General features: G+C 46.8%; 1 protein-coding gene across 1 annotated transcript; it reads right to left on the reverse strand.

Moving 5' to 3' along the window:
* Positions 1-1,532: 1,532 nt before the first annotated feature.
* Positions 1,533-34,904, reverse strand: RPL36A (ribosomal protein L36a). The gene is made up of 5 exons (XM_088467404.1): positions 34,819-34,904; positions 32,038-32,143; positions 11,036-11,103; positions 2,280-2,402; positions 1,533-1,598 (listed from the first exon to the last, which is right to left on the reverse strand). The coding sequence occupies exons 1-5, from the start codon at positions 34,897-34,899 to the stop codon at positions 1,578-1,580; spliced, it is 399 nt and encodes a 132-aa protein (XP_088323530.1). The 5' UTR covers positions 34,900-34,904; the 3' UTR covers positions 1,533-1,577.
* Between the last annotated feature and the right edge of the window lie 37,185 nt (positions 34,905-72,089).

Consider the following 72,089-nt stretch of genomic DNA (forward strand, 5'->3'; position numbering starts at 1 on the left):
AGGGGATTAGTAGAGTGGAGAATTCTTGTGGCTGAAGGCAGGACCGCAACCCATGCTGCTGCAGGAGGGGGAATGCATTTCCAGAAGCTCCGACCCATCCTTGTCACGCTCCTCAGGAGTACTTCCCATTGAGGGGAAAAACTCCGGGCAAGCCCAGCTCAGATGGGCAGAAAGCTGGACTGTAGCTCATGCTGCTGCAGCAGGAGGGGGGAGTGCAGCTCCAGAAGCTCCGCCCCCTCCATCGCCACACTCATCTGACCTGGAGTACTTCGACGTTGTGGGAAAACACCAGGGGAGCCTGTAAGCGCACGCAACCCCTTGGTAGGGGAGCCGCCACAAAAAACACGCTAAATTGGCGGTCGCCATCCGGGACCGCATACCCCACCATACCTCTAAAAAGGTGACCACATGCATCGGTCCACAGGCCCAGGCGGTCTCTTAGAGACCAGTGTGCACCACGGGGGGTCCCGGCAACACACGCACCCCCAGATGCAGTTGCATGCTGGCAAGCTGTTCCACAGCTCCCACAGCCGCCCGCACTCATCCTGTAAGCAGCGCACAGCTCCTAAATTAGAAAAAAAATATAATAATTTACAAATAAAGTAAAACAAAAAAGGCAACCTACTCCTCAGGCACTTACAGAACACTGATATTGTGGGATTGCAGGAGGGAGCCAGGATTAAAGCTACAGTTTTATTAAGTGCCTGCTCCACCCCCAATCTACAATCCCCATGGTCCAGTTTCCCCCAACCTTGATGAAAGAGGATGTGGATAGTTATTGCTATCAAGCTGTAGCTGCCTATGCTGTTCATTGTGGCATCGCTCCCCGATACCCGGAAATCTCGCAATAGGAGTGGAGAGGGCCTGCTGGACCAAGGAGTGGTTGCTGCATAGAGACTCCATCTCTCACATGCCCTTGCTCATGGGAGATTTGCAAGATCAAGCCTGATGACTACAGGAACTTTATTCAGATGGATGATAACACCTTCCAAGAGTTGCTTGCTCTGGTGACTCTGTACATTGAGAGGCGAGATACTAACTTGCGGGCAGCCCAGCATGTTCATAAGTGTCACCCCTCTTTTCTCGTGGTCACACCTTTTCTTCTAGAGTGCCCTTTCTATGTCAGGCCCCCTGCCAGGCACCAGACCTAGAGTAAACACTAGAGTCACAAAATCCATACCCTACACTTTTTTTTTTTTTGTTTCACTATTACAAGCAGGTCTGTGAATATAAGCCTGCAAATATTTGCCGATTTCATAGCTGGTCTGAGACCGATGCTAAGTTATAATGGTAAAAAACACTGGAGCTATAGTAAACGGGAAGCAGTTGGGAAACCAGCGGTCACAATGCCGCCAGCAGGGGGGTGTTGGGGGAAGAGGTTAGCCTCATCTGGCTAGCAGGGTGCCTAACAGAAAAAAGCTCAGAGGGCCAGACCAAATGGTTCTGGGGGCCTTGTACGGCCCCCCAGCCTGAACTAAAGGTAACACCTCACCACAGATTTATCAGTAATGCACCAGACACGTTTGCAAGGATTGCGTTAACAAGTATTTATTTGAAATCGCAGACTTGGCAAGATCTTAAAACTGGATAACTTGACCCTAAGAGAGGGAAAAATAAAAATAAAAATTAGTGATGTAACTTGAGCTAAACAATACACAAAGATAAACTTGTTTGCTTTTCACACAAGCTATGAATAAAAATAAAAAATAAATAAGAGATCTACCGTGTTTCCCAGATAATAAGACCTACCCTGAAAATAATCCCTACCCTTACTTTTGCAACCCGGTCCAAATTAAGCCATATCCCGAAAATAAGACCTCCCAAAATCTCATTTTGAGCTGGGAATGCTGCAGAGACCAGCGTTCCCAGTCATGCAGTGCGCGGGTGACATCATGACGTCAGCCGCGCGCTGAGGATCATGTGCGGCCACATCCCGGACGGCGGCAAGTCAGGCAAGTACCGTACTGGTGGGTGGGGGATCAATTACAGGGGGGCTTGCACTGCAATAAGGGAGGCTGCATAAGGGACACTGCTACAGGGGGGGGCCTGCATAAGGGGCACTTCTACAAGGGGGCCTGCATAAGGGGCACTGCTGTCAATGTTAATTAAAATAAGACCTACCCCGAAAATAAGCCCTATGGTGTTTTTTTTGAACAACAAAAAAAATAAATAAATAAGACTGTCTTATTATCGGGGAAACACGGTATCCATCTCTCTCTTTTAAACTGGACTGATTAACATATAAATATGTTAAAGTATTTGACAAGTGTGTGTCCCACCTTTCTCTTCTTGTCTCCTCCAAGTTCAAAGTGCTTGCATCTCTTTATTGCCAGCATCCTCTTGGAACGGCAGTTTGAGTCAACACACTCCAATCTTAGAACAATCTTCTTTGTGGTCTTGGCCTAAGGAAAGAATCAAAACAGTATTTTTATTGATGCTGTGTCTAAGGTGCCAATGCACTGTAGCACTGACTATTAAAGAAATGAAAAAAAAATAAAAAAATTATGCGATATGGTAAGAACTTACCTTTGTTATCTCTATTTCTATGAAGTCCATAGGGTTCCACAGGATACCTTGGGGTATAGGTGATGACGGCAGGCATCGGGCACCATAGAGTTAAGTTTTCAGCCTCCCAGGATGCATCAGGGTCCCCTCCTATACCCCGCCCCCGAGCCAAGGCATCTCAGTTACGTACCAAGCCATAAGCCGGAGAAGGAAGAGAGAGAAGAAAGATCTGGACACACACACAAGAATCACATTCTCACCAGAGGGAGACGGAAAAACCTTTGACCAGAACAAAGCCCATCTGCAGCACAGGTGCGACAGGGCGGGAGTTCTGTGGAACCCTATGGACTTCGTAGAAATAGAGATAACAAAGGTAAGTTCTTACCATATCTCATTTTCTACATCAGGGTCCATAGGGTATCCACAGGATACCTTGGGGATGTCCCAAAGCAGTATCCTTTAAAAGGTGGGGATGCTCCTGTGCTGAAAGGAGAATCCGCCGCCCGAAGGAAGCATCCTGAGAGGCAAAGGTGTCAAACGCATAATACCTCACAAAAGGTATGGACAGAGGACCACGTGGCAGCCTTGCAGATCTGGACTGCAGAGGCACCACGTCGAGCTGCCCACAAAGAACCCACATACCTAGTGGAATGAGCCCTCACAGAGGATGGAACCGGAAGGCCTTCATTAAGATAAGCTTCAGAAATTGCCATACGAATCCAACCTGCCAAAGTTTGCTTTGAAGCAGGCCAACCCTTTCTACGGAAGCCATAGAGGACAAACAAGGCATCAGACTTCCTAAACGAAGAAGTGCGGTCAACATAAATCCTTAAGACCCGCACAACGTCCAAAGTGGCCTCATCCACTGAAAGGTCAAGTGAGTTGAAAGCCGGCACAACGATTTCCTCGTAGATGTGGAAACTCGAAACAACTTTGGGAAGGAATCCAGGACGAGTACGCAGCACCGCCCTGTTCCTATGAAAAATCAGAAAAGGGGGTCTACAGGAGAGAGCCCTTAAGTCAGAAACACGTCTGGCCGAAGCAATGGCCAGAAGGAAAATTGTTTTAGCTTTCAGCCATTTAAGGTCCACTGAGCCCAGTGGTTCAAACGGCGGACCCTGGAGAGCCCTCAGGACCACAGCTAAATCCCAAGGCGCCAACGGTGGAACAAAAGGCAGCTGAATTCGAAGAACACCTTGCATAAAAGGTGCGCACATCAGGGATTGCAGCAATCCTACGATGGAACCAGACTGACAGGGCAGACACCTGCTCCTTCAGAGAAGCAAGGCGAAGCCCATGGTCTAGTCCCGCCTGTAGGAAAGCTAACACTCTAGACAGACGGAACTCCCGAGGAGCATAACCGCTCGTTCGACACCACTGGAAGAACGTATGCCACACACGATGGTACATCCTTGCAGAAGATTGTTTCTGAGCTCTTAGCATAGTTTGTACCACAGAGCTGGAAAACCCCCTGGACCTTAACATGGCCGTCTCAACAGCCACACCGTCAAAGGCAGCCGGAGTCAGGTCCGGGTGAAGACAAGGACCCTGTGACAGTAGGTCCGGCTGTAACGGCAACCGCAGAGGAATGTCCATGGACAGCCCCGGAAAGGCCTGAGAACCAGTGCCGCCTGGGCCACGCAGGAGCTATCAACAGGAGCGTCCCTCCTTCCTGTTTGAATTTCCGGATTACCCGTGGAAGAAAGGAAAACGGAGGAAAGAGATAAGCAAACGTCCACTGGACGGACAGAGCATCCACCAGAGACGCCTTTTCGTCTCTTGTGCGAGACCCATACACAGCAACTTGCTATTGTGCAGTGACGCTATGAGGTCGATCTCTGGAAGACCCCACCTGTCCACCAGAATTTGAAAGACGTCCTGGTGCAGAGACCACTCCCCCGGATGAACGTCCTGGCGACTGAGAAAATCCGCCTCCCAGTTGAGGACTCCCGGGATGAATACTGCTGATATGGCCGGGAGATTACGCTCAGCCCAAACCAGGATGCGTGACACCTCTACGAGTGCCATCCGACTTCGGGGTCCTCCTTGCCGATTTATGTAGGCCACGGTGGTGGCGTTGTCTGACTGGACCTGCACGGGGTGACCTTGGAGAACCCGATGTGCCTGCTGGAGAGCATTGAAAACCGCGCGGAGTTCCAAGATGTTTATTGGAAGCTCCGTTTCCGCCTGAGTCCATCTGCCCTGGAACAAGTGTGGACCCGTGACAGCTCCCCAGCTGGAGGCTGGCGTCAGTTGTCAACAGGACCCAATTCGCCACCCAAAATGGACGACCCTTGTTGAGATGGGTCATCTGCAACCACCAGGCTAGGGACAGGCGAACCTCCAGAGTGAACACCATCGTCTGGGATTTAAACTCTGAGGCAGTCCATTCCATTTGGACAGGATCAATTGCTGCAGAGGTCTGGAGTGAAACTGGGCATATTCCACCATGTCGAATACTGACACCATAGAGCCCAGTAACCTCATCGCCGAGTGCAGACACACACGGCGACTCTGCAGACAACTGCGCACCCTCAACTGTAAGGCAGAGATCTTTTCCCCCTGTCACAAAGATACTTTGCTGTCTGGAGTCCAATTAGGCTCCGAGGTGCAGAATCTGAGACGGGATCAGGGTGGACTTCTGCCAGTTTATTAACCAGCCGTGCCGTTGCAGTACCGCAATCGTCAGGTCCAAGTGGCGTAGAAGGAGCTCTGGAGATCCTGCTACCAACAGAAGGTCGTCTAGGTACGGCAACATGCGGACTCCCTGCAGCCGCAGTGAAGCCGCCATGACCGCCATAATCTTGGTGAACACGTGGTGCTGTCGCCAGGCCAAAAAGGTAACGCCCGGAACTGGAAGTGATCGTTGCGGATTGCAAACCTGAGGAACTGTTGATGGCGTGAAAGAATAGGGACATGCAGGTAAGCATCCTGTATGTCCAACGACACCATGTAATCCCCAGGTTCCAGCGCCAGAATGATGGACCATAGGGTCTCCATCCGAAACCTTGGCACCCGCAAGGACTTGTTGAGTGCTTTGAGGTTGAGGAACGGACGGTACGAGCCATTGGGTTTCTGCACCAAAAACAGATTGGAATAGAAACCCTGGCCCCGAATGGAACAGGCACTATAACTCCAGCCTGGAGCATAGTGTGCAAAACCTTCCGCAGTTCCATGGCTTTGTTCCGGTCTGATGGAAGACCCATGGTGAAGAATCGGGATGGGGGCCTGTGCCGAAAGGAGAGGGCATACCCGTGAGAAACCACCTCGTGAACCCAATTGTCTGTCGTGGTTACCGACCAACACTGGGAGAACTGCAGCAGGCGGCCTCCCACTTTGGGATCCCCCAAAGGGAGGCCCGGACAGTCAGGCAGCAGGTTTGTCATCTGACATAGGGGCCGGACGTCTGGTACTCCAGGCCTGTTTCCTGAGCTTGGCCGATTTCTTGGGGCCAGCCTGTCAGGGAAAAGACTGCTTTACGCCTGCCCTGGGCCCTGTAAGGCCGAAAGGACGACGTACACGAACTGGAAGGGACTGCAGCCGACGGGAGACACGCAGACTTGGCTGCCGCCAGCGTGGCTACAATTTTGTCCTTGATCCGGACCAAATAGGACTTCTCCATTAAAAGGCAAAGCTTCTAAGCCCTTTTTAGAATCAGCGTCCGCCTTCCAAGATCGCAGCCATAAGATGCGACGCGCAGAAACAGCTGCCGAAGAAATCAGAGACGTGAGGATACTGATATCCAAGGCCGCTTCATTGATGTAAGTGGCCGAATCCCGGAGATTGCCTACCAACTCGACCTGTTCAGCCGAACAGTCGGGATCCAAAGACGCCTCCAAACTATAAGCCCAGCGCTCCATAGCTCTTGCTACCCAACATACGGCCATAGCCGGTCTGGATGCCCCCCCCGCGAGGGAATAAATGGACTTTAGGCAGATCTCCACCTTGCGGTCCGTAGCATCCTTCATGGAGGGCATGGGCAATGTGGCACTTCGGACTAGGCGTGTCACATAAGAATCCACCTGTGGAGGGGATTCCAACTTAGAAAAATAATTGTCCGCAAATGGATAAGCCACCGCTAAGCGCCTCTGAGGCTGATACAGTTTACCAGAGTGTTTCCACGCCTCCTCTAAATGGTTTACTAACTGACCCAAAAGAGGAAACACTGTGGCGTCACCCTTAATATCCTTAAAAAGGGATATTTGGACTTGGACACCGGATCGTCATCCTCAATAACTAAAGACTTAGCGTCCGACTCTTTAGTACGGAGAGGTTCTTGGTCAGATAGATCCAGAATCTCCCCATCATCGGACGTCACTTAGTCATCCTCATAAGGAGCAGACAGACGTCACCGGCCGCTTATGTAATTCCCTGCACTATCAGCGCCGATTTCAACTACACAGAGTCTGGTAGGACACAGCGCTGCATACACTGACCTGTAATCGGAGGTATGCAGGGGGGACCCAGACCACGATGCCGCACTCAGCTTCCAGCAGCGTTCACCAGCGTAAAAGATGGCCACCAAGGAGCAGATAGGGGGCCGGCCTGGGGGAGGAGCGCTGCCACAAGGGCCAATCGGCAGCTGTGCAGAGAGGACTGTGTGCAGCAGGGGAGACGCCGGCTGTTAACAGGGAAGGCGCGCTCCCCTGGCATGCAATTAACCCCCGGGATGCCGTAGCACTTGCCGCTCAGCCGCGGCCCGCTGTCCCTGGGGTATAGTGGAAGCGCAGGCTGTTTGCCTGGCTCCATGTGCAGCCAGTCCCCAGGGAGCCCCCTGCCTGGGGACTTCTGGACCGTGTGCTCAGCGGGGACCCACCTCGGGACCCCGCTGCTTACCTGTCCCCCTTGGATCCGGCCATGGTCCGAAGCATCTGGGGTCACCGCTAGCCGTGACCCCAGATGCTTACCAGCATACCCGGACCAGTACCGGCGTTCTGGTACCGGCGGGGTGAAGGGGAGACCGCATAGACGTCAGTACTGACTGTCCATGCTGTACTCCCAGATGTGCAGCCACAGCTGCCGAATTTTGAAGAAAACTTCAGGGGCTTTAAGCCCCCCTCTAGACATGTGCTCCGACTCAAGAGTCGGGCAACAACGAAACTGAGATGCCTTGGCTCGGGGGCGGAGTATAGGAGGGGACCCTGATGCATCCTGGGAAGCTGAAAAGTTAACTCTATGGTGCCCGATGCCTGACGTCATCACCTATACCCCAAGGTATCCTGTGGATGCCCTATGGATCCTGATGTAGATAAAAGGACAAAGTAAATACAGACATAATAAAGTGTAGAAAGCCATGATCATTTAAGATTAGAACATAATGGTAAGATAAAAAAAAAAAAAATTAGCAAGTGTAACTTAAAATGGAGTTGAAGCCAGTTGTAAGGGTGTACACCATTGTAAGTAGCATAGATGGATAGCATTCACGCTAGGCTGTTTCAGCGGGGCGCTGCGCCCTACCCAGTTTCTGAAGAGCAGAAAGCACCCTGCCCTCCAGCGCGACACCCCACTGAAACAGCCTGCCAGTTCTATCTCCACCTGCGGGCCGCAGTGTCCCGCTGGTGGGGAAAACTGCATGCAGCTGTCCCCACTGGTGAATGGATGCCAGGCACATGTGCCCAGCATCCATACAGTGCCAGCAGCACTTGGGGCTGCCCGGCATGTCTGTAAGTGCCCTTTCTCTAGGTATGGCACCCTGCATGCTGCAGGATCTATAATGAACACTAAGATCAGATAAGATAAACATACAAGTTATGGTGGAAAAAGGCACTGGTGATAGGAAACGGTTGATGGTGAAGAAGGAGTCCTAACCGTTTTGCTTATATGTCTAGATTATATGTCTGAGTAAAAACAGCACTCAAGTGGTGCACTTATACAGAACAGAACCTGGAATCCTGCTAACAAACAAAACTCAAAAGCGCCGCTATAGAGTTGATCGATATGAAATTTTATTGTGCTACTAAAATTTCATACATCTTGTCAAACAATCTTAAAAAAAAAATCAAAAATCAGCAGCAAGTACCTATTGAATTATCAATAATCTGCTTGATAAAAGGTATTTTGCTAAATATGTGTAAGGACTAGTGTCCAATTGCAGTTTTAATCAAAGTCAGTCCAACTTTACAGCAGCCCAATACTATTAGCTAGTGCTATTAGAAGCAATCAAATAATGTAATAAAAAAAAAAAAAAAAAAGTATATAACATACAGAGTGCTGTGCAAAAGTTCTAAGCAGGTGTGGAAAGATCCTGCAAAGTAAGAATGCTTTGAAAAATGGAAGAGTTTGCATTTTGTTAATTGATAAAAAAAAAAAAAAATAAAGTAAATGAACAGAAGAGAATTCCAAATCAAAAATTTGGTGCGAACACCCCTTTGCCTTCAGAACAGCATCAATTCTTCTTGGTACATTTGCAGTTTTTGAAGGAACTCTGCAGGGAGGTTGTTCCAAACATCTTGGAGAACTAACCCTAGATCTTCTGTGGATGTGGGCTTGTGAATCCTGTGTCATGTAATCCCAAACAGACTTGATTTTGAGATCAGAGCTATGTGGGGGCCATAACATCACTTGCAGGACTCCTCCTTTATGCTGAAGATAGTTCTGAAGGACTAATATTTGTAAGAGTTGTTAGGAGGATGGTCTAGGCACAAGTGTGAATACGTTAAATTTGCATAGCAAATTTAGTTACTGGTGAGAAGTCGTTCGTAATTATATAAATTTCAGAAAACGATTGTTTCTCTGTAATGTTTGCCGGTGGTGCTCCCCTAGAGTCAAAAACGATAATATATAGGAAAGTGGAGAAAAATAAGTTTTTGGGGGCACCCTTACAGTTTAAGTACTACTTCCTGATCCGTGAAGAGATCTTAACAAAAATAGCAAAGGGTTTTTTTTTTTTTTTAATTGGACACTGATCAACAGGAGAGAGACCTTAACATGTTTCATATCCCCCAATAATCAGAGCCAACTTATCAATATAAAAACGGATTACATACAGTTTCCTAGGTGATGGTAATATACAATCTAAGTTTGTATCAATCAAACAAGAATATCCACTATTTCACCATGCCGCTCCCATGATAGGTTTTTCCATATATTTACCTGTTATGGTGAGAGTCTGTATACAGACAGTTCTGAAAAGCGTTGGTATTAATCTGAAGTAGTGATCTACTTCTAACCACTTGTCCGTCGGCTAGTGAGTCACCCATTTCAATACAAACGGTCAGAAAGTGTTCCTGCATCTGCTGTCAGCTCCCAGAGATGGAGCGGATGAGATTACAGATAGCAAAAGGTAGAAAGAGGATACAACACATTACTTGGACTGATAACAAATCATTCATATCCTTTATTATACCATAACCTTTTAAAAATCAATACACATTTAACATTTATATGCATATCACAATTTTGGTGCCCAGGGTGAAAATATGTTTGTATAATAGTACAACAGTTACTGCATATGTGGCAGCTCTCAGCAACAATTATGTACCTATATAAGGTTCAGTTACTAATGTATCATAATTGTTGCTGAGAGCTGCCATATATGCAGTAACTGTTGTACTATTATACAAACATATTTTCACCCTGGACACCAAAATTGTGATATGCATTTACATGTTAAATATGTGTATTGATTTTAAAAAGTTATGGTATACTAAAGGATATGAATGATTTATGTTATCAGTCCAAGTAATAAGTGTTCTATCCTCTCTCTACCTTTACTAACTGTAATGTCACAGGGGTAGAGTGCAAGAAACTGCAAGATACCCTGAGATGAAAAGGGCAGTATGGTGAAGTAACCCCAAGTGAGTTACAACAATGGGGCCCGCCCGGCAATCCACAATTTAGAGGATCCCGAGAAACAAACCGCCCAAGGGTGTCGTGTAAGGGGCCCGGCACCAGAGGACGCCGCATACATAACCCTTTAGGAGTAAAATCCTCCGCACTAACATCTGCAGCACATGACTTGCAGGATAGCAAAAATGGGTGCAGTATCACGCTCTATCTCCTGGTCAGATATATCTGACCAACCCTCTTGGCAGAAATTTCAAGCAGCGCTATACTGGTCCTGGCTGATGCTAAAATTAGCTGCAGGGACCCATTTTCAGCGTATGCAACTGACAGTTCCACCGGGACGCCGGCTCCCAGCGCCGATCTTTAAGTCCCTGGTGGCCTAGTGGACACATGGGGTATGGGGGGGCCCGCCGCTGCCACTGCCTGCGCCTCCGGTCTGTCCCCAGAGACTGGAGGCACAGGACTGCATTTCAAATGCGCGGATCACCGCAAGCGGTACCACGAACTTTGACCAATTATCGGACATTACATTTTTTTTAGTTTTTACTTATGTTCGGCTCTTTATTTGTTAATCAAATTTACTTTTGCTCTGTGCTGAATAAAGATCTAGTTTCTCTAACTTACTGACATACTGTCAGCAGTACAAAATGAGACCTTGAAAGAAAAAAAAAAAAAAAAAAAGAAGAAGAGGATCTGCAGCTTTACATTAATACACCATTCAAAAATCTTAATATGAAGTACTCACTTTCTTCCGAAAGATAGGCTTAGTCTGTCCACCATAGCCGCTCTGTTTACGGTCATAACGCCTCTTCCCTGGAGAGGTAAAGAATTTCAGTAGAGCAAATTAAAAAATACAATGCAATAAAAACATCTAGGATAAATAATGTGGGGACTGTTTCAGTGGTGCGCTGCCATAAGGACACTGCCACTATTAATTGTATACTTGTGTGTCTTATTTCCATGTATTGCTTATCGCACATTGTAACAGATGTGGTGTGCCCAACATGGCCACCTCATCTGGCAATCTATTGTATTGTATAGTATTCTATTGTATAGAATGAACAATGCATGGTTCTGATGATTTTGCAAAGATCTCACCTATTTTTATCTCCCCATTAGGTGTCATCTCTTCATTGGCTATTCTGCCAAGTGTAATCCTATGTAGCGCGCCTGAAATGGCTGCCTCACTTGGATCCTTTGTGGGTAGGATGAATAATACATGAAACTGCTGGCCCAAAAAAGGCAGGCCTTTGTATTATAATGCAGCTTCTATATTTTGTGAAAATGTAATCCTGTATTATGTTCTCACTATCTGTAAAGCACCTCGAGTCCTATTGGAAAAAGTGCCATATAAATAAAATATAATTAAATCGGAGATCTGTGTTTTTGTATATAAAATGTAAAACACAGGAACACACTAGTTTGCTTTAAGAGGCTTTTTGCAAAGCAGTTTTATGGCATTGATAAGAAATTTCACATTGTTCTACATTGGTACTAGCGTTCCAGCTAGGCTGTTTTAGCAGGGTGCGGCACCCTGCCCTCCTTCTGGAGGACAAAAAGCACCCTGCCCTCCAGAAGGAGGGCAAAAAGCACCCTGCCCTCACAGGCTGCGGGTGCAGTCTTCACCCGTGGGACGCAGTGTCCCGCAGGTGGAGAAATGTGCGGTGACCCGGTCACCGCCGGAGAATAGACGCCGGGCGCATGCGCCCGGCATCTATTCTCCCTGTTTGCAGCGCTTGGGGGCACGCCCCCAAGTATGATGAAAAAGGGGACGCGTCTTACAGACACGCCCCATTTTATGGCCACGCCCCCTTTTTGCGCGCACAAAGTTGCCCTCTTTAGCTCCGGCACCCTGCCTGCCGCCGGAGCTAGAGTGAACACTAGGTACTCCTTCTAGAAATGCTAACATTAATGCATGACTTGATTAAATCAGATCTTAAAATTGTCTTTAGGTGCAAAACGCAGTTAAAGGATTAACTAGTGCACAGGTTCTCAAACTCAGTCCTCAGGACCCCAAACCGTGCACGTTTTTCCAGGTCTCCTCAGATTCACAAGTGAAATAAATGGATCCTTTAAAATGTGTCAGTGAGTAATGACTACACCTGTGCACCTCCTGGGTGACCTGGAAAACGTGAACTGTGTGGGGTCCTGAGGACAGAGTTTGAGAACCACTGAACTAGTGCCAACATAGTACATACAAAGGATTGTTATAATTTGAGTGAAATACATTAAAAAAAAAAAAAAAAAAAACACACACCAAACACCTACAATGTTGCTAAATTAATACCCCTTCATGTTAATCCCTTTTACAATCATTTTGACACTTTACATAGTACTATAAAAAGTTAATTACCTATTGCCATAATATATCAAACTCTGGCATATAACCTTTATTCAACTTCTTTAATTTAATTAATTGATTCTCCATTTATTGTTTTAGGAATTAACACAAAAGTGTGATGCCAAGTGGAGAAACACTGAATGGGGATATGTATTTTATTTTGTGATGTAACATTTTGAGAGTACATACTGTTTATTAATTCTAGTAATGGCTATTGCAATGGTTCCCAAACTCAGTTCATGGAACCCAAAGATTTTTTTCGTAGCACTCCTAGGTCAGTGGGTAGAGACTAGATAAAACATCAGAATGTTTGCTTTCTTCCAAAGCAATTGGCAGATTGATAAACACTCTATAATGAAGCCGAACAGGTACCAGACCACTTTCCTAGGCTGGTAATGAAACTTTGCCCACTTGACCCGCTCCATAGTGTGCCACTTACTACCAGGCTGTGCTATAGCAGCACATGATTACTGGCAGCAGCAGTGGGAAGTGTGATGGTCCCAGGGAGCTGGCACACAGCAGCAGGCAGAGAAGCCACTTGCAGTTCTGTGGCAGAGGCACCCCTCTCCCCATGCAGCCAGACGTGAGCACATGTGCGACTGTGCAGAAGCGGGGAAACTGCTGTTCTACTTCGCAGCGCTTTGAGCCCGACAGGGAACTGTCCGTTATGGGGTGGTGTTACGGGGGCCAATCGTCCTGATCGCTCCCCTCCTTCACTCAGGATCCATCCCTGGTGCCTGTGTATAGAGGGTATGACACAAGTGGGCCACACAATGCCAGTGTACACAGAATGGAGTACAGATGAGCTGCACAATGTCAGTGTACACAAGGTGGGGGTACAGGTGGGGCTGCACAGTGCCAATGTAAACATGGTGTAGGCAGTGGTGGGACTGCACAGTTTCAGTATACACAGGGTGGAGGCACAGGTGGGCTGCACAGAGTACTTTTTACCTGCTCTAGTATGCAGACAGCTGCTGCAGTCACTCTATAGGTAACGCTGGCACAGATTCTTTACACAGAGGGTTCCAAATACAATATACCACTGACCCCCAGCAGCTGACTGCTTGTACAAACTCAGGGAGCACGCAGAGCAGCCTCACAGCCAGTGCTGCAAACTGTTCAGCAGGTTTCATTACTCCTCGGAGGGGGAAGACCACGGCAGGCTTAAGCTGGCCACACACTAGACCAACTTTCATCCAACTAGTTGATTGGTTGGAATGAAAATCTGGTAATGTATGGGAGTAACTGAATCAGCAATTGCTCCTAAATGCCAGAAAAAAGATGAATGGTTGATCTAAACAATTTGATTAAACAGTTTTAGTCCATTTTCCGGCATTTGGGAGCAAATTGCTGATTGTCATTTAGTTTCGTCCCTTTCCAGATTTTCATTCCAACCACTCAACTATTTGGATAGTTGGATGTAAGTTGGTCTAGTGTGTGGCCAGCTTCAGCCTAACAGGAGAAGAAGGACATCAGTCTCAGCTGTGCAGGGAGGAGTAGACTGGAGGGGGTGGAGCCAAAGCACGAAGCCCTGAGCCTGTGCAAATGGGACACACGCTGAGGCTGCTATGACTAAAGCAGCATGCGGATAGTCTAATCATGTGCTGGCCCAAATAATCTATTTTGGGACCAGACTGGAGTACCAGTCTGCGGCACACAGTTTGGGGACCACTGGGGTATTATGATTTCTTGCACCTGAAGACACAAAATATAAATTTGGTACTTACTAGGTAAAGCTATTAAGAAAGTCTTAAGTGTTCACCTGGGAGACAGTTCTTGACCATGGGGTTATAGTGAGGGTTGAGGAGCCAGCACTTAATGAGTTAAATGTAGAGAGCTTCTCTCCTCCAACACCTTTCAGTTTGAACTTAACCACTTAAGTGACAAGTTATTTTAGTCAAAACCGAAGAAAAAAAAAAAAAAAAAAAGGGCCATTTAAGAGTTAAAAGTTCTAGATTATTCGAAAAAAAATATACCTAGGGGATGTTTCGAACTCACCTCCCCAACCAGTGTCCATAGGCCCCATTGTTATTTCACTTCACACTCCATCGAAAATAGCCCACCGACTCCCCAATGATCAATAGTTCTGCAGCACTATCAACCCCACCCCCCTGTGGCAGAGTCCCCACCCTCACAGACCATGGCCCCCCACTGTGTTGCCTACCTCATGTGTCTATATATGTATGTGTTTTATAAATACCAACAAAAGAGACACATTAATAAGCAGCATTACCTCCCCCAGCACCAAAAGACACCCCCACCCCCCCTTCCCATGACCTAGCCCCACTCACTCACCTTTGAGTGAGGGGAGAATCAAATCACCCCTGCCGCATCACTGCGGGGAGTCAGGAGAGATGATCTCCTCTGCAGAAGTTGAAAGAGAGCAGGCTGGCGTGATGCAACCTTGTCAAATGAAACTTCTAGCTCTGGTTGCATCACATGCAACCACACCAGTTAAATGGTTAAAGAGACCCAAGGATAGGTTGAAGAACTAAGGACAGGATTGTATCCTGTTGTGGTAATCCCTGCAAGGGAATGACAGGCTTGTGGTACCTGAGGGAATTGCATGTACTGTGAAAACCCCGGTAGGGAGCGATAGTCTGTCACAAGGGAAAACCGCAAGAACTGCGAGATACCCTGAGAGGAAAGGGTAGCATGTAGAAGCAACCCCAAGTGGGTTACAACTATGGGGGCCACCCGGCGATCTGCAATGGAGGCCAGGGTCTTGAGAAAAACAGCCCAAGGAGGTCCTGTAAGGGGTCCGGTGCCTGATTGTACCTTGTACATAACCCTTTGAGTCCAATCCTCCGTACTCATACCTGCAGCACATGACTTGCAGGATAGCAAAAATGGGTGCAGTATTGTGCTCCATTTCCTAGTCAGATGTGTCTGACTACAGGGGCCTATCCACTAGCAGATAAATTGAATAGAACGATACATCGTTCATTCAACATGACAGATATCGTTCAGCACAGCCACCGGGATTTTCAAAGGATATCTTGTCTTCCATCTCTCAAAAAGAAATCTTCTAATGGATAGGCCCCTTAATCATCGTAGAAATATCAAGTAGCGCAATACTGGACCTGACTGACACCAAGATTATCAGCGTATGCAACACAGTTCCATCTAAGATATGGCAACGTGCAGCATGCAACAGTATGTGACAAACCTCACAAATTAATATATATACACACCATATATACACTCGAGTATAAGCCGAGTTTTTCAGCACATTTTTTGTGCTGAAAAAGCACCCCCTCGGCTTATACTTGAGTCATGCCTGCATGGTACGCAGCTGAGTAGCTGTGTGACACAGCTGCAGAGAGATTGTGTTATATATATGTATATATATATATATATATATATATACATATATATATATATATACATATATATATACATACATACACACACATATACATACACATATATATACATACACACACACATACATACACACACACACACACCATAATATACTGCAAGTGGCACTACACACACACACACACACACACCATAATATACTGCAAGTGGCACCACACACACACACCATAATATACTGCAAGTGGCACTACATTCAACTGCCCAGATTCAGTGTCTGGGAAGGCTATAGCACTGTGTACACTGACCAAATTGGCAAGGTATGCAGGGGGACTGGAGCAATTGCCATCCTAGGAGTTCTGTCCTGCACCACATGTTAAAATGGCCGCCGGAGACCTCAGAGGAAGCGTGGCTCAGGGACACCAGACCTTATGCTGGAAAGGAGCGCTGAGCTGAGGAGCCGCTGAACAGGGAAGGCTGCCTCCCCTGGCCGGCTATTAATCCAAGGGACACCGGCTCCTGCTGCTGAACATTAAATCCCTGGTGGTCTAGTGGACATGCGGGGTATGGGGAGGGGGGCACCTCTGGTCTGTCCCCAGAGACAATAAACTGCATTAATGCGCCTTAATTGCTCCCCGTTGATCCGGCAGCAATCCTGGGATCCCGCAGAGCACGGCTAGCAGAGACTCTAGGGTCCCGCCGAGATCCCCAGATCTGTACTGGCGTCACAACACTGGCGGGGTGAAGGAGCGGCAGCTTGGTTGTCCAATGGACAGTCCAACGCTGCCGCGCAGAAAAAAAAAACAAAAAACCTCAACTCAAAATAAAGTGTAGGGGCTACTAATCAGCCCCCCTGCGCAAAGGGTGACCGACTCCGGCCAGGCACCAACTTAAACGGAGGCGCCTCTGGCTTGGGGGCAGGGTTATAGGGAGAGTGGACCCAGTGCATCCTGTGAGCTGAAAGCTTTAACTGCGTGGTGCCTGGATTTGGTTCCCAACCTATACCCCCAAGATCAACCCTGTGGAGCCCCTAGGGACCCTGAAGAAAAAATATGCACTATAGCACGTATTTGCAATCACTGCATTTGTTGATTTATTTTCCGACAAACTATATATTGGAAGCGGATCAGCTGGTGTGCCCATCCAATATGTCATTCAGACATAACAGGTCAGCCCTGCAGTACAGCGTGTGTGCGTGTGTCAAGCCTGCCACCCATACACTGGCTGCAGGGACTGCCAACACCATTTCAATTTGCCAGCCCAGATGTGATGATCACCCAGTTGCGAGGTCTAGCCCAACATATCGAGCGGCCAAATGGCAAGTGTGTATAGTTTACAGAGTCGGCCGCAATGTTTTTTAAATGTGCACCCAGCTTAAAAAAAAAACACCACAGATTTAACTCCTTCATATCTTCATGGGATAGTGTGAGTCAGTACGCACATAAATGTCAGTGATCGCACTGAGCGTAAAAAACAAGAGATATGGTAAGAACTTACCTTTGTTATCTCTGTTTCTACGAAGTCCATAGGGTCCACAGGGTTGACCTTGGGGTATAGCTGGATCTGGATCCACGGGCACCACGCAGTTAAAGCTTTGCTGCTCCCAGGATGCACTTGGGTCCGTCCTCCTCTATACCCCGCCCCGGCCACAGGCACCTCAGTTGGTAAGCAGCTAAGGCCGGAGGAGGAGACTAAACAGAGAGAAGGAAGACTGGAACACACAAGAAACCATACTCACAGAAATGGGAGACGGAAAACCGGTGACCAGCCACACAGCCCATTTGAAGCCAGGTGCGTCAGGGCGGGCGCCCTGTGGACCCTATGGACTTCGTAGAAACAGATAACAAAGGTAAGTTCTTACCACATCTCTTGTTTTCTACTTCAGGGTCCATAGGGGGTCCACAGGGTTGACCTTGGGGATGTCCCAAAGCAGTTCAACTAAGGGCGGGGACGCTCCTGTGCTGAAAGGAGTACCCGGCGCCCAAAGGATGCATCCTGAGAGGCGAAGGTGTCAAACGCATAAAACCTCAAAAACGTCTGAATTGAAGACCAAGTAGCCGCCTTACACAGCTGAAAAGCGGAGGCGCCACGTCTAGCAGCCCAAGAGGGACCCACAGAACGAGTGGAATGAGCCTTAACAGAGGCTGGCACAGGTAAACCCTCCTGCGCATAAGCCTCACAAATAACTGAACGAAGCCAACGGGCTAACGTTTGCTTGTTGGCAGGCCAACCCCTCGTGAAAACCGAAGAGGACAAACAAAGAATCCGACTTCCTAACCGAAGCAGTCCGGTCCACATAGATTCTAAGTGCCCGGACCACATCCAAGTAAGCCTCACCAGCAGAAAGATCAGGTGACTGAAAAGCTGGCACAACAAGTTCCTGATTAATGTGGAACTTTGAAACCACTTTGGGCAAAAACTCAGGACGCGTGCGGAGCACTGCCCTGTCCTGGTGAAAAATCAGAAAAGGAGGGCGACAGGAAAGCGCCCCCAATTCTGAAACCCTCCTGGCCGAAGCAATTGCCAGGAGAAAAATGGTCTTAAACGTCAGCCACTTGAGCTCCACCGACTCAAGCGGCTCAAAAGGAGGACCCTGCAAGACCCTCAGTACCACCGCCAAGTCCCACGGAGCCACCGGAGGCACGAAGGGAGGCTGGATCCTGAGAACACCTTGGAAAAAGGTGTAAACATCTGGCAGTGTAGCAATCCGTCGCTGAAACCACACGGACAAAGCAGACACATGAACCTTCAGAGAGGCCAGGCGTAAGCCGAGGTCCAAACCCGATTGAAGAAATTCCAAGATTCTGGAAACCCGGAACACCTGCGGATCATAGTTTCTGGATTCACACCACTGAAAATAAGTGCGCCACACCCTGTGGTAAATCCGCGCGGAGGCAGGCTTGCGTGCCCTAAGCATGGTACCAATCACTGAACTGGAGAAACCCCTAGACCTTAAGACGGCTGTCTCAAGAGCCACGCCGTCAAAGACAACCGACCCAGATCCGGGTAAAGGCAGGGCCCCTGAGACAACAGGTCCCGACGCTGAGGAAGAAGGTACGGAGCGTCGATGGAGAGGCACCTCAGATCGGAGTACCAAGGACGTCTGGGCCACGCCGGAGCCACCAGCACGAGCGTGCCGCCGTCCTGCTTGAATTTCCGCAGAACCCGAGGAAGTAAGGATATCGGAGGAAACAGATACGCCAGGTGAAACGTCCATTTCACCGACAGAGCGTCTACCAGACAGGCGCCTGCGTCTCTTGTCCTTGACCCGTAAACGGGCAACTTGTGATTGTGACGGGAGGCCATCAAGTCCAGCTCCGGCAGCCCCCACCTGTCCACGAGTAGCTGAAACACCTCTGGGTGAAGCGACCATTCCACGGGATGCACATCGTGACGGCTGAGGAAGTCCGCCTCCCAATTGAGGACTCCGGGAATGAAGACTGCCGAGATCGCTGGAACGTGACACTCCGCCCAAGCAAGAATGCGAGACACCTCCGACATTGCTGCCCGACTGCGAGTTCCCCCTTGGTGGTTGATGTACGCCACCGTGGTGGCGTTGTCGGACTGCACCTGAACCGCCCTTCCGTGAAGAGCGGGGCCGGACGACTGCAGGGCCCTGTACACAGCCCGCAGTTCCAGGATGTTGATGGGGAGAAGTGCTTCTTCCGCAGACCAACGACCCTGAAGCGATAATGAGCCGGTCACTGCCCCCCAACCCCGAAGACTGGCATCCGTCGTGAGCAGGACCCAGTCCGGGATCCAAAAGGGGCGCCCCTCGACCAGATGCACCGTCTGAAGCCACCAAGCCAAAGACTGCCGAACCTCCGCGGACAACACCAGCATCTGAGAGCGGATCCGGTGAGGTAACCCGTTCCATTCCGATAGAATCAGCCCCTGCAGGGGCCAGGAATGGAACTGGGCAAATTCCACCATGTCGAATGTCGACACCATGGACCCCAGAACTCTCATAGCTGAATGGACCGACAGGCTGCCACTGCTCAGGCAACTGTGTATCCGCAGCTGCAGGGAGGAGACCTTCTCTGGAGTCAGGAAAATCCGCTGCTGACGAGAATCCAGCAGGGCTCCCAAATGAACCATCCGCTGTGATGGAATCAGGGAGGACTTCTTCCAGTTTATCAACCACCCGGGTGCTTGAAGACAAGCAATGGTCAGGTGGAGATGTCGAAGAAGCACCTCCGGGGAGCTCGCCAGCAGCAGAAGATCGTCCAGGTACGGCAACAGACATAGACCCTGACCCCGAAGGTGGGCAGCCATAACCGCCATCACCTTGGTGAACACCCTCGGAGCCGTGGAAAGGCCAAAAGGCAACGCCCGAAATTGGTAGTGATGGTTCAGGATAGCAAACCTCAGATACCGCTGATGTGCCGGTGCTATGGGCACATGGAGATAGGCGTCCTGGATATCGAGGGAGACCATATAATCCCCGGGTTCCATCGCCAGAATGATGGAACGTAACGTTTCCATCCTGAACCTGGGAACTCCGAGGTATCTGTTCAGAGACTTCAAATTCAGGATAGGGCGATGAGAACCATTGGGTTTCTGTACCAGAAACAGAGTAGAATAGTACCCCGTCCCGCGCTGAGACTGCGGAACGGGAACAATGACCCCTGCTTGTAGCAAGGATTCTATAGCTACCTGAATCTGACCCGCTTTGGTCTTGTCCAGAGAAGGACTCGTACAGAAAAACTGGTGGGGCGGCCTGAACCGAAAAGACAGGGCGTACCCCTGAGAGACTACTTCTCGAACCCAGGCATCCGTGGTGGTATTGTGCCAACACTGGGCGAATTGGAGAAGTCGGCCTCCCACTCTGGGGTCCCCCAGAGAGAGGCCCGTCCCATCAGGCAGCAGGCTTATCCTCCTGCTTGGAAGAAGGGCGCCGAGCACTCCATGCCTGCTTCTTGGGCTTGGGTGCGGCCTTGGTCGCCGAATGTCTCGGGAAGGACTGGCCCTTGGCCTTACCCTGAACCCGAAAGGACCGAAAGGCAGAGCTCCTCACTTTAGCCGGCGCAGAGGCCGAAGGGAGAAAAGCCGACTTGGACTTAGCCAAAGTATCCACTATTCTGTCCAAATCCGGACCAAATAGTAAATCACCATTAAAAGGCAAGGCCTCCAGACCCTTTTTTGAATCTGCATCAGCCCTCCAGGACCTCAGCCACAGGGAGCGCCGAGCAGATACCGCTGCAGCAGACACCCGAGAAGTGAGCAGGCTGGCATCCAAAGACGCTTCCCCAATATAGGAAGCTGCATCCCGCATCTGTCCCACTAACGCTCTCTGGATATCCGGAGCCTCATCAGGAAAGGTATCCTCCAAGGCATTGGCCCATGCCTCAATGGCTTTAGCCACCCAGGAGATAGCCATGGACGGGCGAGCCACCGCCCCGGAAAGAGAATAAATGGACTTTAAACAAGTCTCCACCTTCCTGTCCGTGGGATCCTTCAAAGAGGAGATAGACGGCAATGGCAACGTCGCGCTTTTGATCAAGCGGGTAACGTGGGAATCCACCGCCGGCGGAGTTTCCCATTTCCTACAATGAGCTTCAGGAAAAGGATAGTTCGCCGCCAACCTCTTCTGTGGATGGAACCTCTTACTAGGTAATTGCCAGGCCGCCGCCATATGATCCGATAATTGATCAGACAGGGGGAACACAGTTGAGGTCACCTTGGCCTTTTTAAAGGTAGGAAACTTCGACCTAGGAGCCGGCGCATCATCCTCAACATGTAGGATAGCCCGCACCGCCCTAACTAAGGCTGGAACATTAATGGAGGACTTAGCTTCCACCTCCTGCCCCATGACATCAGAGTCAGAGTCCTCATGGATTTCTCCATCATCTGAGGACACTTCCGAGTCCGACAACTGCGCAGCTAGTGAACTCACAACCGGACGTTTAGACGCCCTTGGTGGCACATCACCTTGCAACATGGACTGAAACGCCGAGGATGAAGCCGCCAGACTCTGTACGGAGCTGGATAGAACATCCACCCAAGGCGGAGGAGCCGTCGGAGCAAAACTCTGCAAAGGCACTACAGACTGACACGTCCCTGGGGAAGACTGCACATACACAGGCAGTCCCGAGTAAGGACCCACAGTCTGGGCCCCGGGGGAAGACCGCAACATTTGTGGAACCCTCGGGGAATGGGGGATGGTGGGCTGCGGTAACGCCCTAGAAGGGACCGCTGATGGGACCGATAACCGGTCCGCAATAGACGCCAGCACCTGTGAAAACATCGCCCAAGGAGGGTCCTGTGATACAGGGGGGTTGGAGGGGCCCGGTACCAGCTGGCACCGCCCGCACAGACCATCCTGAGATAAGTCCTCCCCATCAACTCCAGCAGCACAGCGTCTGCAGGAAAATAGCACAGGAGCCACAGAGCGCTCAGTCTCCTCATCAGACATGATACCATAAATCACAAGAAACAGGTATCACCAGAGGAATTACGGTTTTAACACCCGCGCACTCACCAGTATGCGACACAACAGCCCAGATATGGTACTGTGTAGCACACAACAGTATGTGACTGACCCCACAAATACGTGTTTTATATAAGTGAGGGTCTCAGAAAAACGCCCTTCCCCCACACACCTGCCGGGCCGTAGGAGAAGGAAAAGGATAGGTATAAGCTGACAGTAAAGGAGAATAAGTCACAGACAGGCAGCACTAGCAATAGTCACATACAATGCAGAAAAGTTATACTCACTGCACCTTCCGCTACAATCAACCGCCCAGATTCAGTGTCTGGGAGGGCTATAGCGCTGTGTACACTGTCCTTTAGCAGGGGAGAGGTACACAGGGGGACCGGTCCACTTGATACCGCCTGGGAGTCTGCGATGTGCCAGTAAAGATGGCCGCCGGAGACCTCAGAGGAGGAGTGGCCGAGAGATAAGAGCAGCTCAGCGACGCCAGACTCCTAGTTGAAAGGCGCGCTGAGCTGAGGGGAGGAGCCGCTAGACAGGGAAGGCTGCCTCCCCTGGCTAGCAATTAACCCCCGGGTTGCCGGTCCCGCTACCAGCCTGATACCCTGGTGGTCTAGCGGACACGCGGGGTATTCCTCAATTGAGGGGGAGCCCGCCGCCGCCGCTAGCGCCTCCGGTTCTGTCCCCAGAGACCGGAGGCTCCTGACTGCATTGAAGTATCCGCGGGCCGCCGCACGCGGCGACCCGCGGCTTACCTGATCCCCGTCGCGTCCGGCAGCAGTCAAGGGAGTCCCCAGAGCCCGGCTAGTACAGGCTCTGGGGTCCCGCCGCGATCCCCAGAGCTGTACTGGCGTCGCGGCGCCAGCGGGGAGAAGGAGCGGCAGCGTGGACGTCCTAAAGGACAGTCTGATGCTGCCGCTCTAACAGTGTAAAAAAAGTAGAAAAAAATAAAAAATTTCTCTTTTAAAATAAAGCTTAGGGGCTGCTCCTGCAGCCCCACTGCGACAGGGTGACCCGACTCCGGCCGGGCACCAACTAAAACTGAGGTGCCTGTGGCCGGGGCGGGGTATAGAGGAGGACGGACCCAAGTGCATCCTGGGAGCAGCAAAGCTTTAACTGCGTGGTGTCCGTGGATCCAGATCCAGCTATACCCCAAGGTCAACCCTGTGGACCCCCTATGGACCCTGAAGTAGAAATTGTGGGTCCCAGGGACCCCTCACTTTAGAAAATTGGGGTCCTAAGCCACCTTTTTGTGGGTCCCATCACATATTATGGGGTGGTGAGGGCAGGCAGCAGTTGCGACAGTGCTGGGGGCAAGTAGCAGTTGGAGTAGAGCTGGGGGGGGGATAAGGCAGGGAGAAGACGGGGTAGCGCTGAGGGGAGTAAGGGCAAGTAATGCTAGAGGTAGGGAGGGCGTAGGTGCAGACAGCAGTTGCGACAGTGCTTGGGGGGGGGCAAGGAGGAGACAAGGGGCAGGCATGGCTGGGAGTAGGGTTTGGGCAAGGGTAAATGGCAGCTGGTGCAGCACTGGGGGACAAGGAGGGGGTTACTGCATTTCACTACCATTAGACAGAAGTGTCCCACCACACACTGGCAGCACCCTGGAACTGCACAAACATGTTTCAGCAAAAACTGGAACTACACAATAGGATGCCAGCAAACACTGGCAGCACCCTGGCACCACACACTGGCACCAAATCGAAGAGTCCCAAAACACAATGGCACCACTATGGCACTGCACAGAAGGGTCGGCTCCCACCACACACTGGTACTACACAGAAGGGTCCCAAAACACAAATGGGACAACCCTGGCACTGCACAGAAGGGTTCCACCACACACTGGTACTGCACTGGCAGCACCTAGTTTCCAAACAGTAGGGTCCCAACACATAGTGGCATCGCAAAGAAGGCTCCCACTACACAGAAAGTTCCCACCACACACACACACACTTGCAGCTCGGGGGAAGACTTCAAGCTCATAAGCACCCGGCAGCGGCTACTCATTGTTCAGGACCCTGTTCTTGGGGCCCATGATCTCGCCAGAATATATTGGGCACAGCTGGCGTCTGAGGAACGGCACAGGAGGAGAAGGGGGAGCCGGCGTCACCTAGCCAGTAGCCGCAGTGTCACTTGCGAGCCAGTGTCACATGTCAATGCTGCCCGCCGTACGCGTGTCAGGGAACAGGAGGCAGTCCTCATTGTAGAGATCTTGAGTAGAGAAAGCCCAGCAGCATCACGTGACCGGGAGGCGGAGACTCAGATGCAGATTGGAGGAGAAGACACTGCCGCCCATGATGATTGGTGGGGTAGCTGCTTAGGATGTAATTGGCCTGGCTGCTGCGGCGGGCATGCAGCGAGTCCCTACAGGACCCGGTCATTTTTAAAAACAAGAGTCCTTCATCGTATTACGCGCTATATCGCGTATTTTGCGAATACTGAATGTAGCAGTTAAATGCTGTTTATCTGCAAAAGTACGTACAGCAATCATATAGGCAAGATAATCATTCAAGTATCAATTTGTATGTGTCTTTATAGTATACACGGATCACACAGGGAAAGTTGGTTTGTGATAAATATATAATAGGCTACAGTACCTATGTCTCATTGTTTGATATATACAAGTGATTAACACAACTCAAACATAGGTAGGCACAATAAAGGTAATTAAAGCAGACGTCTGTGTAATAGTATATAGATTCCATTTACCTCATTGCACATGTTTTTAATGGTAAGTGTCCAGTGCTTTACCACTAAAAGTCCTGCAATGTTCCAGGAAGAGGCAGATGAGTGAACATAAACTGTAGTACTTTACTGAAAGAAAACTTATGGGGACATGTAGGTATGCATCCTGAATGTCCAGCGATACCATGTAATCCCCAGGTTCCATAGCCAGTATGATGGATCGTAAAGTTTCCATCCTGAACCTGGGCACCCTGAGGAATTTGTTCAGAGATTTGAGGCAGAGAATAGGCCAATGAGACGCATTCGGCTTTTCAGCCAGAAACTGCAGAATAGTAACCAGTCCCACGCCGAGATAGTGGAACTGGAACAATAACCCCTGCTTTCAGCAAGGACTATGGCTTCCTAAATCTGCAAGGCCTTGGTCTTGTCTAGAGGAGAGCTCGTGCAGAAAAACTGGTGGGGAGGTCTTCCACAAAATGAGAGGGCGTACCAGAGAGCACTTCTTTTACCCAAGCATCCCTGGTGGTGTGACACCACTACTGGACGAACTGAAGAGGTCAACCTCCCACCCTAGGATCCCCCAGAGGGAGGCCTGTATCATCAGGCTGAGGGTTTATCCTCTGACTTGGAAGAATGGTGTCTGGTGCTCCAGGCCAGTTTCTTAGGCTTAGAGGTCGATTTAGCCGCTGATGGTCTAGGAAGAGACTGTCCTTTGGGCTTTCCTTGAGAATGAAAGGAAGATGTTCTAGCCTTTGAAAGCGCAGATGCGGATGGCAGAAAAGCTGACGTAGATTGAGCCAGAGTGTACACAATTTTGTCCAGGTGTGGGCTAAACAATATTTCTCCTTTGAATGACCAGGCCTCCAGGCCATATTTGGAATCAGCATCTGCCCTCCAGGAGCAGCGAACAAACGCGGCTGCGGTCGGGACTCTGGAGGTCAGTAAGCTGGCATCCAAAGCAGCCTCACCAATATAGGCAGCTGTATCCCTCATGTGGCCCACTAGAGACCTTGGAGTCTCAGGGTCCTCCAGCACATTAGCCCAACTCTCAATGGCCTTAGCCACTGAAGAGATAGCCATGGATGGACGGGCCACAGCTCCCGAAAGAGGAAATAGATTTCAGGCATGTCTCCACCATCCTGCCCATATAGAATCCTTCAGGGAAGAAATGGAAGGCATAGGCAGAGTAGCGCTCTTAAATCAGGCGAGAAACATGATAATCACTACAGGAGGAGTTTCCCACTTCTTGCAATGACGCTCAGGGAACAGATAACATGAGGCCAAACGCTTATGCGGTTGATACCTCTTACCAGGTGATTGCCAGGCCTCTGCCATGTGGTCTGCCAGCTGGTCAGAGGGGGGGAAACTGCCGAAGTCACCTTTGCCTGTTTAAACTCCGGGAGATTTGGAATTAGGGGGAGGAACGTAATCCAGTATGGATCAGACCGCCCTTACCAACGCTGGAACATTAATAGCCGATTTAGGCTCCACCTCCTGTGCAGGGGAAGCCAAATCAGACCCCTTAGCCACTTCCCCATCATCTGGACACGTCTGTCAGATAGTTGGGTAGACTGGGATGACAACACAGGATGTTTAGATGCCCTCTGAGGCTTTTCATATCGCAAAATGGTCTGAAATGCCGTAGATGAAGCTGCCAAACTCTGTACTGAACTAGATTAAATCCACCCAGGGTGGTTGTACAGCTTGCGGAAGGCCCCGGAAGAGAATGACAGACTGTTGTGGTACCGGTGGGAATCGCATATAGAGCGGTAACCCCTGATAGGGAGTAACAGTCAGGCCCAGGAGTAGACTGCAATAATTGCAGGATACCCTGAGAGGGAAGGATGGCTGTTTGAGGTAACTCAATATGGGGCAAAACACCGGGACCACCAGGTAATCCGCAATGGAGGCCAGCACCTGAGAGAAAAAAACAAACAAACAAAACACACACCCAAGGGGGATCCTGTCCCAATGTTGGGAGGTTTGAGGGACCAGGCAACTGATAGCACCTTACCTTGCCCATCCTGAGATAAATCAGGATTTTGGTACTTACCGATAAATCCCTTTCTCCGATTCCACAGGGAACACTGGAGTCTCAGAACAGTGGGTATAGATGTGGGTTAACCAGGAGCTGGCACTTTAATAAATTCTAATGGTAGCTAGCTCCTCCCCCTCTATACCCCCCTACAGTTTAGTCTTAAAAAACTGTGCCCAAGGAGAGCTGGAATAAGGAGAAAGGACAAGAGAAGCTAGAACATACAAGAAAAGTTTCAATCAAGAAAACAAAACTCCAAGCATACAATGGAGAACAACAGTCTGTACCTGGATAAACAACAACTTACGCAGGTGAAACAGCACAGGGTGGGCTTCCAGTGTCCCCTGTGGAATCGGAGAAAGGGATTTATTGTTAAGTACCAAAATCCTGATTTATCATTCATCCACTAGGGGACACTGGAATCTCAGAGCTCCCATCCCAGGCGGGAGAGCGCTAAGAACCCTGCAAAACAGCACAGCCATACTGCGAAGCAGAGGTCGCAAAAGTGTCAAAACTTCACAAAAGTATGCCTGCCTGACCAAGTGGCTGTTCGACAAAGGTGAGCCAAGGAAACACCCCTGGCATCCACCCACGAAGTACCTACCGAGGGCGTTGAATGTGCTGTAATAGAAACTGTCAGCTGTTTAGAAGCGGCAGTCCAGAAATCTTTCCCATATAAGCGGCCAGATAGGCCTGTCTGATTGTCAGACGAATCCAACGAGAAATACTTGGTTAATAAGCCGGCCAACCTGGACGTGCCAGATCATAACAAACAAAAAGCAAATCCGATTTCCGGTTTAACTGCAGGCTTCTCCTGTTGGGAAGAGGATCCAGTGGCTCTACCTCGGCCTCTGGAACCACGGGAGATAGCAGGAGCTCCCCTGGAACAACCCCCGAATCTCCCTGGAACACGAAGGGACGGTCCTGCAAAAGGTTTCCTAGGAGGAGCAGCAGCAGATGGGAGAGAAGTGGACTTACCACCTGTGGCCTGTGAAATCCACTTATCTAGTTTAGATCCAAACAGAACGTCCCCTGTGTAAGGGAGAGCCTCCACTGCTCTTAGATTCCGCATCAGCCTGCCATTGTCACAGCCAAAGAGAAAAGGTTACAAATGTACTTTGAAGCTTCCCGGAGGAAAGTAGCGGATTCTGCAATCTGTTCTGCTAATTGAATCAGCTCGTCCACCAGGACTCCAGTCTTAAGGCCCTCCGAAAGCCGTGTATAGCCCATGCTTCTACAGCCTTGTTGACCCAGCAGCTGACTAGCACGGGACGAACGGACACTGCAACTGTTCTGGTAACCTAACAGTCTCTGCGAGAAGCTTCCAGCTCTGCAGACAGATGAAATATGACCGATGTAATTTGATCAGTCCTAGTAGGTTGTTGTGTTGAAACAGGAGTCAGACTCTGAAGCACATTTTTCACACAACAGGGAAGTAGATGACTGTCCGTGTAAATTTCTCTGCACAATTTTTGCAGGAGAAAAGACTTTCGTGCAGCTTTAGACCCCTTAGAAGTCATGCTAGTAACCCACTGGCCACACTCACACAAAGAGAAAGGACAGTGAGACACGCAGAGACTGTATAGAAAGAAGAGAAGGGCATTGAGAGAGATTTTACCCTCACTAGTGCTGATGCAATGACCAGCGCTGTTAAACAATATCAATGTGCAAATAATAGCTGTGCAACACAAGCTAATATAACTCCTCACTAGCCTGACCCCACTGTGCACTTAGATTCGGTAGGCAGGACAGTCTCTCCGCGTTCAGCAGTAGCCTGTATCTATAAAATGGCCGCCAGCCTCTTACTGGGAGCGCTGGGAGGCAGGAGCAGAACTGATTAGGCTCTGGCCCCCGCTATGGCACACGTTTACAGCGCTGAGCGGACTGCTGATAACAATGCCCGCCAATATTCCTGGCCACCCTGCTACTCAGGGTGCCAGGAGACACTAACCTGTAGCTACAGAGTGCTGCCGGTGGCAGTTGCTGCTAGTGGGGGACCATGACGTGCGCAGCACGTCTAGGTACCCCCAGAGACTGGTCTCTGTAGCTGAAGACCCCATCGCACACCACAAGCAACTGTGGTGGGGTCTCCCCGGCAGCTCCAACGAAGCAGACAGGTAGGGGCAGTGAGCTGCCTGTCTGATCCTCAGTGATGTTGATCGAGGATCTTTTTTGTCACAGAGAGCCCTGAAGGAGTGTACCAGCTTCCTGGGCACAAAATTAAGACTGACCTGTAGGGGGGTATGGAGGGGGAAGGTGCTAGCTACCATTCAAATGTATTAAAGTGCCAGCTCCCGGGTTACCCACTGTTCTGAAACTCCAGTGTCCCCTAGTGGATGAAGGAGAAAACCTCCTTTCCTAATCCTGCAGTGCAGCGCCTGCAGAAGAGCAGAGTGGGTGCAGCAGTGTGCTCGACCTCCTTGTCAGACATGCATAAGGAAAAATCAGGAAGCGCAAAACTGGGTACCCACCAGGTACGCAAAACACTGGCCCAACAATATGGCATCATGCAGCACACAACCATATGTGAAAGACCACAAATACTCAAGTCTATATATGAGAGATCAAGGAAACCTACCCACACACCTGTTAGGGCTGTAGGAAAAGGAAAGGAATAGATATAGACTGACAGAATCGGAAAAAAAAAAACAGTCAGCACAAGTATAAGTCACATACAATGCAGATAGAGAGATTACCTACTGCAACTTGGCACTACATTCAAATGCCCAGATTCAGTGTCTGGGAAGGCTATAATGCTGTATACACTAACCCCAGGGGAGAGGTATACAGGGGAACTGGTCCGCGCGCCTCCAGAGAGATCTGTGATGTACCAGTAGTAAATGGCCGCCAGAGACCTCAGAGGGTGCATGGCCGCAGGAGGAGAACAGCTGAGCGATGGCATACCTTAGCGGAAAGGCACGCTGAGCTGAGGAGCCGCTAAACAGAGAAGGCTGCCTCCCCTGGCCGGCAATTAACCCCTGGGACGCAGTTTCCTACTTCCAAGTCCCTGGTGGTCTAGTGGACATGCAGGGTATGGGGGGGTGGAGAGACCGGAGGTAAAGACTGCATAACACGTGGATCACAGAAAGCGGTGATCTGCTCTTACCTGCCCCGTAAATCCAGCAGCAGTCCAGGGAGTACCGCGGAGTCTGGCTAGCACAGACTCCGGGGGTCCCACCAAGATCCCCAGATTTGTACGAGCATCGCGACACCAGAGGGGGGGGGGGGGGTTGACAGTGGCAGCGCAGGTGTCTTATGGAGTAGTAAAAGTAAATAAAACTATTTAATCATAAAAGAAAAAACAGCTTTGGGGCTGCTAATCAGCCCCCCTGCGCAAAACTGACCCAACTACGGCCGGGCACCAACTAGAACCGAGGTGCCTGTGGCTCCTGGGCGGGGTATGGAGGAGGATGTTTGAAGTGCATCCTGGGAGCAAAGCTTTTAACTGCTTGGTGCCCAGGATCAAGAGCCAGCTGGAGCCCAAGGTCTTCCTATGGACCCTGAAGAAATATAAATTTTCTACAGCAACTACTTAATCACTTGTGTAGCATACCAAATGCTTGCATTATAGCAGCATTTTTCCAAACAGCCTATTTTTCAAGCTATGTAGAAACTGCAGTTGCTATTTAATAACACAATGCAGGAGATTTCACAGAAACCTGGCAGAGTGCTAATTAGCACTGCAGATCGCAGTCCCCATTATTATCAATGGGAGCTACAATCTCAGCCCTATGTCCCAAACTCCAAAAAAGTGAAGCTTTTCAGAGTTCGGTCCAATTAGTTTAGACCATCTTCAGATGGTGAAAACTACAGTTATGCGATTAATACATAGGTCCATAACAAACTGAACATCTGTGTTCGGGATTAATTTTTATCATAGCTTTCTATTTGTATCTTTATTGGTTCATTTTCTTTGAGCGGGAACTAAAATCACATCCAGAGGATTTCTGGTTCCTTTTATAGATATGTATAGTTCTATATAAGTTATTTTTTAATATTCATATATACACAAATTACTTACACAAGCATGCTTCAAACGTTTCTTTCCTTTTCTTAGAAAAGGAATCAAGCCGCTTAGTTTCTATATGAAGGCAATAGACTGGTGTGTAATGGTGCCTTTTGGGGGCACAGGGTTTTTATATTCATCTCTAGTGTAAAAAGTTCCCATCACGAACAGGTTTGACATGCCTCATGTTTTTACAATATTGTTGACTGTGGATAAACTGCTCAAACCAGATTGCTGTATTGGGAACATTTACCTATTCTGCAGTGCGAATGAGGCACGGAAGGAGGAATCAGAACAAGCATTATAGTTGCAGCTCAATTAACAGCTACAATTCTCAGTCCTAGATGCACTTAATCTGGGTGGCACTTACAAGGGAACCATTCTATCTTACAACCATTGGTTCCTGTGTAATGATCACTCATGAACATGATCAATAAAGAACACTAAGCTGGGACATTAATACACCCACCTCTGCATTTTTAATATACAGGAGTTTTCATAGAGGATGGACACTGCCTGGCATTAGTAATTAAAATTAGTAAGTAAATTTGAACCAAGTAGTAAAAAATGTGCCAGCATGCACAAACATTAAATTAGATTTAACGGACATTATAACACTAGAGTAAACTATTAGTTAGCAGAAGCCATAGAATAAGTGGAGAGCTTAAAAAAAAAAAAAAAAAAAAAAAACAAGTTTGTTATATGGGACTATTTTATAAGGCTACAAATGAGATTACTACATGTAAAACCATGAACCCGAAATGACTTACATTTCATGATTTAGTCAGATTTAAAAAAAAAAAAAAAAAAAAAAAAAAAGTGTCCTTACCATAGTTTACCGAATAACCTTTAAATGCATGATGTGCAATTTATTTGCACATCAATAAGACCACTACATCTTTTACACATGAAACTCAAAAGATCCTTACCTTGGGCATAGAGCGAATCTTTACCCTTTTTGTACTGTGTGACCTTATGGGGTTGATGTCGTCCACATTTCTTACAATAGGTCCGACGGGTTTTAGGAACATTAACCTAGAGATAAGAAAGTAAGGAGAAAGACTAAAAACATTGCAAGCAACATTCTACGCCAGAAGTCATAGTTCCACCAAATGAGCCGCCATTGGAATTAAAATGGCATTGATTATTCACATGCTGCTTCAGATCAAAAGAAAACATTCCAAAATAGGCTCCAGTATAAATCGACCACATTATAATAAAATCTCTCTCTCTTGAGATACACGCACAGTGGGCCTGATTCAGAGCCGGGCGCTCTGACAAAGCGCTCACTCTGAATCAGGGCCGGCCCTGTTTTTTTTTTTTTGTCACTCAACATCGACAGCACACCCCCTTTGGTACGAGACCCGGAGCGACTGTTTGCCCGTCGCTATCCGGGTCTCGCGCATGACGGAGCCGGCTCCGTCGTGCGCATGTGCACTGTGCCACCATCTACCCGCTTGCGAGCGGATCTGACTCAGGCCCAGTGTTCCTTACTAGAGCAGGCTGTCAGTTCGGAGCGCTTTGCTGCGCATGTGTCCAAAAAGGGGTGTGACCACTAGAAAAGAGGCATGTCCTTGAGACACACCCTTTTCAGCATTGCAGGGGGAATGCCCAGCAGTGTCAGAGATGCTGGGCTGCCACCAAACTCTCCCGCAGTGTTAATAGATTTAGTACGGCATCTATTCACTCGCTGCGAAAGCTATACAACTGAGATAGCTCTGCCAGTGCGGCGATCTCAGCAAGGTGCATTTTGCCTTCTAAAAACGGACAGAGTACGGCATCCCGCATAAGAACCTTAGCAGCAACACTATATACACACACACACACACATTATATATACACACGTGATAGAGTCAGGCTCCAGAATTCCGACCGCCGGCATTCCTAAGGTAAGTATCGGGGGTTTAGGCACCAAAAAGGGAGGGTTAGCATACCGACCAAGGAATCGGTATGATATCCCGGCTGCCGCATGGCCGGGAGTTCGAATCCCGTCAGCGGCAGCCCAACAAAACAGGAGAGCCCGGCAGCGGAAGCCCGACAGCGCTGGAAACCCTGATCGTGGTAAGGTAAGTATCTATTAATCTAACCTAACCCTCCTTAGGGGTGCCTAACCCTAACCTCCCCCCTGTGCCTAACCCTAATCCCCCCTCTATGTGCCTAACCCCCCTCCCCCCCGCTGCCTAAACCTAACCTCCCCCTAGCCTAACCCTAAGTCGTCGTCGTCCCTGGTGCCCTAAACCTAATGCGTCCTGAGTGCCGTCCAAATTTGCTGTGAAAAAAAAAAAAAAAAAAAAAAACAAACTACCCCAGCTCTACCTCCACTGACATTCTTCCTTGTAATCCCAGTGACAATACACACATTACGCCAGCTCTACTCCTCTTCTGCTGCCCAGTGACCAGTATTACCCACACGGATATTGTACATGTAATGCCCCAGCTCTAGCCCACTCCACACTATCCTCAAAAGATATGTATTAACCCCATTAACACAACATATAATGCACCAGGTCTACCCCTCTGCTGCTTCCCCCTGACCTGTATTAGCCCCAGTGACATATACACAATACCCCAGCTCCGGCCTGCTGAAATTACACTGTCCCGTGCATGTTGTTCTCCGCTTACCCCATTGTGTGTACAGACTACACTGTGCCTGCTCACTCACTGCCCACATTGAGTAATGTATTCATGTGTGCGTATTAATTTCCTATTCCTGACCCATATACTGTCTATGTCCTTCTTGCCCTCACCTTCTGTGTGTATACTTTGGCAGCCTCATCCTGTACAAACCCCAGCCCTTCCTGTTCTGTCATCTTCCGCAGACATGAATCACGCATATGCTTCCGCCGCAGTCACAAGTCACCGGCCTCATCCCTTGCCCAGCGGCAACGGCCCCCGGACACACTCAGCAGGCTGGATGACCCCACCGATAGGGAACCGCAGCTTTCCCCAGTACTATCACGGGCCTCATCCCCTGCTCAGTAGAAACAGCCCCCCGCCACACTTAGGTGGCACATACACGGTGTGTTTTTCAATTGGTAAGATGTGTAGTACGATTGCCCTTGAAATTCTCCAATGTGGTCAAAGGGTGCACGATTGTTACGATCATATGCCAAGATGTATACATGTGTATCACATTGTACATGATAGATCGTAATCTTACACTTTTGCAGTAAACTCTACTATCCAACCATATGACTGCGGGGAAGCGCATCAGCATCGTAAATGACCAAAAACTACACACAACGTGTACGATCATTACAATCGATCTAAATCGTCCACATAGTGTAAAAAAAAATAAAAATAATGATTTGCACCATGTATGGGAAGCTTTAGGAGTCTGGATAATCCGGATCCTACACGGAGCAATGGGTGAGGGGAAGGTGCGAGATAACACTATCCATGGTCTCCTCCCCTTTCTCTGAAGCATGAAACTATTATTACAGAACAGCGCATCCTAAGCGACCCAGCAGTTTTTTTATTTTGAGTCTCCATCCTCAATTTTAGGGTAAAATATGCGATATACATATATATATATATATATATATAAATGTGTGACACACACACAGCTGCCCCTGGATGACAAAATTATGAAACATCAGACGCCTTTGTAAAGACGGAGTGAGACATGATCACTAAAGACCAAGATCATATCCAGATACCGAGGATGCCGACAGATTATGACAGACCGAGACGCACACAAGAATACTCACCATCTTCGCCTGTTGCCGTCTGCAGAAGAAAGAACGGAAATAGCACAGGAAGTAAAGTATACGTGTACAGCGGGACACCATAGAGATCAAATGGAAGAAAGTACAGCATAGGGCGTGGCATTTATGCTGCTAGATGGCGGCGGCGATCTATACTCCTTGGAGGACCGTCTTTGCATGCAGTGCAGTGAAGTCAAATAGTGTGAAGCTAACTTGATAAATTCTGTGTGGGTGTTTTCGTGTATACTGTATAGTCTTCAATTCTAATATTCATTTTTAGACTACTGTACTGTCTATCGCATCTTTCTTGTCTTTCTCCATGCCCTGCTGGACCAGACATCTACACTAGTTGATGCACCCTTGTTCTAATGCCAGGGCTGGATTAAGGTTTGTAGGGGCTCCTATGAATAGAATTGTGTTACATTAAATTAAATATGTATAGTGTACAGATTTTCATTCCAACCAATCAACTAGTTGGATGATTGGACAGAAAATCTTTACATGTGTACCCAGCCTAATGGTGCATACACACGTAAAGATTTTCTGCCCAACCATCCAGCTAGTTGATTGGTTTTAATGAAAATCTGGTAACGTATGAGCTATTTCACACATGCCGGTAGCCGGACGGCTTTTTTCAGGCACTCAGTGCCTTTCATAAGCAGCGGCTTTGAGCCGCTTTTTATGTCAGGTGTTTTTTTTTCCCTATTGGGCATGCGCAGCAGCAGCGCTGCTGCACAAGCCCGGCCGGCAGAAGCCAGTGTGTGTGAAAGGAAACATTGTTTCCTTCACACTACTTGCGTGCAGGGAAGGCAGGGCCACGGCACAACACCGTCCTGCATAGTAGTTTTTTCTGGCTATATCACGGCGACCGTGTCGTGTGAAAGGAGCCTTTCCTTTGCCTGCAGTACTATATTTCACAGCCGGTTAAATACCGGGCGGCTTTTTGCCGTCAGGTCAAAACCGGCATGTGTGAAATAGCTCTTTTGGAGTAAATGATGATCAGCAATTTGCTCCTGAATGCCAGAAAACAGATGAAAATTGTTGTCAAACAAGTTTGTTAAATGTTTGATCTAAACAGTTTGTTCAAACAACAGTGTTTGTCCATTTTCCAGCATTTGGGAGCAAATTGCTGATTGTTATTTGCTTTCATACCTTACCAGATTTTCATTCCAATCAATCAACAAATTGGATGGTTGGACAGAAAATCTTTACGTGTGTATGCAGCTTTAGACTTGTATTCCTAGTGGCTGCCATGTGTTTTCCTTGGAAACTGTTGTGGTGTGGTGTTCCAGATGATGATGGATACTAAAGCTGCCCATCCACTACATGACATAGAAACGACAGCACGATTACGACATTGTAATCGTGCTGTCGTTTCTATGTCTGATGTGCCTACACTGAACAAGCAGTCATTCAGTGCAGGCTCATCAATCATCTGGCACCATGCTGAACCTGACGTTATCGTCAGGTTAACCAGCTTGTTTGCCTGATGATCGATGTCCAATACAACCAGCGTGCACGCGCATCGCTGGTCGTATTCGATATTAAACTGCACAATTTCCAGGCGATTACCAAGCGATTGAGCGATAACGATGGTCGTTATCGCTCACTTGCTAGGCTTAATTACCTAGTGGATGAGCAGCTTAAGAAAGGGTGAAACTCAAGCGATTTTGCTAATTTTTTCGCCTGCCCTAGGCTTGCGATAAAATTAGCAAAATCCCTATTTTTGGGAAAAATTGTGGTGATTCTTACAGAACCCTTTGGACAGCCCCCCTAATGATACTTTAGCGAAATAAAAATTGTAAGTTGCATACTTTGGCGAAAAAACGGCCACTGAAATTTCGGTCACATTTTGTTTTTCCTGTGCAAATTGCTTTTAACGTATTGGGTCTGGTATTTTGGAGGGCCATAAGGATGCGGCCAGTGTTTTAAACATCGCACATGGTTGGCGCAGGTGTTTTTTTTAAACCGCTAAAAAAACACCTGCGCCAGCCACGTGCGATGTTTAAAACACTTGGCGCATCTTTATGTCCCTCCAAAATACCAGCCCCAATACATTAAATGCATTTTTCACGAAAAAAAAAAAATTGATGAAATTTCAGCTGTCGTTTTTCGCCAAAGTACACAATTTACAAAAAACTTTTTTGTTAATGTATCATTAGGGGGGCTGTCCCAAAGGGTTCTGTAAGAAATCCCCACATTTTTACACAAAAATAGGGATTTTACACATTTTCCCCCTTTTTTAAAATGGAGAAAAGTTTCCTCAATTTTGACATGAAAAATCGTCGATAAATTATTGCCAACGCGATAATATAGCTAACAAATCGGGGATATTATCGCGGGTCCGATAATATCGCCGCTAATTGAATACGGCCCTTAGAGCAGATTTCCCATTTGGATATAAACAATATGCCCTCCTATAGTGTATTAATTCACTAGGAGTTTATTTACACATATCACATACAGAATAATTTTTTTTTTAAATAGAATCTTACATTCAGGTGAATGATTGGAGAGAATAGTGTTCCTGAATTCTCCAATCAGTCACTTTAATGTAAGATTCTATTGTATTTTGAGGATGCCTTGTGTACAGAGCTCAGGTGAAACTAACGCGACAGAATGGTCAGGCTACATCTGGAATCAGTCTAAGGCCCGTATTCAATTAGTTTAGCACCCGCAATACTTTTTCACATGCCGTACTTTTCGCCTACATCATGTGTTTCGGCCGTGAAAACTTTTTGGTGAATATGAACCAGGCGTGGTTGTCGGAATTGGGGAAATCAGGCTGACACCCTCCAAAAGATGCACTAACATTGGGGATCAATGTAGATGCCCCCGAATAGCCCTAATAAAGCTATTTGTGTTACTTAAGTAGTGTCAATTGCCTCTAATTAGCGCCTTTACACAAGTGGTGAGGAATAGCATTTAGCAGTTTTTTGGGGTGAAAATAGTCCTGTCAAATTTGGGGTAGTTGAAAATGGGTGCAAGCAAGTTTAAAAAAACGCACCTTAAGCAAACACCTGCAATCAAAAAAACACCTCCCCATACTTGCAGACACCCTAAAAGTCTATTTCGCTAGTTTAAAACTTTGGACTTTGCACTCCCCCCCCCCCTACCCCCCCATTTTCAAAGTGCTTTTTTGGGGTGTTCTTCACTTTTTTTTTTGGATTTTTTTGACACAGTTATACTTTGGTGGGCTGTCCCAAGGGTGCTGAGTTGTTTCCCCAGCTTTGCACCCCAAAATAGCGATTTTGCACTTCTTTTCTCCACCTATTCAGAGGTAAATTTTTTTCGCCTATAAAGGCCCCCATACACGGGGCGATAAAGCAGGCAATCCAACTGATTGGTGCGATTTGCCTTCTACATCGCACCGTGTATGGCCCTGATATCTGCCCGAGCGTGCTCCTGTGGGGTCGTACATCGCACCCTCTGATCTTTCTGCAGGGCCCTAAGATCAGGGGATGCGATGTGTTTTCCCATCGATTGCTATGCGGAGTGAGACGGGGGAGCCGGCATATCGGGCGGTCGGCCACCCGATCGCACTGTGTGTGTGGACCGCCCGATATGTCGGACGATGGATCTCCTGTCGCCTCGCACGGTGCCATTGCATTGCGTTTTTTCGTGTATGTGAAAACTATTTGGAATTGAATACGGCAGAAAGTTTCCGTCTGGCAAAATGACGTCATCCGCAATACTTTTTCACGGATTCCGACTTTTCGAGGGATAATTGAATACGGGCCTAAGGAGGACTGAGACAGCTATATAGCCCAGGAGTGATCAGAATCGGGAGTTTTTTTTAAAGAAATTTGGGAATTTATCAAGCTCATGTGTTTGTCAGGATCGTGTTTTCCGATGGTGTATGTGATCAATCTTACCCGTGTTTAATCCCTTTGTTTCCCTCCCGTACAAACAGCCTGCACATATCAGTGCGATACGTACAGGTTGCTTATGTGTGTGTATGTGTAACTAACTGTTTAATTATATTTTTTTAAATGATGGGGGGCCCCAGCATAGCGAGCTACCCCAGAGCCAGTCCTGGTTTTAAAAATAGGGAGAAAAAAATGCGTGGGGTTCCCCCTATTTTTAGTCTCAGATCTAGCCGGGGTGTAATGCCACAGCCAGGGGACCCATTCACTGGGTCTCCCTGGCCAAAGCATTAACACCCCAAGCTAGTCGGCACAAGCCGTGATCTCAGGGGAGGTGGGGGTCACCTCTCTCCTGAGCACCCCAAGCTTACGGTTAAGTCCCTCTTCCCTGCACCCCTGGCGATGGGTGCAGGGGTAAGAGTGTGACAATTAGAATTATACTATTGTTTTCTTTACAGTGGAAATACATATGCCAGCGTGCCTGCCCTTTGGCACTTGTGGAACTACAAGTGCCAGCAGGAGGCCGGCACCCGTACCCCCACTGTAAAAAGAATTGTCAAAAAAAGACAGTACACACACATCAAAGAATTTCAAAGTTTATTACATAGCTAACACACTCACACATACTTACCTTCTACCAGATGTTCACATCCCCTAACAGTCCCACGGGTTTACCTATGAAAAAAAAAATACAATACTCGCCTACCTCCTGGCGTAGCTTCAATCGAGGGGACTTGGCAAAACAAAACCAGCGCACCCGATCCATATCGGACATGTAGAGATGTATGTGTTAACACATGCATCTCTACTGCGGTGAATGACAGAGATGCATGGTTTCTGTCATTCTCCAGGCCTGCCAGCCAATCTGAGGCCACTCTACAGTTAGCGGCAGCTGATTGGCTGTGACCCACGTGGCTGACAGTCAACAGCAATAATCGTGTCCTGCCCGTGTCTGTCCGTATTTAAACATGGGTAGGAACGATCAGAATCTGGAGGCTTTTTTAAAAAATAAATTGGGGAATTTACCAAGCTCCTGTGTTTGTCAGGATCGTGTTTCCCTATGGTGTATGTGATTGTTTCTACCCACGTTTAATCCCCGTGCCAGCACATATCAGTGAGACACGTGCAGGCTGCTTGTGTGTGTAACTAAATGTTTTTTTTTTTTTTTAAATGATGAGCCCCCCTCCACCAAAGCATAACCAGCCCCAGGCTCCTGAGCCAGTACTGGTTCTAAGAATATGGGGAAAAAAACGTGTAGGGTTCCACCCATGTTTTAGGAACCAGCACTGAGCTCCCAGAGCTAGTCCTGGTTTTAAAAATAGGGGAAACATATGCGTAGGGTACCCCCTATTTTTAAAACCAGCACCGGACTCAAATCTAGCCTCACGTAATTTTTTTTTTTTTTGTAACATTAACCATTTATTGAACACCAAAAGGCAGAAACGTACACATACATTATACACACACACACACACACACACACACACACACACACACACACACACACACACACACACACACACACACACACACACACATATATACCCACTGCTGCGTGCCTCATGAACTTTTAATCTTTTGAAATTCAGATAAGCACACCCCTTTTTTAAATAAGCTATTTATTTTACTTTATCTCTACCATTATTGTATATATGTGATCTAACAGTCTATGAAATTGGTTTTAAATGTTTTTTATTCACCTTGTGTTCACTTATAATACATTGTTATTACTTTTTACATATTTATTAACATTTTTAATTGTCACATATGGCTGGTTGCCATATATCATTTACTAATCGCATATATATATATATATTTATATATATATATATATATAGATATATATAGATATATATATACACACACACACCACAGAGCAGGCGGCACTACGAGACTGTTCAATAGGTGCGAAATGTATTCGGTCATCGATGTTTCGGGGCAACACACCCTTTCAATGATGCATCTTGAGGAAAGGGTATGTTGCCCCGAAACGTCAATGACCGAATAAATTTAGCACCTATTGAAAAGTCTCTTGAGTGCCGCCTGCTGTGTGGTGTGTATGGCGGGGACTTGGAATTGTTTATACAGTGAGTGCCGGATCATTACTGGTTGGTATATAAATATATATATATATAATATATATATATTGTGACACAGTCAGATTAGGAGGTCCCTCTCCTGGGTAGGGGACTCCTTCCTTACACACACACAGCAGCAGGGAAGCAGCACACCAGTCTAGATGCGAGTACAAGCTGGTCGGCGCCAGTCTTTATTGTACAATGTCAGAAATAACATAAAGAAAACATAAACCTGTCGGGGCACTAACTTCACAGGAGGTTCCCTCACTACCAGAACCTGGCAGGGCCTAATGCCCTCACCAGCAACAAAGGCACAGCACAACACTCACAGTTAGGTTTTCAAGTGTCTCTGAGCAAACTCCCTGTCTGCTCTCCCAGGTGAGACACTCAGCCCTAAACACACTAGGCTTATATTGGCCACTCTCAGGTGGAAACCCTAACAAGCCTGTTACCAGGCTAAGAGAACCAAAACCTGGAGTGGCCGTGGGTGGAGCCCTCCCTCTCCTCTCACCCACAACCCCCAGGTCCCAAACCGGCTTTTCAAAAAGCCGAGACTCAAGCCTGCTACACTGCAGACTTTCTCCTGGGGGTTTAGAACACATAAGACAGGAATCTGGGACAAATGTACCTGCCACAGACCACTTTACCAGTGATCCTATCACATATCCCCCCCCTTTGTTTCGACCTGTGGGGCGGAACAACTGAAGCCCCCAAACAATGAACGCGTGACAACGCGTCAGCATTGGCCAGCTGGCTTCCTGGCCTGTGTTCCACTGAAAATTTTAAAGTTTGTAACGCCAAGAACCATCTTGTAATTCTCGCATTACTGTCCTTATTTTCGGACATCCACTTCAGAGGGGCATGGTCAGTGATCAATTTAAACTTTCTTCCAACCAAGTAGTACCTGAGAGCCTCTAACGCCCACTTTATGGCCAACGCCTCCTTCTCCACTGTGGCATAGTTTCTCTCATGTACATTCAACTTTATACTTAGATAGAAAATAGGGTGTTCCTCACCCTCCTTGTTCTGGGACAGGACCGCTCCTATACCTACTTCTGATGCATCGGTTTGTACTATGAATTAGGAGTCATCAGGACTGGTTGGGAACACAACGCTACTTTCAACTCCTGAAAAGCTTTCTCTGCCTCAGGACTCCATTCTACCATGACTTTTTGTTTGCCTTTGGTCAGGTCAGTCAGTGGGACTGCCATGGTGGCAAAGTTGGGTATAAACCTCCTGTAGTACCCCGTAATTCCCAAGAAGGCTCTCACCTGCTTCTTATTCAGAGGCCGTGGCCAGTTTTGTATGGCATCAACCTTATTGAGCTGAGGCTTTATCAGGCCTCTGCCAATGGTGTATTCCAGATATTTCAGTTCCTCCATGCCTAGACAACACTTTTTTGGGTTGGCTGTCAAACCTGCCTTATAGATGGAGTCCAACACTGCTTGTACCCTGGGTAAGTGAGACTGCCAATCAGGACTATGAATGACCACGTCATCCAGATAAGCAGCCGCATACCGTCTATGGGGCCTTAGAATCCTGTCCATCATTCTTTGGAAGGTAGCAGGTGCCCCATGTAGCCCGAAGGGCAACATCTTGTACTGAAACAAGCCCTCTGGCGCTGAAAAAGCTGTCTTTTGTTTGGCGCTCTCGGTTAACGGTACTTGCCAAAACCCTTTGGTTAGGTCAAGAGTGGTTAAATACCTTGCCGTCCCTAGTCTCTCAATCAGTTCATCCACTCTTGGCATCGGGTAGGCATCGAATTTTGAAACACTGTTCAACTTTTGGAAGTCACTGCAGAAACGCACACTCCCGTCGGGCTTTGGAATCAACACAATGGGACTTGACCATTCACTATGTGATTCTTCAATAACCCCTAACTCTAGCATATTTTTTATTTCTTTCGACACCAATTCTCTTTGTGCTTCTGGTAACCTATAGGGCTTTAGATTAACTTTAACCCTTGGGTCAGTGATGATGTCATGTTTAATGACCGAGGTTTTCCCAGGTACGTCAGAGAACAGCACCCTATTTCTGATCAGAAACTCCTTGACCTCTTGTTGTTGAATTGCCGACAGGGTTTTTGCCACTGTCACTTCGGGAACTAAGGGCCCTGGATTTACTAAAGTAGGGTCATTCAACTGCTCCACGGCAAAGACCTCTCTTCTGACCTCTAAATCAGGCAGACGATCAACTGGCCCAACAACACTTCCCACCTCAATGGGAGGCACATCAGTTGGCGGGCCACCGTCACGCTCCGCATTCTCTAGTTCGCCAATCATAGTAGAAAAAGGGAATAACTCTGACTCAGAAGAAACTCCCTCCACTGCATCGACAACCTTCTCAAATGGATCGGGGTTGTTCACTTCTGGAACAAAACGGCTTTCCCACAACTTCCAGAAGTGAGCAAAGTCTCTCCCCAATATTGCATCGTACATCAGACCATGCACCAAACCCACAGAAACTATAGCAGAACCACATGGTGTCTCGATGTTCACCTCGGCAGTAACATAATATCGAGTATCCCCATGTATGCAGGTCACACCAACAGTTTTCCCCTTACGCCTCAAGGGGTTCACCAGCTCAGCTTTTATAAGTGTCACCAAGCTACCAGAGTCTAACAGTGCCTCTACTCGGTTGCCATCTACAATGAGTACACACATGTGCTTATCAGTCTCAGCCTACTGGTCAGCCGTACAGGCTGTCTGTGCAAAGAAAGACCCCCTGCGGTAGACATGAGCAGTATCACATTGCATAGGTTCAGTTGTAAGTGAACAATTAGCGGCAATATGGCCGAAGTCACCACATCGGAAACACTGAGTCATATTAATGACTATTCGTTTACGGGGCAAGAACCTTCCTGGCCTGGCAGGCCTGTCTCCAGGTTCTACACCCTCAGTCTTAGGTACATTCCACCCCCCAGCACCCTTCTCCCCTGGAACAGTCGTACCAGTGTCTGTGGGAGCTCGCCGGTGCGCCATCGGGCCTCGGTGAGGCATACTCATCAGCTCCTCAGCCGCCACGTACCTCTCCACCAGCTCGACCAACTGGTCCGCGGACTTAGGGTCTGCATCGCTCACCCACTTGCGCAGAGTCGCAGGTAACGATCGCAGGTACCGGTCCATCACGACCCTTTCCACGATCTGTGGTCCCGTCAGTGTCTCGGGCTGTAGCCATTTTGAGGACAGATGGACGAGGTCATGCATCTGCGAACGTGGAGGCTTGTCCATATGGAACTCCCAGCGGTGGACCCGTTGGGCACGAACAAAGATGGTGACTCCCAAGCGAGTTAGGATCTCCTGTTTTAGTTTTTTATAGTCCTTGGCATCAGCCAGGCATAAGTCGAAATAGGCCTTTTGTGGCTCCCCAGACAAAAAAGGTGCCACCAGACTTGCCCACTGCTCCTTGGGCCAACTCTCCCTTTCGGACGTTCTTTCAAATGCGGTGAGGTAGGCCTCCACATCATCGCTCGAAGTCATCTTTTGGAGGAAGTGACTGGCTCGTACGGAGTGAGTGGTGGTGGGAGGACCCGTATTAACATCTCTGGTCCGGGCGACCAGGTGCTGTACCACCTCTTTTATGGCCTGGCTGTTTTCCGCTAAGGCCTGGCGGGTTTCCTCGATGGCGACCTGTTGTTGCCTCTGGGCTGTCTCCAAGGCCAACAGTTGTACACTGGTGGATTCCTGCAGAGCCCTGGTAGATTCCTGCTGAGCTGCTGTAGCTTGGAGCAAGGCCTTAATAATGTCCTCCATTTTGTCCTGGGGTGTAGGTTGGAAGCTGAACCTTGCCTCTCTGAGCATTGGCTGACGCCTCCTCTATGGGACTCCAAGGACACAGCGTTATTTCCACACTCACAAATTGGGTGTCTGTCCCTTTAATTTTTAAACGGAAAGTTTTCCTCTCGCTGCAACTTCAGTGTGTGTGGGTGCCCGCATTCTCCACCATATTGTGACACAGTCAGATTAGGAGGTCCCTCTCCTGGGTAGGGGACTCCTTCCTTACACACACACAGCAGCAGGGAAGCAGCACACCAGTCTAGATGCGAGTACAAGCTGGTCGGCGCCAGTCTTTATTGTACAATGTCAGAAATAACATAAAGAAAACATAAACATAAATCCTAGCCCTGTCGGGGCACTAACTGCACAGGAGGTTCCCTCACTACCAAAACCTGGCAGGGCCTAATGCTCTCACCAGCAACAAAGGCACAGCACAACACTCACAGTTAGGTTTTCAAGTGTCTCTGAGCAAACTCCCTGTCTACTCTCCCAGGTGAGACACTCAGCCCTAAACACACTAGGCTTATATTGGCCACTCTCAGGTGGAAACCCTAACAAGCCTGTTACCAGGCTAAGAGAACCAAAACCTGGAGTGGCCGTGGGTGGAGCCCTCCCTCTCCTCTCACCCACAACCCCCAGGTCCCAATCCGTCTTTTCAAAAAGCCGAGACTCAAGCCTGCTACACTGCAGACTTTCTCCTGGGGGTTTAGAACACATAAGACAGGAATCTGGGACAAATGTACCTGCCACAGACCACTTTACCAGTGATCCTATCACAATACATACACACCCACGCGGCCCAAAGACCCACCCACACGATACAGGGACACCGCTGTCCCCGGATGACAAAATTTTGAGACATCAGACGCCCTTGTAAAGGCAGAGTGACACATGATCACTAAGTGCCAAGATCATATCCAGATATTGAGGATACCGCAGATTAGGACAGAACGAGACGCACACAAGAATACTCACCATTTTTAACTGTTGCCGTCTGCAGAAGAAAGAATTGAAATAGTATTTTGCTCAGGATGGGATCTATTTTTAAGTTCTATTTTTGCACCATGTTTGGTTTTATTACACCCGTGATTCTAATCACGATTTTTGGTAAATTCCTGTGTTGTAATCCTGTCTAGGGAAAGTACTGCCATGTTCAGACCATGGTGTATTCATTTCTAGTTGTATTTTCTGGTTCATTTTAATTCAAAATATAGCAGTGATCAGCTCTAAAGATACAGAAAATACCCACATTTTCTTCTTCAGGGTCCATAGGGATCCACAGGGATACCATGGGGATAATGTGGTTGTAGAGATCCAGGCAGGAAACCGTTAAAGCTTTCAGCTCCCAGGATGCCTCGGGTCCTCCTCCTTATATACCTCGCCCCTAGCCACAGGCCTTCAGTTGTTCGTTTAATGCGGCAGGTATAAGACGCACCTTTGTAACGTTTTATTTTTATGTTTTTGTGTTGTCAGTACTAAGCATCTGATTTAAAACGCATGTACTGCGACTCCATCTACCTCTGTCGCAACACCAGTAACAGGACTGGTGATTCCGGCGGGTCACGGCTAAATTTGCTAGCAGCGATAGTGTGGGATCCAGACTGCAACCGGACGCATGGAGATGAAAGGTAAGGCTATTCCTCCCTTACGGGGAATCGCCTCTGCAGTAAGGCCTTATCGTCTGACGCTGGGGATCAATGCTTCTGCTGCCATGACTTAGTGTACCCGGTCGGTAGATGCAGCTTAGGGGAGGTCAGCGGTCCCCCGGCAGCAACTCCCCCAACTCAGACGCAGAACCATCAAAGGTTTTTGCGCACCTGGGTTGCTCCGCCTATCCTCCACGTGTATATGACAATCAATGTCCACAATCAGTGCGCTGCTCTAGCTGTTGGCCTCAGGAGGGCTTGGGTCAGGCTCCCTGTATACCTTTACCTTGGATAATGTATATAGGGCCTGATTCAGAGCCGGACGCTCTGAATCAGGGCGTTTTGTTGTTTTTTTGGAGCGGCCTCCTGGCCGCTTGCATAGCTGTGGGTGAGCACCCACAGCTATAGCGAGCGGCCAGGTTGATGGTCGCGATGGTCAAGACCATCGCGACCATCGGGCTTGCGACGAGACTCTTGTGGTAGGGTCTCGTGGCCGCAAGCCCCAGAGAGCTTCTGGCTCTAATAGAGCCGGAAGCTCTCCCACTGACATCACTGGTGATGTCAGTGGGGCCGCCCACAAACGGCAGGCGTTCGCTTGGGAACGCCTCTGTTTGTGAAGCCACTCCCCGGCCACGCCTACCAAACGGGACGAGCTGTCAATCACCATCGACAGCTCACCCCCTTTGGTGCGAGACCCGGAGCGACGGAGCACCCGGAGCTAGCCGGGTCTCGCGCATGCGCATGAGCCAGCTCCGTCGTGCGCATGCCCAGTGGGCAAACATCGACCCGGTTGCGAGCGCTCAGCGCTTGCGACCGGGTCTGAATCAGGCCCATAGTGCTCTGTATCCTACCATTCCTTGTGTTTGTGTAGTTGATTTAGAGCAGGAATGGGGAATCTCAGGCCCGGGGGCCGTATAAGGCCCACGGAATCAATTTGTCTGGCCCTCTGAGCTTTTTTCTGCTAGCCTCATCTGGTTAGCGGGGTGTCATTCTAGGAATGACACCCTGCATCCAGAATCTGTGCAGCAGTGCTGCCTGGAGCATCCTTAGGGCGCTTCAGGCGGTCACACCGCTGCGCTTGCAGCTCCCGGAGTATCTGGGACATCACACAGAGGGGGCGTGGCCTGCACCAGACCCACGAATGACGGTATATATATCCAAATGGCCCTCGGCAGAAAAAATGTCCCCACCCTTGATTTAGAGTCTATTGTAATTATATTACATATGCATTGCATGTGACTGTTTGCTAGCTGCTGTAATGATTCTGTCTTTTATTTCTGTCTGTCAATTATAACTATCACTGTTTTTTCTCTACATCCCTGTGGGGTGGAGGTTTTTCTTTGGGTACTTCATATTCACTAAGGATTAGTGAAGGCTGTCACATTACATTGCATTTATTGCCTTTATTTTGAATATGTGAAAAGAAACAGGAGGGGGAGGCCCCTGTGCTGGTTTCATGCAAATCATGTATGGCCTATGTGTCCTCTCAGGATGTAAAGGATGGTTTGTGTGTGTCACAACCTGGGTCTGTTTCCCCTGTCGCCGTGTCACTTGCCGATTCTGCCAACGGTCTCTATCACATTCCAGACGCACAGGCTTCAGTGTTTCTCGGCCTGCTAGACCCCAAGCAAGATCTAAGCCTACTACAGAGTACTGCATTGACAAGTCCTGATCACCTGACTGTAGCGGCCTCGCTGTACCACCTGTCTCTACTCAGCCTACCCCAGGTAACCCTGGGGTATATATCCCAGCTGCTGACTCTACCTAATTGCCAGTACAATGTCTAACCTCAGTTCCTACTGAGTGAGCTATACTGAGCTCCTGTTGCTTACTTGTATACAGTTTGTGCAGTTTTGCTTCCTTCTGCTATACGGATTCCTGCAAGTGATTTACACCTGGGGAAGCTATCCCACTGGCTGCACAGAGACTCTCCACCTGTTCCTGATATCTGAACCTGCAATTTGCCTGTGTATATCATTCTCATTGCATGGTGAGCGTTCTTGGTTCCTGCACCATTGATGCCGTTCCTGGTATCATCATCCACTATCCATACCGGTGTCCGGTCTGAATCCGGGTTCTGTCTATGCCTGAGGCAGCTATCCCACTAGTTGCACAGAGAATACCTACCTGTTCCTGTTATCCGAACCTACAACTCGCCTGTGTATACCATTCCCACTACATGGTCAGTGTTCCTAGTTCCTACTCCATTTGATGCCGTTCCTGGTATCACCTACTACCCATTCTGGTGATTTGTCTGCATCCGGTCCTTCTACCATCTGAGTGCTCCTGGATCCTGGACTACAGCGCCAACCCAGTTTCAGCCTGGTGAATACGTTGCCAAGATCTACCACTCCAGCATTCCGGTTACAGTAAGAAGAGTGTTTTTATTATATATCTACAGTATTAATCCAGTATCAGCCTGGTAAATCTACTGCCACACTCTCCTCTGATTGCACATAACAACTTGTCTTCAACACCGACGTCCCTGTTGGTCTAGTGGGTATCTCTCCGCCGAGACCCAGGTTCGTTTCCCAGTTAGGGAAGTGTTCTTCATTACATGCCAGGATGTCTCCTTAGGCCGGCCAGCTTTCATTACACACCTCCAGACACCAACACAGACGAATATCAGACCAGTGTCGCAAACAAATTCTAGTCTGACAATGTTTTGTTAGTTATAAAGAGCCACGTCCCCAGTCCAGTTTACCTGTCCCTGAACAAGAGCCATCTTGGGTGTCCTCTTTGTCCCAGTTAATGAAGCAGTTTGTGGATCGTATGGCTGGTCCCACACTGCCTCATTGGATGGGTGTCCACAGCATGCCATGTTTGCACCTCCTATGCATCCCTTCTGGAAGGATGTTTATGGCCATTCTACTCAGAGTATGGCACCATCTAATGTTAAAAGCAGACCAGTAGTTATTAAGGCGCCTAAGTGCAAGTTATCTTTTTTATCAGTCTGCTCAACATATGGATTCAGACGCTCGGGGGAGGAGGACCATCAGTCCACAATGAATGTTCCTTCTTTGTTGAGGGCGGTTAAATCAATCCTAGATATTCAGGATGATGAACGTAAGGTGGCCAAAACTGAGCTTCCTTTATCTGAACAGCTCACTGAGCTTATGGAAGAGGCAGGGGGTAACCTGGACAAATGGTTTTATGTGAATAAAAGAAAAACATAGTTGTATCCTTTCCCAGCTTATGAATGACCTAAGTGGGAGGTACCTCCTACTGTGGATGCTCATGTGACGCATTTAGTCAGAAATGCTACATTGCCTATTCCGTCAGCATCTTCTCTAAAGAATTTAACAGATAGAACAATTTAAGCATGTCTTAAGGCAATATTTTCATCATCTGGAGCTGTTACTTGTCCAGCTATGGCTAGAGCCTGGGTAGCCAAAGCTGTTGAAGAATGGATGGGGGCATTGGAAGACTCTCTACCAGATGCTACCAGAGAACAGATGATGTATATCTCCCACATACGGGAAGCGGCTTCCTATCTGGGAAGAACTGCCGTAGATGCTGGAATTTTTGCTTCTAAGGCCTCAGCAGCTTCACCAGTGGCACGCAGGGCCCTTTGGTTAAGATCCTGGAAACCTGATACAGGATCAAAGAAGGCACTGGAAGTCTTGCCTTTCTATGGAAAGGTACTTTTTGGAGCAGAGTTAGATAAGATAATGGCTACTCTGGCAGCTTCAAAGTCAGCAGGTCTGCCATCTACGGCTACAATAAAGTCTAGTCAGGTTTCTTTTTGCTCCTTTCGTCCTCATTGACGAGCAGGGAACAAATGGTTGATAGCAAAGACGCTTATTCTCCTCACAATCTTTTCTGCCAGCAGTCTCTCTGATTTTGCAGCGCTATCTTGTTGCTCCCCATTTTTTATTTTTCACCAGGATAGAGCTGTTTTTCGTACAAGGGAGGGTTACCTTCCTAAGGTAATGTCCTGTTTTCATGTAAATGAAGAAATTGTAGGTCCATATTTTCAGGCTCTAGATCTTTCTGTAGGGGAAGCCTCCCTGGATGTAGTTTGCTCTCTGTATCTATGTAGAGCGTACAGACTCCGAAAATCAGATGCTCTTTTTGTAATATATGCTTTTCACAAACGAGGATGGCCAGCTAACAAGCAGACTCTGGCGAGATAGCTACGCATGACTATCTCTCATTTGCACACACAGGCTGATCTCCCTGTCCCAAGCATCAAAGAAGTGACAAGGGTTCTGATTTGGGCAGAACCTCATCTTCCAGCAATCTCTGCAATATACATACCGGTACTACTCATTTGGGAAGCAGACTTCCTAAGACGCCAGGACATACACACCGGGGAGTGGTCTCTCCGTCCGGGAGTATTTCAGCTTCTGATAAACAAATGGGATCTACCAGAAATAGATCTCATTGCATCACGTCACAACCACAAGATCCCCCTGTCCCAAGCACGGTGACAGCACATTGTACTCGGTCTGTAAGGCCATCATGGGCGTTTAGTCGTGGTGGCTCTGCTGAACAGTTGTGTAGGGCAGCCGTGTGGTCTTCTGTCCACACTTTTCTTTGGCTCAATGCCTTTGATACTTTTGCCTCTCAGGATGCCTCCTTTGGGCAACAAGTTCTCCTTTCTGCTCATGAGAGTCCCCCAGCTTAGGGGAACTGCTTTAGGACATCTCCATGGTATCCCTGTGGTAGACTTACCTTGATAACTCATTTTCTTCAAGGTTCACACAGGGCTCCCACCCTGACGCACCTGGCTGCATGGGTAATTTTTTCTTTAGGTTACGGACTCCCTTATTGTGTGTAAGAGTGTTTCTGGTGTACGATTGCTCTTCGTTCTCTTTCCTTCTCCTGCCACGAGGCTTGTTAATAAAACTGAAGGCCTGTGGCTAGTTACGGGGTATGTATGGAGGAGGACCCGAGGCATCATGGGAGCTGAAAGCTTTAACTGTGCTGCCTGGAACTCTTCAACCACATTATCCCCATGGTATCCCTGTGGACCCTATGGACCTCGAAGAAAAGGAGTTATTAAGGAAAGTTTACCATAACTCTTAATTTTTTCATAGTGAATTTCCGTGTTTGTAAAAATTGCAATTTACCCCCGTGATTGCAATCTCGCATCAACAAGATTGTTAAAAATTTACCCCTAAGACTGTTTGTGTGAAGCTGTAGCAGTCAAGCTGCAGGCCAGTTACATATTTGCAGGAGGCAGGGAGGACTACTGTGTGACTTTGTGGAAGTCAGGCCAGGGGGCCATGACTATACCTGTGAGACAGGACTACAAGAGACTGTGGCCCTCATTCAGAGCCGCTCGCAAAAAGCGAGCGCTCGGTCTGAATGAGGGTGGCCGCTTTGCATTTCAAAGCCAGCCTCCTAGCCGCTCGCTAAGCTGTGGGTGACCACCCACATCTTTAGCGAGTGACCAGGTGATGGTCACGATGGTCAAGACCATCGGAGCTTGCGACGAGACCCTTGGGGTAGGGTCTCGTCTACCTCAAGCCCCATGTAGCTTCTTGCTCTAACAGAGCAGGAAGCTATCTACTGACATCACTGATGATGTCAGTAGGGCCGCCTACAAATGCCAGGCATTCCTTCAAGAATGCCTCCGTTTGTCCGGCCACCCCGCCTATAAAACGGTGGTGATCGGGTGCTGAAAATGCTAACTGCATAAAATGCTAACTGCATAAAAATTAAAACATCGAGTGTCAGAATAGTGCCTCACCACCACATCGCCCCTGAATGGGGAAATGAGTGAATAAAAGACCAAAAACCAAGAAGAATGTAAAAGTATAAGAAATAAACAGCAGATGAACATATGACATGAAAACTAACTGAATATGCAAATATATGGGTAATTGCAAGGACAGCTTAGAGAAAAAACACAGGGCAATATCAATGATATCGTATGGAGCAAACTGTCATCAAGGAAGAATGAAATTAAAAATAAACAATCACTTAATAATCATGGAATCTGAAGTGTGTCAATGTATGACCGAATGTGTCAAATATGTAAAGTACAGTATGTGAAAAAGTGTGACCGTGTGTGTCTGAAACCTAATGGTGGTGTAATGAAAATGTGAAAGAGTGATGAAGAATGTGACCGTGTCAATGTGTGTATAGTGTGTGAATCAGGGTATTGTAGGAAAGTAAGGTAACTGAAAAAAACGACTGTTATGTGCCTGGAAAACTTAAAGACATGGGGCCAAATGTAATAGGGTGTCAGTTTTAGTAACAGTACAAACTCGCACTTTTAAACAGTGCGAGTTTGTACTGAAACTCGCAAATTCAATAGCCTGCGAACTTTTCAGCTCGAGGCTACTGCTTTTGCGAGTTTAGGACTATGTAAACTGACACCTTTTAATGCGAGTAGCATTAAAAGGTGCGAGTTTTAGAGAAGCCATCACAGATCAGTGAGATCCGTGATGGCTTCTGTGTGTGTTAAAAAAAAAAAAAAAACATGCACCCCCTCCCCAAAAGCATAACCAGCCCTGGGCTTTATAAAGCCTGTTTTGGTTCAAAAAATACAGGGGCCAAAATGCGTAGGGGGCCCCTGTATATTAAGAACCAGCACAGGGCTTTGTTGAGCTGGTTCTGGAAAATCAGGGGACAAAACGAGCAGGGGTCCCCTGAAAATTCCAGAACCAGCACCGAACTCTGTCTAGCGGGGGGATAATGCCACAGCCAAGGAAAACCTTTCACCGGTTTCCCTGGCCAAAGCATTATCCCTGACCGTTAGTCAGTCCAGGCCGGGGATCCCTGGGGAGTTGAGGACCCCCCCCAATAAAGGGGTCCCCCTCTCCAGGGCACCCCAGGCCTAGACTGATAGCCCGGGGCTATCCCCGGCACCCTAGGGCTTTGGGTGCCAGGTTGATAGTGTTAGTGTAAAGTCAAGTGTAAAATTAAAGTTTCCATATTGTCTTTAGTTGTAGAACCACAAGTACCAGCAAGCCTCCCCTGCATGCTGGTATTTGGAGAACCACAAATACCAGCATGCGGGGCATTACGGGCCCGCTGGCACTTGTAGTTCCACAACTAAATACGTAAATAAACAAACATACACCGTGAAAGTAAAATTTTAATAAAACATACATGCACACTCACACTCACACTTACTCACCTAGTATCCGAAGTAATCCATAGGGGTGTACCTGAAAAAAAAATCCATACTCCCCTCTCCTATGCGTCGATCACGTCCTCTTCTCCAAGTAGGCAATCCAGGGGTTAAAATAAAAAAAACGCAGAAAAACCCGATCCATACGGACTGAGCAAAGGTATGTGTGTACACATACCTTTGCTCCGCGTAAATGACCGGGGCACACGTGTGCCCCGTCAGTGAAGGGGCCGCCAGCCAATCAGGGAGCATCTCCGTCGGAGCAGCTCCCTGATTAGCTGAATGCGGCCAGCCTGTGTGTCCCATAGACTTCTATGGTGAGAAATCCCCATTGAAGTCTATGGTGGGAACCGCTACATCGTAGCCGCAAGTTTAATTGAGGTTAATCTTGTGGTTACATCAATGATACAATGTCGCGACATCAGATCAGATCAGACTTCAGATACTAGGTGAGTATGTGTGAGTGTGCATGTATGTTTTATTAAAATGTTACTTTCACGGTGTATGTTTGTTTATTTACGTATTTAGTTGTGGAACTACAAGTGCCAGCGGGCCCGTAATGCCCTGCATGCTGGTATTTGTGGTTCTCCAAATACCAGCATGCAGGAAGGCTTGCTGGTACTTGTGGTTCTACAACTAAAGACAATATGGAAAATGTATTTTTACACTAACACTATCAACCCGGCACCCACAGGAATAGGGTGCCGGGGATAGCCCCGGGCTATCAGCCTAGGCCTGGGGTGCCCTGGAGAGGGGTACCCCTTTATTGGGGGGGTACCCAACTCCCCAGGGATCCCCGGCCTGGACTGACTAGCGGTCAGGGATAATGCTTTGGCCGGGGAAACAGGTGAAAGGTTTTCCCTGGCTGTGGCATTATCCCCCCGCTAGAAAGAGTTCGGTGCTGGTTCTGGAATTTTCAGGGGACCCCTACTCGTTTTGTCCCCTGATTTTCCAGAACCAGGACAGCTCAACAAAGCATTTTGGCCCCTGTATTTTTAGAACCAGACCAGGCTTTATAAAGCCCAGGGCTGGTTATGCTTTTGGGGAGGGGGTGCACGTCATTTTATTTTTAATTTAAAAACATTTAACATAAGTACACACAGAAACATGTACATATCTCATGGATATGTGCATGTTTCTGTGTTAATCTGACCTGCTCACGATGTACTCGCTAGCCTACTCGCTAGCCTGAAGCAGGTCTATTATTTGGGGACTTTTGGTAATCCTTTTTTTTGCGAGTCTGAAACAGACACCCTATTACATTGGGCGAGTTGATTGTTTTCAATGTGAAAACATCTGGATGCGAGTTTGAGAATGGGGAGTTTTAGTAACTCTGAAAAATGCGAGTTTTAGTGAACAGACACCCTATTACATTGGAGAGTTGTGAAAAATTGCGAGTTTAGCACCAAACTCGCAATTTACCAAAACAGACTACCTATTACATTTGGCCCATGGAGTGAAACATAGGGCCTGCTTCAGAGCCGCTCGTAAGCGGTCGCTCGTTCGTTCCGAGCGATGTTTGCCCAACCGCACATGCGTACGGATCGTAATACGCATGCGCGAACCAGTCAGTGCGACTGAAAATTGTTTGTTTGCTAAATTGCGAATGCCTGCTATTTTGAGTGACAGGAGGAGGCGTATGTGGGTGGTAACAGGGGAAGGTGCTTGAAAACGGGGAGTGGAGATCCGAACGCAGGCGTGCTTAAAGGTCAAAACGGGCGTTTTATGGGTGTGCATAATTAATACAGCAGCGTCATTGACCACGTCACTGGGTTATTTTATAGTCAGAACTGCTCACAAGATTGGGGTAGGAAAAACCAACCCCAAGAATAGCGAGCAGTTCATACGCTGGTCGATGTACTCGATTAATCTAATAAATAGGGGACATGACGTAGGATGCGAGCGGCCAGGGGGCGTAGTTATTCAAAAAACGACCGCAAGTTTTGTTCGCTCGTTCAGACATAGAGGCGTGAACAGACCGTAAAGAGCGAACGGTTCATTTGAATACAAAAAAGAAAAAAAACCACACCAAAGCGCAACCGTGCTGGCAGCAAAGAAATATCATAAAAACAAGTCACCCAAACTTGCAGAATACATGTAAAAACAAAACAATATGATAAACAATCCTTGCGCCGACACTCTTCCAATGAACTGTTCAAATGATTTCCAATGAAGGACAGAAACTTTGGAGTAACCAAACCAAAAAGAAGAAACTACATATGGTGCAGTAGGTCCATGTAAAAGTAGTTTAATAATAAATGACACAATAAAAAAAGTGGGGGTTAGCCCTCGTACCAGATGAATGATAGACAGCGTTCACATCATTAATGATAGACAGCGTTCACATCATTTTCCATGTGGGCATCCTTCAAAGTTGAAAAAGGAGAAAGAAACCTTTATAGGTTTATTATACATCTGCTTCAAGTAAGCTTTTACGTAAGCACCTTTGCTGATCCCATTCATATATATGGGTCAAAGAAACCTTGAAGGGATTCACTTATATTTCTTTTAGGTAATACTAATGTGAGCATTCATATCTATATATTCTCACATTGCATGAGGTGTAAATCTTTCCATCTGACACCTGAGGAGCACCCTCCGTCGTGCGCATGCGCAAGTCGGCACCATCGACCCTCTTGCGAGCGGGTCTGAATCGTCCCCTAAGTTCAAAAATCCAGCGTGCTTCAACTTGTAGCAGTTTGCCTGCTCTGCCCCCCCTCTTAGGGTTTTGGGGACATGGTCAATCACAAAATGCTTCAGTTGATTTAGTGTGTGACCTATTTCGTCAAAATGCCTGGTGACAGGCTGTTCAGATGTATTGCCCGAAATGGCCGCCCTGATGGCTGACCTGTGCAAAGCCATTCGTTCCTTCATCATTCTTACAGATTTGCCAACATATAGGAGGCCACAGGGACATACGATAACATAGATGATATGATTAGAGGTACATGTCACCACATGTCTGAGTCTGTATGATTTTCCTGAAGAGGGATGTTGAAAAGAGGAACCAGTGATCATGTTATGACAAGTGGTGCATCCGAGACATTTGTAACATCCTGGTGGTTTACTCAGAAACCCTGTTTGTCTGTTCGAATCTTTACTGAATGTAAATCCATTTTACAACAGGAATCCAACCTTCAATGGGTCCGTAAATTGAACATGCAGTGTGACAATTATCGGAGAGAACTCACCTTGTTCAAACGGAACAAACATAGGACTGTATGCGAGGATTATGAAACCAATAAGGTATATAGAGGGCTACACGGAGGTGAACCTGGTAATCATAAACCATATAATCCGAAATCTAAACATCATTGGCGCAAACAGAGGGAAGGGCAAACCAAGGACAACATGACATCTAACGGCGACAGCGAGTTCATGTGTCCTGACTCAGAGGGTTCATTAGATCAAGTTGGTGTCCCTTTAGGGGTGGAGGCACCCAGGGATTTAAGGACAGGAGGACGCTCACCCTTAGGGGGGGCCAGAACGCCAGGAATAAGGTCCGGGGAGAAGGAGACGGTAGTTTACAATCTATCACAACATGCTCTCAGCAATATAGAAATGAGAGTATTGGAGAAAGGCCTGTCCTTCGTCCCTACTAATCCTTTTAAATAGCTCACCTGGCAGATTGATTTGCACAGATTTGCCCGTAAATTAAGACTCAAAGAACATTTCCAGAATCAGACTCCTGCTCATATACAATCTCCATCCCGGGACTTTCTTATGTCCAGATAGATTTCTACATTTGACCCGGTTTCATCTAATCCCTCCATCAAATCTTTTGTGCCCCTCCTTGACGAATCAGTGGTTAAGTATTCTTCGGCAACAGTCAATCGAAATTACAATTTAACTACATCGGAATGGAAAGCACTCATGAGCCTGGGATCATACAGGGATATAGTCATCCGTCCGGCGGATAAGGGGGGTGGAGTCGTTGTACTCGACCTGATGGATTACAAAAAATGAAATATACAAACGACTATCAGACAGAAGCACGTACAAACCCTTAACTACAGACCGCACCACCGGCTACAAACTTGAAGTAGATTCTATTCTTGATGCAGCCATGCACAATGGCCTCATTCCCATTAAAGTATGCGAGGCTCTGAAGTAAGAGCACCCTGTGATGCCCATACTATTTACCGTGCCAAAGATTCACAAGGACGTCACGCATCCTCCGGGCAGACCAATAATCTCGGCACACAATTCATTATTTCAACCCATCTCTGTGTTCCTTGATACTACCGATCTCCTCAAAGGACTAATGGATATTGGAACGGTGCCGGCAGGCATGATTGTTTGTACAGTGGACATATGTAGTCTGTACACCAGCATTCCCCATGCACAGGGCCTAACGGCCATGAGGAACTTTTTGATACAAGAAAACATGGACATTGTTGATTTGGAATTTTTCCTTAGCCTGCTACAGCTTACGCTCACTAGAAACTTTTTATTTGACGGGACCTTTTTTCAACAAACATGCGGATGTGCCATGGGGAGCAATGTCTCCCCATCATTTGCCAATATCTTCATGTTTTACGAGGAGAAAGAAATGTTTTTTTCGGACTCTGAAGCTTCTAGGCACATTTACAAATACTTCAGATACATAGACGATGTGTTTATTCTATGGACTGGAGGGATCCAAGCTTTTGAACAGCTGATGAGACATATTAATAACAGAGTGTCCCCCATCAAAGTTACCTATCAGGTTAACATTAACTCGCTCAACTATTTGGATGTGCTCATTTCTATTCACAATGGTAGCCTACATACTGAAGTCTACTACAAACCCACTGATAGGAATACACTCCTCAGGACAAACAGTCACCATCCAAGGGCTCTTAAAAGAGGATTACCATGATCGCAGATGATCAGAGTTGCTAGGACTACGAGCGAATATGCTAAATTGGAAGCAGCTCTTGATGGAGTGGTCAGAAGATTCCATACCAGAGGCTATGAGCTAAACCTTCTACTTAGACATAAAAATGAAGTGTTATGCATGCCCCGGTCTAGCCTCCTTAGTAGTAGGCCTTGTAAGCAAGATGCTTTTATCCAGTTTGTTAGTGAATACAACACTTCAAGTCCTGTCATCCCAAAGGTCATTAGAGCCCTGTGGCCTATATTGTCCACGGATGGTAATTTAAAGTGCTTTAGAAACAAGAGGAATATTCCTGTTAGACCAGGGGTAAAAATATCAAAGACATTATAGTCCACCCTGAAATCACTTGCTTTGATAATAATCAAGATTCGAACAGACAAACAGGGTTTCTGTTCGTAACCAGGATGTTACAAATGTCTCGGATGCACCACTTGCCATAACATGATCACTGGTTCCTCTTTTCAACATCCCTCTTCAGGAAAATCATACAGACTCAGACATGTGGTGACGTGTACCTCTAATCATATCATCTATGTTATCGTATATTCCTGTGGCCTCCTATATGTAGGCAAATCTGTAAGAATGTTGAAGGAACGAATGGCTTTGTACAGGTCAGCTATCAGAGTGGCCATTTCGTGCAAGACATCTGAACAACATGTCGCCAGGCATTTTTCCGAAAAAAGTCACACTAAGTCAACTGAAGCATTTTGTTACTGACCATGTCCCCAAAACCCTAAGAGGGGAGGACAGAGCAGGCAAACTGCTACAAGTTGAAAAAGAACAGAATACAAAACAGCGCTAATTGACAATAGATATTACACTTTATTGACTAAAAAAACTTAAAACACTATTAAATATAAAACCATGTCATCGGCATATAAACCCTGGAGCACTATTTTTGGATATAGTCCTCAAGCATGGATATTAATAGGCAGTTGATATTGTCCTGGAATAATATTTGGTCAAGGCAATCCAATTTAACAGCACACCAGTGCTGTATATTTACCCACTGTATGTAGAGATCCACATTGTCCTGAATTAGCGATGGTCCCACACTGAGGTTTGTCCAACGCAGATGACTGGACTGGATGGTTAGAAGTGGGTGGTGTAGACAATAAATCCAAAGTCCCGGGTGGCGGCCACCACATGTGATGCCAAATAATGCCAATAATCCAGATGATGTAGATAGTAAATCCAAGTGTCCAGGGGCAGCTGATAATCACCTACGCGTTTCACTGCTCTAGGCAGCTTTTTCAAGGTGTCCAAATGATGCTAAGGCTAGCTTTAAATAGTGCTCCATATTAGCATTAATCACTCTCAGCTGTTGGCAATCAATTGATTGTCCATAATAGTTTTTCTAGTCATATATATTAAAAAGCAGACATTTTAACATCAGGAGGCAAAACCTTTGGTAATCTATATGAATAAATAAATGGAGGAATACTTACTATTTCTATTATCTATTCGTTATAAACAAATCCCGATCATGATATCTCCATTACTGCGGAAGTTATTTACTTCCGCCGTGGTGACCTCACGCGTCGGGTCCAGTCATGTTATTGGTACGCAGCGTACACGCTGCGTCTCACCAGGATACACCACGGAAGTTGTAAGCCGTGGCGATGTCACATGTCTAGCCTAAGGTGCAGTGTTGGTGCGCAGCGTTAATCCCGCAGCGTCCCTTCACCATAGCAACCAAGGTGCCACATCTATACTACTGATCCCCGATCTTACCCCACGAATTGAAATATTGATCAACACGTACATTGAATACAAACAGTTGGAATATATATCACAAATCAGATTCAATAGGTACCTCAATTAACAGCGGGGGATATTAAATTATAAAAAATAATAACAAAAATATAATAAAAAATATATTGATATATATACAAAAATATAAATATAAATAAAAAGATGATAATGAATAATAAATAAAAAATAAATAAAAATAAAAATGAATATAGCAATGGATTAGAATACAATATAACTATTCATAAGATTATACATATATATGTAGGTTTTCAGTATATGAGTATTGAGTAGATGATAATAAAATATAACAATTAAAGTATAAATATAACACTACAGCCTCAATCAATAACTATCACCATTAGGATCTAGAATTGATTTGTCTCCCTAGATAATAGAATATTTTATATGTACATATCTATATACAATAGGACTAGATAGCACTAAGCACATTCTTATCCATTTAAAAAAACCTATAGTTTTTTGTGGCAACCATGTCTTCATAGGGTTAATTTCAGTGTCGATTTTAATTGATTTGAAAAAACTGGGAGCCAACAAAGTTTTGAGTGATTTGTTCTTCCTAAAAATAAATTTTGGATTAGGTGGAAGGCACTCTCGAAGAATAGTATCGTTTTTAAGAATACCATAGTTTGATTTCACAATTTTCTTTATAGCATTCGAAGCCGTATTATATTTAGAAATAAAAGCTAGATCACTTATCTCTTTTTGTTTTTGTTGTTGTTGGAGTTCACCAACCTTTAGGGTTAGTAGTGATTCTCTATCAATCTCCAAAGTCTCTCGATATGCCTTATCTAGAAAAGAAAGATTTGTCGAACAAGCAAAAACCATGCTTGAAACCTTTTCAACAAGAGGTTATCCCAAATACATACTAGATAAGGCATATCGAGAGACTTTGGAGATTGATAGAGAATCACTACTAACCCTAAAGGTTGGTGAACTCCAACAACAACAAAAACATAAAGAGATAAGTGATCTAGCTTTTATTTCTAAATATAATACGGCTTTGAATGCTATAAAGAAAATTGTGAAATCAAACTATGATATTCTTAAAAACGATACTATTCTTCGAGAGTGCCTTCCACCTAATTGAAAATTTATTTTTAGGAAGAACAAATCACTCAAAACTTTGTTGGCTCCCAGTTTTTTTAAATCAATTACAATCGACACTGAAATTAACCCTATGAAGACATGGTTGCCACAAAAAACTATAGATTTTTTTAAATGCGGAGGAGGAAGATGTACCACATGCAAGCATGTGAATAATAAAACTTTTGCGGTGACCAACTTAAGGGGGGAGGAAAAAAGAATTCTGGATTTTATTAATTGCAACACCGATTGGGTGATTTATTGTTTGCAATGTGGGTGCCATCTTAGATATGTAGGACATACCACTAGCACACTTAAAGTGCGTTTTATGGAACATCGAAGAAATATAATAAAGAAATTAATAAACCACAGTATTCCTAAGCATTTTTTGGAACATCATGGGGGCAATCCAGAGTCTCTGAGAGTAACAGGATTGGAATTTATTCCCCCCACGGTGCGTGGGGGTGATAGATTCAGAAAATTGTGCCAACAAGAAATTTACTGGACCTTTCATTTGAATACACTCTTTCCGAGTGGTTTGAATGAGGCTCTGGAACTTAATGTGGTCATGTAACAACTGGATAAGAATGTGCTTAGTGCTATCTAGTCCTATTGTATATAGATATGTACATATAAAATATTCTATTATCTAGGGAGACAAATCAATTCTAGATCCTAATGGTGATAGTTATTGATTGAGGATGTAGTGTTATATTTATACTTTAATTGTTATATTTTATTATCATCTACTCAATACTCATATACTGAAAACCTACATATATATGTATAATCTTATGAATAGTTATATTGTATTCTAATCCATTGCTATATTCATTTTTATTTTTATTTATTTTTTATTTATTATTCATTATCATCTTTTTATTTATATTTATATTTTTGTATATATATCAATATATTTTTTATTATATTTTTGTTATTATTTTTTATAATTTAATATCCCCCGCTGTTAATTGAGGTACCTATTGAATCTGATTTGTGATATATATTCCAACTGTTTGTATTCAATGTACGTGTTGATCAATATTTCAATTCGTGGGGTAAGATCGGGGATCAGTAGTATAGATGTGGCACCTTGGTTGCTATGGTGAAGGGACGCTGCGGGATTAACGCTGCGCACCAACACTGCACCTTAGCCTAGACATGTGACATCGCCACGGCTTACAACTTCCGTGGTGTATCCTAGTGAGACGCAGCGTGATACACGCTGCGTACCAAAAACATGACTGGACCCGAGGCGTGAGGTCACCACGGCGGAAGTAAATAACTTCCGCAGTAATGGAGATATCACGATCGGGATTTGTTTATAACGAATAGATAATAGAAATAGTAAGTATTCCTCCATTTATTTATTTATTCATATAGATTACCAAAGGTTTTGCCTCCTGATGTTAAAATGTCTGCTTTTTAATATATATGACTAGAAAAACTATTATGGACAATCAATTGATTGTCAACAGCTGAGAGTGATTAATGCTAATATGGAGCACTATTTAAAGCTAGCCTTAGCATCATTTGGACACCTTGAAAAAGCTGCCTAGAGCATTGAAACGCGTAGGTGATTATCAGCTGCCCCTGGACACTTGGATTTACTATCTACATCATCTGGATTATTGGCATTATTTGGCATCACATGTGGTGGCCGCCACCCGGGACTTTGGATTTATTGTCTACACCACCCACTTCTAACCATCCAGTCCAGTCATCTGCGTTGGACAAACCTCAGTGTGGGACCATCGCTAATTCAGGACAATGTGGATCTCTACATACAGTGGGTAAATATACAGCACTGGTGTGCTGTTAAATTGGATTGCCTTGACCAAATATTATTCCAGGACAATATCAACTGCCTATTAATATCCATGCTTGAGGACTATATCCAAAAATAGTGCTCCAGGGTTTATATGCCGATGACATGGTTTTATATTTAATAGTGTTTTAAGTTTTTTAGTCAATAAAGTGTAATATCTATTGTCAATTAGCGCTGTTTTGTATTCTGTTCTTTTTTATCTATTGGAGATTAACTATCTCCTTGTTACAGCTGCTGTGAGAAATACCTCTTGTCAGCGCCCTCTATAATTATTTATAGACCGCTTGCCTTGCTACAAGTTGAAGCCTGCTGGATTTTTTAACTTAAATCCATCAGCCCGCATGGTCTCAATGAGAAGTTATCATGGAATGTATTTAAATGATTTCTCATATTTTTAGATTATTTTACATTATTATTTAGTTAGCTAGTTTCTAAAGTAGTGATGAGAATTTTTCTGATTTCTCCATTCCCATGTCACATACACTTTGTTTTAGTCACATCATTACACCTTTCACATTTTTTGGCACTATGTTTCACTCCATGTCTTTAAGTCGTTTTTTTCAGTTACCTCATTTACCTACAATATCCTGATTCACACACTATACACACATTGACACGGTCACATTCTTCATCACTCTTTCACATTTTCATTATACCACCATTAGGTTTCAGACACACACGGTCACATTTTTTCACATATTGTACTTTACATATTAGACACATTCAGTCATACATTGACACACTTCAGATTCCATGGTTATTAAGTAATTGTTTATTTTTATTTTTACTTTCATTCTTCCTTGATGACAGTTTGCTCAATACGATATCATTGATATTGCCCTGTGTTTTTTCTCTAAGCTGTCCTTGCAATTACCCATATATTTGCATATATTTCAGTTAGTTTTCATGTCATATGTTCATCTGCTGTTTATTTCTTATGCTTTTACATTCTTCTTGGTTTTGGTCTTTTAGTCACTCATTTCCCCCTTCAGGGGCGATGTGGTGGTGAGGCACTATTCTGACACTTGATGTTTTCATTTTTATGCACTTAGCATTTTTCGGTGCCCCGATCACCATGGTGACTGGACGCTCCATGCGCGGTGATGCAGCAGCCGGTGACGGGCTTCCGGTTCTCTCTTGGTGTGTGCATGCTGTGAGGGCTTCTCCCTATATAAGGTTAGTAAGTTTTTATTTGTTTATACACCTTGATTAAGGGACGTTTGTGTCCCGAAACGTTGGACCATGTATTGATCGCAATACACTATTTGTACTTTCATTACTAGTCCGTGAGTGCCGCTGTTTGTTTTCACACTGTATGTATCCATCTTTACTCCAGAAGGCACCGTGGTATGTTGTTCTGCTGAATTGAGTGCCGATCCGAATACTTTTATATATATATATATATATATATATATATATATACATACAGTCAGGTGCATAAATATTGGGACATTGACAGAATTTTCATATTTTGTCCTCTATTCACCACCACAATGGCTTTGAAATGAAGCAAACAAGATGTGCTTTAACTGCAGACTTTCATATTTAATTGACGGTTATTACATCCAAATCAGGTGAACGATGTAGGAATTACAGTGGTTTCTATATGTGCCTCCCACTTTTTAAGGGGCCAAAAGTAATGGGCCAAACTAAACAATCCTAAATCTAACTTTCACTTTAATACTTTGTTGCAAATCCTTTGCAGGCAATTACAGCCTGAAGTCTGGCACGCATAGACATCACCAGATGCTGGGTTTCATCCCTGGTGATGCTCTGCCAGGCCTCTACTGCAAATGTCTTCAGTTCCTGCTTGTTCTTGGGGCATTTTCCCTTCAGTTTTGTCTTCATCAAGTGAAATGCATGCTCAATCGGATTCAGGTCAGGGGATTGACTTGGCCATTGCATAACATTCCACTTTTTAGCCTTAAAAAACTCTTTGGTTGCTTTTGCAGTATGTTTCGGGTCATTGTCCATCTGCACTGTGAAGCGCCGTCCAATGAGTTCTGAAGCATTTGACTGAATATGAGCATATAATATTGCCCGAAACACTTCAGAATTCATTCTGCTGCTTTTGTCAGCAGTCACATCATCAATAAATACAAGGGAACCAGTTCCATTGGCAGCCATACATGCCCACGCCATGACACTACCACCACCATGCTTCACTGATGAGATGGTATGTTTTGGATCATGAGCAGTTCCTTTCCTTCTCCATACTCTTCTCTTCCCATCACTCTGGTACAAGTTGATCTTATCTGTCCATAGGATGTTGTTCCAGAACTGTAATGGCTTTTTTAGATGTTGTTTGGCAAACTCTAATCTGGTTTTCCTGTTTTTGAGGCTCACCAATGGTTTACATCTTGTGGAGAACCCTCTATATTCACTCTTGTGAAGTCTTCTCTTGATTGTTGACTTTGACACATATACACCTACCTCCTGGAGAGTGTTCTTGATTTGGCCAAGTGTTGTGAAGACGTTTTTCTTCACCAGGGAAATAATTCTTCTGTCATACACCACAGTTGTTTTCCGTGGTCTTCCGGGTCTTTTGGTGTTGCTGAGCTGTCCGGTGCGTTCTTTCTTTTTAAGAATGTTCCAAACAGTTGATTTGGCCACACCTAATGTTTTTGCTATCTCTCTGATGGGTATGTTTTAATTTTTCAGCCTAATGATGGCTTGCTTCACTGATAGTGACAGCTCTTTGGATCTCATATTGAGAGTCGATAGCAACTGATTCCAAATGCAAATGTCACACCTAGAATCAACTCCAGACCTTTTACCTGCTTAATTGATAATGAAATAAAGAGGGAATAGCCCACACCTGTCCATGAAATAGCTTTTGAGTTGATAGTCCCATTACTTTTGGCCCCTTAAAAAGTGGGAGGCACATATAGAAACCATTGTAATTCCCACACCGTTCACCTGATTTGGATGTAATTAAATCTGAAAGTCTGCAGTTAAAGCACATCTTGTTTGTTTGAAAATTCTGGCAATGTCCCAATATTTATGCACCTGACTGTGTATGTATGTATGTATGTATATATATATATATATATATATATATATATTGCACCGATTGTGCAAGTTGTTGCACTTTAAAAGATGAGAGAGGTCTGTAATTTCCATCAAAGGTACACTTTAACTGTGGGAGACAGAATCGGAACAAAAAATTCCAGAAATCGAATTGTATGGTTTTTAAACAATTTATTTGTATATTCTTTATGATAAAAAATATTTGGACAGCTACCAAACAGCAAGAATTCTGGCTTTCACAGACCTGTTACTTCTTCTTTAGGAAGCTCATCTATCCTCCACTTGTTACCTGTATTAATGGCACCTGTTTGACCTGGTTAACTTTAAAAAAGACACCTGTCCACATTCTCAAACAGTCAGACTGCAACGTCTCCACCATGGCCAAGACCAGAGAGCTACCTAAGGACACCAGGGACAAAATTGTAGACCTGCACAAGGCTGGGATGAGCTACTCGACAATAGGCAAGCAGCTTGGTGAGACGAGATCAACTGTTGGCGCAATTATTAAAAAATGGAAGAAATACAAAGTCACTGACAATTTCCCTCGACCAGGGGCTCCATGCAAGATCTCATCTTGTGGGGTATCAATGATCTTGAGAATGGTGAGGGATCAGCCCAGAACTACACGGGGGGATCTGGTCAATGTCCTCAAAGAGCTAGGACCACAGTCACAAAGGTTATCATTAGTAACACACTCCGTCGTCATGGATTCATATCCTGCAGCGCCTGAAAAGTCCCCCTGCTTAAGCCAGCACATGTCCAGGCCCGTCTAAAGTTTGCCCGTGAATATCTGGATGATCCAGAGGAGGATTGGGAGAATGTTATGTAGTCAGATGAGACCAAAATAGAAATTTTTGGTATAAACTCCACACGCTGTGTTTGGAGGGAGAAGAATGATGAGTGGCATCCCAAAAACACCATACCCACAAGCATGGGGGTGGAAACATCATGCTTTGGGGATGCTTTTCTGCAATGGGGACAGGACGACGACTGATCCGTATTACGGAGAGGATGAATGGGGACATATATCGTGACATTTTGGGGAAAAACCTCCTTCCCTCAGTAAGAGCATTGAAGATGCAACGTGGCTGGGTCTTCCAGCATGACAATGACCCCAAACACACCACCCGGGCAACTAAGGAGTGGCTCTGTAAAGAAGCATTTCAAGGTCCTGGATTGGCCTAGCCAGTCTCCAGACCTCAACCCAACAGAAAATCTGTGGAGGGAGTTGAAAGTCCGAGTTGCCTGGCGACAGCCCCAAAACATGACACATCTAGAGAAGATCTGCATTGAAGAGTGGGCCAAAATACCTGCTGCAGTGTGTGCAAACCTGGTCAAGAACTACAGGAAACGTTTGACCTCTGTAATTGCCAACCGAGGTTACTTTACAAAGTATTGAGTTAAACTTTTTGATTGTCCAAATATTTTTTCTCCGAAAGAATATACAAATAAATTGTTTAAAAATCATACAATGTAATTTCCGGAATTTTTTGTTCTGACCCTGTCTCTCACAGTTAAAGTGTACCTATGATGGACATTACAGACCTCTCTCATCTTTTAAAGTGCAACAACTTGCACAATCGGTGGCTGTTCAAATACTTTTTTGTTTTGCCCCACTATATATATATATATATATATATATATATATATATATATATATATTTTATTCCATAGACAGGAAACCTTGCGGGTTAACATGTCCCATTAAGACTTCTTAGACATGATCTGAATTTTTACAAAACCTACTGAATTTCTGCCAAACTTAAAAAAATCAATGAAATTCCGATCATTAAGGCTGACACCTTGATGAATGTGTTCCATGCGCAATACAGATATGGTATGCCATCACACCCTGTGGTTAATTACAGATTCAGCACTCTCACTGAGTGAGATTGCTGTCACTCACAAAACGGTGGAGCTTCTAATTCACACAATTGTGTGCTCATTGGAATACACACATGCAGTCTATGCAACTGAGATCTGAGCAGAAAAACATTGGAGAGGAGAAGATTATGCAGTAGAGATGGGGGGAACCAAAGTGATTCAGACGGGTGGAAAACAGTGGTGCGGATGGGGCGACAAAAGTAATCTAGATGGATGGAAAACAGTTGTGCGGAGGTGTTAGGAGGAACCAGCGGCGGTGCTGGCGTTGGCGGTGGGCTTGGATCCGAAAGGATCCAGTCCTTGCTTGCCAATTTGCAGAGTTCAGAATCAGAGCCCATTTCAAAATGGAGCCTCAGCGACATTTTTAAACTTCAAAGATGGCCGATGCAAACCAATCACAGCTCGCAATGTCATCGCCCTGCCCCCTTGGCTGGCTTATATAAGCCAGCGCGAGGAGGCAGCATACCAATCCGATGGCCGGGAGGGACGAATGAAGAGCTCCCGAGGAAGACGCCGGAAGTCCTAGTGGGCAACAGCCATGTAAAAGAGCTGACAGGCAGCTGCCCACTAGGTGAAGAGGACAACAAGCCCTGGGGAGGTGGCAGCCATGCAAAAGAGCTGATTGGCTGCCCCCCCCCAGGCGAAGACACCAGAAGTCCTAGTGGGCGGCGGCCATGAAAAGAGCTAACACAGGCTGCCGCCCACTAGGCGAAGACGCCGAAGTCCTGGCAGGTTAGCACCCGACAGGGCAAAGACGACGAAGCCCTGGCGTGTTGGCGCACGCCAGGTGAGGATGCCAAAGCCCTGGGGTGGTATGCAACTTACAAAATTTTTTCCGCTAAAGTATCATTAGGTGGCTGTCCAAAGATTTCTGTGAGAAATCCCCACATTTTCACGCAAAAATAGGGATTTTGCAAATTTTTTTCACCTGCCCTAGGCTGGAGATAAGTTTTCTCCAGTTTTTAGTCGAAAAAACAGCCGTTTTTCGCCATCGTTGGCAAAATTAGACGCACATTGGGTAATCGCAGCCGATATATATTGGCCGATCGCACGGCCGATTCACAAACGACGGCGAAAACTGCCGATTTCGACTCTAATTGTATACAGCCCTTAATGGGACATGTGAAACCGTAAGGTTTTTTGTCTATGGAATTTCATTGCTTTTTTATAATTTATTAACCATCAGGGAAGGGAACAGCAAAACAGGCCACCTGCAGGAAAGAAGGGTAACAAATTGGTACACTAGCGCTGGTGTTGGAGGGGACAGCACACAGGAGGTGTTTGGGGGTACAGAGGGAGAGACGACTGTAGGGTCCTGCTGCAGGCATGTGGGGAAGTGCACAGGGGCAGCAGTGGGGGACAGAGGGGCTCACTGGCGCTAATGGTCCCAGACCTTAACTGCTTCTTAAGTCCCCTACACACAGAACAATGTGCTCACGATGCGATATCGTGAACAATTTCCTTGAACTCTCCCCAGCACTCCAGGACACAATATGGTGCTTAAACAGCACATTTTGACATAACTATTGAGCAAGTTCTAAAGATAGCTGACTGCATACATGGATTAGTGAGATCAGTGATGCAGGCATCTGTATAAAACAAATGATTCAGAGATGCAAGCACGGATAAGTTCGATCCATGTGACATGCATCTGTGAAAAAGAAAATCAATAAGACAGATGAATAAATGGGTCAGTGAGATCCGTCCATGCATCTGTGTTAAAAAAATTAAAACAAATGATATTTTTTCAAAACAAATATGGCATGTCCCCCTCCCTATCCGAATGAAAGCTTAGCGGCGGAATTTCACTATAGAAACCCCGGTGCAGAGTGTTCATTGGCTGAGAGAGGATGTGGGTGATGTCAAGGAATGGGTGACATGGGGAGTCAGAGGGTGACTCTAGGGGGTGGCAGTGCATGATGTAGTAGGTGAAGTGGAGAGGCAGTGGGTTACAGGAGAGATGGTTGATGGGTAGAGATAGTGGGAGACGGAGGAGCAGTGGGTGACAGGGAGTAGGTGATGCTTTGTAGAGTACAGAGGGTGACCGGAAGGAGAGGATGATGGGGAGATAGTGATGCAGGGGAGAGACGGAGGGTGATGGGGAGAGCCATTGGATGATGCCTGAGTGAGGGTGACAGGGAGAGACAGTCGGTATTGCCAGTGATAGGGTGATAGGCAGTGGGTGACAAGAAGAGGAAGTGGGTTACGCCAGGGATAGGGTGTCAGAGAGAGGCAATAATGCTATGGAATGAGTGACTGGGAAGTAAGAAAGTCGCTAGGGGGTGGCAGTGGGTGACGTAGAGGATGACAGGGAGAGGCAGTGGGTGACAGGAGAGATGGGGGATGGGTAGAGACAGTGGGAGACAGAGAGGCAGTGGGTGACAGAAAAGGGTGTGAGGCCTTGTAGAGGGCAGAGGGTGACAGGAGAGAGGGTGCTGGGGAATTAGTGATGCAGGGGAGAGACAGAGGGTGACTAGGAGAACCAGTGGGTGATGGAGAGAAGCAGAGGGCGACAGGAGAGAGAGGGTGATGTAGAGAGATAGAAAGTGATGGGGTAAGCCAGTGGGTGATGCCTGAGCAAGGGTGACAGGGAGAGACAGTGGATGTTGCCAGGGATAGGGTGACAGGCAGTGGGTGACACCAGGGATAGGGTGTCAGGGAGAGGCAGTGGTTGATGCTAGGGAATGAGTGACGGGGAAATTAGAAAGTGATGCTAGGGGGTAGCAGTGGGTGACATAGAGGATGACGGAGAGAAGCAGTGCAGTGACAGGAGAGATAGTGGGAGATGGAGAGATAGTGGGAGATGGAGAGGCAGTGAGTGACAGGAAAGGCATACGGGGAGAGACAGTGACGAGGAGAGGGTGACGGGAAGAGGCAGTGGGTGATAGAGAGAAGCAGAGGGTGACGGAGGGGTGATGCCTTGTAGTGGACAGATAGTGACAGGAGAGAGAGGGTGATGGGGAGATAGTGATGCAGAGGAGAGGCAGTGGGTGAAGGGGAGAGGGTGATAGATGCTGTGGGTGATAGGGAGAAGCTGTGGGTGATGGCTTGTAGAGGGCAGAGAGTGACAGGAGAGAGAGGGTGATGGGGAGATAGTGATGCAGGGGAGATGCCAGAGTGAGGGTAACAGGGAGAGGCAGTGGGTGACGCTAGGGATAGGGTGATATGGAGAGGCAGACGCCAGGGATAGGGTGTCAGGGAGAGGAAGTAGGTGATGCTAGGTAATGAGTGATGGGGGAGTCAGAAAGTGACACTAGGGGGTGGCAGTGGGTGACGCCAGGGATAGGGTGTCGGGGAGAGGAAGAGGGTGATGGGGGAGTCAGAAAGTGACTCTAGGGGGTGGCATTGGGTGACAGATAATGATGGTGAGAGATGGGTGACAGGTAAATACAGAGGGAGATGGACAGGCAGTGGGTGACTGAGAGGCAGCAAGTGACTAGGAAAGGGTGACGGGAAGAGGCAGTGGCTGATAGGTAGAAGCAGAGGATGACAGAGAGAGGGTGATGCCTTGTAGAGGGTGACAGGAGAGAGAGGGTGATGGGAAAATAGTGATGCAGCGGAGAGGCAGAGGATGAAAGGGAGATGGTTATGCCTTGTAGAGGGCAGTGAGTGACAGGAGAGAGATGAGATCGTGACGCAGGGGAGAGGCAAAGGGTAATGGGGAGACGGTGATGCCAGAGCAAGGGTAACAGAGGCAGTGGGTGATGCCAGGGATAGGGTGTCGGGGAAAGGCAGTGGGTGATGCTAGGGAATGAGGGAAATCAGAAAGTGATGCTAGTGGGTGGCAGTGGGTATTGTAGAGGATGACGGGGAGAGGCAGTGGGTGACAGGAAAGGGTGATGGGGAAATACAGTAAGTGATGGGAAGAGGCTGACGGAAAGGTGATAGGGTGAGGGTTTTAGGAGAGAGGGTGATGGGGAGAGACAGAGGGTGATGGGGAGAGGGTGACAGTGAGAGGCAGTGGGTGATAGTGAGAAACAGGGTGACGGTGAGAGGGTGATGCCTTGTAGAGGGCAGCGAGTGTCAGGAGAGAGGGTGATGCCTTGTAGAGGGTGACAGGAGAGAGAGGGTGATGGGGAAATAGTGATGCAGCAGAGAAGCAGAGGGTAAAAGGGAGAGGGTTATGCCTTGTAGAGGGCAGTGTGTGACAGGAGAGAGAGAGGTTGATGAGGAGATAGTGACGCAGGGGAGAGGCAAAGGGTAATGGGGAGAGGGTGATGCCAGAGCAAGGGTAACTGAGAGGCAGTGGGTGATGCCAAGGGTAGGGTGTCAGGGAAAGGCAGTGAGTGAGGCTAGGGAATGAGTGACGGCAAAATCAGAAAGTGATGCTAGAGGGTGTCA

This window comes from Taudactylus pleione, unplaced genomic scaffold, assembly GCF_031769625.1.
Source record: "Taudactylus pleione unplaced genomic scaffold, aTauple2 ptg000009l, whole genome shotgun sequence".
Taxonomy (NCBI): Eukaryota; Metazoa; Chordata; class Amphibia; order Anura; family Myobatrachidae; genus Taudactylus; species Taudactylus pleione.

Bases quoted from the DNA above. Each gene is read 5' to 3' on its own strand.
- RPL36A (XM_088467404.1), bottom strand. From the start codon at position 34,899: ATGGTGTCCCGCTGTACACGTATACTTTACTTCCTGTGCTATTTCCGT. The intron at 2,403-11,035 runs GTGAGTACTTCA...TTCTTTCCTTAG, and splicing joins AGCCTATCTTTCGGAAGAAA to GCCAAGACCACAAAGAAGAT. The intron at 1,599-2,279 runs GTGGGACACACA...TCCCTCTCTTAG, and splicing joins GAGGAGACAAGAAGAGAAAG to GGTCAAGTTATCCAGTTTTA.